This window comes from Silene latifolia, chromosome 4 (assembly GCF_048544455.1).
Source record: "Silene latifolia isolate original U9 population chromosome 4, ASM4854445v1, whole genome shotgun sequence".
Classification (NCBI taxonomy): Eukaryota; Viridiplantae; Streptophyta; class Magnoliopsida; order Caryophyllales; family Caryophyllaceae; genus Silene; species Silene latifolia.
Genome location: NC_133529.1, coordinates 90,235,953 through 90,308,041, shown reverse-complemented (window position 1 = coordinate 90,308,041; position 72,089 = coordinate 90,235,953). Strand labels below are relative to the sequence as shown.

The 72,089-nt window shown below is 38.9% G+C and overlaps 4 protein-coding genes across 4 annotated transcripts; 2 read left to right on the top strand and 2 right to left on the bottom strand.

The window, feature by feature from the left end:
• The first annotated feature begins 27,984 nt into the window (after nucleotides 1–27,984).
• On the top strand, nucleotides 27,985–28,557 carry LOC141651752 (uncharacterized). Its single transcript, XM_074459451.1, has one exon. It carries the CDS (start codon nucleotides 27,985–27,987, stop codon nucleotides 28,555–28,557), a length of 573 nt encoding a protein of 190 aa, XP_074315552.1.
• Nucleotides 28,558–29,310: 753 nt separating this feature from the next.
• On the top strand, nucleotides 29,311–29,793 carry LOC141651751 (secreted RxLR effector protein 161-like). Its single transcript, XM_074459450.1, has one exon. It carries the CDS (start codon nucleotides 29,311–29,313, stop codon nucleotides 29,791–29,793), a length of 483 nt encoding a protein of 160 aa, XP_074315551.1.
• A 1,818-nt stretch (nucleotides 29,794–31,611) lies between these two features.
• Nucleotides 31,612–32,548, bottom strand: LOC141653602 (non-specific lipid-transfer protein 1-like). Its single transcript, XM_074461428.1, has 2 exons — nucleotides 32,100–32,548; nucleotides 31,612–31,839 (listed from the first exon to the last, which is right to left on the bottom strand). The coding sequence occupies exons 1-2, from the start codon at nucleotides 32,444–32,446 to the stop codon at nucleotides 31,830–31,832; spliced, it is 357 nt and encodes a 118-aa protein (XP_074317529.1). The 5' UTR covers nucleotides 32,447–32,548; the 3' UTR covers nucleotides 31,612–31,829.
• A 2,167-nt stretch (nucleotides 32,549–34,715) lies between these two features.
• Nucleotides 34,716–37,971, bottom strand: LOC141651750 (uncharacterized). The gene is made up of 3 exons (XM_074459449.1): nucleotides 37,463–37,971; nucleotides 37,297–37,352; nucleotides 34,716–36,943 (listed from the first exon to the last, which is right to left on the bottom strand). The coding sequence occupies exons 1-3, from the start codon at nucleotides 37,969–37,971 to the stop codon at nucleotides 34,716–34,718; spliced, it is 2,793 nt and encodes a 930-aa protein (XP_074315550.1).
• Nucleotides 37,972–72,089: the final 34,118 nt, after the last annotated feature.

Genomic DNA, 72,089 nt, shown 5'->3' with positions numbered 1-72,089 from the left:
AATGGAGCATGGTAGAGATCCATCATGATTGGTGCTTGGAGAGATTATCCAAGCTTTGGACAAGGAAGGCTCTTGTGGAGAAGCTCCCTCTTTCGGATCCCCAAGGATCCTTCAAGTGTGGCTATTGGAGAGGCTAAGGTATGTAGAGCCTCCGGTTAATCCTTCTTCTTACTCCTTCCGTCACCTTACTATGAGGAAGAAGTTGTACCCGGATAGTTTCGCTTCCACCGAGGCCTATTGGGCCGCAAGATTGGCGGAGGAGGGTGGTCCTCATATCCGTTGGGTGGTGTCGTGGTGGCACTTGAAGTCCTTCACAGGGTTGCCCGCTTCGGGTGCTAGTCCTCGTTCTTTGATGGTGGTGGGTTTGAAGGTTGCTTCCTTCATTTATCCCGAAAGGCTCATGAGGCAAATAGGGCGTCAACAAAAGGTGCCCGCTCAAGATACTCTTGTCCAAGAGAATGTTTTCCGGAATTCCGAGCTCGTGGAGTTCTTCGAAAGATGGTGGGCCACTCGGCCGCTTTGGGAGGTGCCAAACCTCGTTGCTACGACATGGGTGACTCCCGCTTATGTCAAGTGGTCGCGTGCTCCGTCCTTGGAAGAGAGATCCAAATTTCGTAAGGACGAGGTTGTCGACTTGAAGTATCGAGAGGTTGGCAAGGCCAACCGTGCTTTCTTTGAGGAGTATGTTGATGGAGCTACTCCCGATGTGATGAGACCACCGAAGAGGAGGAGTTCCGGCCCCAAGAATATGGTGGGCCGTGAATTGGCTCGCCTTTGGTCGAATATGGGGTCTTGTGCTAGACCGGAGGCCGTCGCCGTCTTAGATCCGTTTAGGATCCGTTCCGAGGAAGAAGTCCATGCTAGGCGGGCCGACAAGCAGAACAAGGGGAAGATGTACCCCGAGGGAAAAGGCAAGCGTAGAATAGAAGAGTGAAGACCTCCACTACCCACTTTATTATTATGTTGTATTATTGTTGTAGGTTTTTATTATGTTGTACTAGCTAGTTGTTGTGTGTTTTGTGCTACTTTAATTATGTGAGGTGTTTTAGTTGACACCTTACCTTTGACAAGTTGTAGACTCGTCGAGCTTTATTTGTTGTTGAAATGTAATCCCTCCCATTATTAATTAAATAAGAGGATTGCTCGTGTCGAAAATTGTGAACACTAGTTTCTTCCATCCATTTGGTGAAGGCAATTCAATTTGAATCGTCCTAAACATTTGCACTTGGAAAAGTGGTATTTTGTGGAAAGGGAGAAAGGCTTATTTTGTATTTTGTGGAAAAAGGGAATGGTTTTCCCTTTTCCCTTTTTTTTGGGATGTTTTTATACGTGGGATTTTTGTATGGGGATAGTTGTTTTTGATTGCGGGAATGGTTGTATCCTTCTTGTGTAAGAAAGGACTGCCTACGTATTCACCGGGAGAGGTGAAATCAAACCATGATCGTAGTTCGAAATGTCTTGTGAATTTGAATTGGGTTTTGTGGTTGTATCCCTCAGGCATAAGAGGGACTGCCTACGTATTCACCTGAAGAGGTGAAATCAAATCATGCTCGTAGTTCAGGGGGTTGTTTTGTTTTAGTGAAAATGGACGTTGCCTTTGACAGATCAAAGGACATTCGAAACGGGCAAGGTGCCGCAGCTTAGACTCGATAAAACATGCAATTTCAAATCAGAACACGTTGAGGAACTTGACTTGAAAAGGGTTGAGGTCGTTGCTAGTTGTAAAACTAGGCTAGGTCGTTGGTTGTTATGGTTCAAGGGTAGTATTTCTTGAGTTGGTCTAGGTTGGTCGGGTTTGTAAAGTCCTCCCCATCTAGGTCACTCAGTCTCACTGCGCCCCCGGAAAGTATTTTCTTGACCAGGTATGGCCCGGCCAAGTTGGGTTTGAATTTCCCCCTCGGATCGACGGGTAATGGTGCTCGAACTGACTTGAGGACCAAGTCGCCTTCCTGGATGTTTCTGGGTTTAACCTTCTTGTTGAATACCCGTTGTATACGTCATTGGTATAGCTGGACGTTGTGCAAGGCGTTGAGTCGCCGTTCGTCTAGAAGAGTGAGTTGTTCGTACCTTCGACGGGTCTATTCCGCCTCAGGGACCTAACTCTCCAGTAGGATGCGTAGAGAAGGGACCTCTAACTCTACCGGTTGAACCGCCTCCATACCGTATGCTAGGTAGAAGGGTGTGGTGCATGTCGGTGTTCGAATGGAGGTTCGGTATCCCCAGAGTGCGAACGGGAGTTTGCTCGGCCAATCGCGGTAGTTGTCTTGCATTTTCTTGATAATGGTGACAAGAGTTTTGTTCGCTGCCTCCACCGCTCCGTTGGTTTGGGGACGGTAGGAGGATGATCGATGTCGCTTGATCTTGTACTTGTCCAGCAAAGCTTGAGTTTCCGCCCGGAAGTGAGAGCCTTGATCGCTGATGATTCCATGGGGTACCCCATATCGGCAGATGATGTTATTTTGAATGAACTTGGCCACTTGTTTGGCGGTCAAGACTGCATATGACTGTGCTTCTACCCATTTGGTGAAGTAGTCGATGGCGACGAGGACGAAGCAATGCCCCTTGGTGCCTATCGGGTTGACTTTCCCGATGATGTCGATGCCCCAGGTTGAGAAAGGCCAGGGCGACGTCATGGTGTATAAAAGGGATGGCGGTATGTGTTGTATGTTGGCAAAGATTTGGTAATTGTGGCAATGTTTGACGTAGATACGGCAATCGGCTTTCATGGTGGTCCAGTAGTAACCTAGCCGCATGATTTTCCGTGTAAGCATCATTGCACTCATGTGAGGGCCACATTCTCCGTCGTGAACCTCTCCCATGACTTTTTTGGCTTTGTGATGGTCAATGCAAAGGAGGAAAATTCCTTGGGGTGTTCTTTTGTAGAGTTGATTTTGGTTTATCACGAATTGTGATGCAAGTAAACGGATGGCTCTTTGTCCTCTTTGATCAGAGTTGGGAGGGAATTCGTTTTTGGTTTTGTAATTGAGGATGGCTTGGTACCAAGGTTCATCATGGCTTTCCTCGTCGTCGATAATAGCACAAATGTGAGCTGGCTCGCTCCTTCTCTCGACACATAGGGGCATTGATGTCATGCCGTCAGGTATGTTGACGAGCGCGGCAAGTTTTGCCAGGGCATCAGCAAATTGATTTTCCTCTCGTGGCAGATGGAAGTAGTCGACTTGGTCGAAGAATTCGGCCTCTTGACTGATCTTTGCTCGGTAGGGAGCTAAGCTGTCAGATCGGATTTTCCATGATCCGGACACCTGATTGATGATGAGCGAGGAATCGCCGTGGACCCTCAATCTCTTGATGCCAAGTGTGATGGCCGCTTGTAGGCCGATGAGGCATGCTTCATATTCAGCGGCATTGTTGGTGACGGCGAAGTCTAGCTTGACCGAGATCGGAACGTGTTCTCCCTCTGGTGAGATTAGAACGATTCCTACCCCGAAGCCCCTCAGATTAGATGCACCATCGAAGTATAGGTCCCATGCGTCGGAGTCGGCGCAAAGGATGTCTTCGTCAGGAACTGACCATGTGTCGGTCGTTGGATCCTCATTGACGGGGTTTTCTGCTAGGAAATCGACGACTGCTCTTCCCTTGATGACCTTGAGGGGTACAAACTTGAGATCGAATTCGGACAGCATGAGTGTCAACCTAGACAGCCTTCCGTTTAGCACGGGTTTTTCGAAGATGTATTTAACCGGGTCCATCTTGGAGTAGATGTGGACCGTATAGCTGAGCATGTAATGCCGCAGCTTCTTTGTTGACCATACTAGGGCAAGGCATGTCTTTTCCAGTTGGGTATACCTCGTCTCGTACTCAATGAACTTTTTGCTGATGTAATAGATGGCTCGTTCTTCGTTGCCAACTGTTTGTGCTAACATTGCTCCCATGGCTGTGTTGGTAACAGTCAGGTATTGGGATAGAGGAATCCCTGGTTGAGGTGGCATGAGGACAGGAGGTTTGGATAGGATTTCATTTATCCTGTCGAAGGCCTTCTGACAGTCGTCGTCCCAATCGGCGTGATCGGAGGCGCGAAGCTTTTTGAATATCGGTTCACAAATCATAGTGAGCTTGGCAATGAAGCGGCTGATGTATTGGACCTGACCGAGAAATCCCCGAATCTCCTTCTCGTTCCTAGGCCGAGGCATTTGTTGAAGGGCTTTGATTTTGGTTGGATCAATCTCAATGCCTCTTTTGCTAACGACATGTCCCAAGAGTTTTCTGGAGGTGACCCCGAATGCACACTTCTGAGGATTTAGTCTCATGTTATATTTCCGCAGACGAGCGAAGAATTTCCGAAGGGCACTGATGTGGCCGTCCCGTTCTTTTGATTTGACAATCATGTCATCGACAAATACCTCTACCTCCTTGTGCATCATATCATGTAAGAGAGTGGTAGCGGTTATTTGATAGGTTGCTCCGGCGTTGATGAGGCCGAAAGGCATGACCGTGTAGCAATATGTACCCCACTGTTTAGTGAACGCAGTCTTGTGCATGTCTTCCTCAGCCATTTTAATTTGGTTGTACCCAGCATACCCGTCCATGAATGATAGGAGAGCATGCTCGGCAGTGTTGTCCACCAGAATGTCAACATGTGGCAATGGGAAGTCGTCCTTTGGACTCGCCTTGTTCAGATCCCTGAAGTCGACGCAAACCCGAATTCTTCCGTCTTTCTTTGGTACAGGAACAATGTTGGCCACCCAGTCAGAGTATTCAGACACTTTGATGAACCCAGCCTTAAACTGTTTGTCTACTTCTTCTTTGATTTTCAAGGCCCATTCAGGACGCATTCGACGTAGCTTCTGCTTCACGGGTTTAGCTCCGGGTTTAATGGGTATCCGGTGCTCTGCAATTTCCCTGTCAATCCCAGGCATATCTCTGTAGGACCAGGCGAACACGTCCTTGTATTCGTGTAGGAGGTCAATGAACTGTTGTCTTTCTGAGGGGTCCAGGTGTTGGGAAATGTGTCCTCAACAATAGTGCGATCACATGATTTAAATATCATTATTAAATCTCATTTCAAGAATACGAAAGGGATGATACATTACATATATAGTCAACTGGTCCACACATATCGGTAATGATTGGCTGGCTAGAGTTTGACATTACTGTCGTGCGACGGTGGTGATCAGTTGATCCCTTGAGGTCACACCTAAAGGACGATTCCCTTAATTGAAAAGGTTAATTAGTTGTATACCGATACAGATTAATTAATTCCTTAAAATTGAACAATTCGATTTGTGAGAGAGAATATTGATATCTTATTGTAATGGGATTAAATAAGATTTATTTTAGTAATAAAATGCTTTGTTGCTAAAATTATTTATTGTTTGAGAAACAATAAAGATAAGGATGAATGGTTAATTATAATTACAAGAAGTTGTGAATTATAACTATATGACCCATTTTATTTATGTGATCAAGTATCACTAGTCAATTTGTTGTATGAAATTTAATTAATTCATGAAATGATATTTATGTGATAAATATGCATCAAATTAATTAATAACATGTAACATACTACATGTGACATATTGTGTGACAAATGACAAAATGACAAAAATAAAATGGTAGTCCATTTTAAGTATATGGACCGAAAATGGAGGGTGTGTTAGTGGGTTTTGGTTGTTTTATTTTATTTGATAAAATAAACATAATGATGCCTACCTACTACTAGTCTTACACATCTTACACACCTACTATTTTTGAGAAGAGTAAAAGAAAAAGAAATGATGCCATTTTAGGCTCCTAAAACCGTGACACTCCTCTACAAGGAGGTGAGTTGGTTCATTTTTCTTTTTCTCACACTACCATTCAATTAACATGCAAAAATGTTCATGAATATTCTCTCTTCTCTCTCCTTAATATTCATTAAAAAGATGAGTATTTGATTCAAATTGTTCATATAAATTACTAAGATTACTAGAAGTAGTATATGAGTATTAGTAATAGATTTTAAGGTAAACTACAATACAAACATCTAGTACATGTTTATTTGTGGGATTAAGGGATTGTCTTGGGTGCTACTAATTGGAGAATCTCTACTTTGGGATTTTTGTATGTTCATCCATTATTGGAAAGCTCAAGAACTAACAAGAAGGAGATCTTGTTGGTGCCCAATATGACCGAATTTCATATGGTGAGAAAATGTTTTCTTATCTTCTTTTATTTTAGTTTGCATGCATAAAATCCAACTTTAATTTTATGACAAATTAAATTAAAACATATATGAATATGTTAGTATATAGATCTACATTTCTTTCAATTGGTATCAGAGCCACGGTTGTTTGCATGCAAATCGGTTAAAAGTTTTTCCGAGTTATAAGAATAACATATAAAACTTGTAAAATTTGTGTTATTATGAGATATCACGAAATTAATCCATGCATGTTAATATTTCTGGTTCTAAAATGTATTAGGATATTTTGGTTAATTTTTCGGATTTTTATTGTTCATATTATACAATAATGGCATTTAAATATGATTTTATGAGTAAAAATGTCATTTTTGGTCTAAAATTAGCTATACTTCGAATTTTCCATTGATTTTTGGATATGTTGTCACATATATTATTTTGAGATAACCCGTAAATTTTCATAATTTTTGGACTTGTTATGCTCGAAAAATGAATTTTTCATTATTAAATTCGGATTTAGGTGAAAAAATAGGTTAATATGAGTTAAATTTCGAATCTGGTCATAGAAAATTAATATGTTGTCACATGAAATTTTACAAGATGTGTGTAAAATAATTGGCTATAAAGAAGTCTTTTTGCATGATTTATGGATTTTTGAAGAAAAATAGCATAAATAGTGACATTATTAGTGGAAAATTAATAAAACATAATCTATGACTTAGGAAAAACGTCTAATGTTGCATTTTATTATCTTTTTTCAGATATAAAATTGAAAAGTTAGTGAAAATAATTTTTCCATGTTTTTATGATTATTTTATTAAAAATCGATAAACCGCAACATTGTTTTTCCGGAAAAATTTCGAAATTTTTTAACCTAAGATTTTGAACATTATGAGTGTCATGGTATTTTTCCAGAATGTTCATGAATTTAAATTTCAAATTTTGAATTTATTTGAAATTTTGTGATTTATTTGAAGTTTATGGCTTATTTTTGTAATTTTTGGTCCATTTATGAACAATTTTATAAAATATGGGTTAATTATGGTCAAATTATTAGTGAAGACTAAATTTTGAGTCCTAAGAGGTTAGGGTAATTAACTTATGCATAAATATGAGTTTATGTATTTTTGTGATTATAAAATGTTGAAAACACGCAAATCCGTAAAAACCGAGTAATATACGATATTGGCTAATTAAAGGCGATTTAGCATAAATTGGGCATGTTCTTACATATTATAATGCTGCATTTTTCCTTTATGATTGTCATAATTTTATTTATGTAATTTTGAATTATGTAATTTTACTTAGTATGGCCTTAGATTTTAATTGGTATTTCCCGAAATGTATGGGAATATCGATTCGGTTGTAATTTATTGCGATCTCGTATCGCCGTTTTGTAATTTAATAGATTTATTTTATTTTAGTTACAAATGCATAATAGGAAATTATGTAATTTATTATGTAATTTTATTCATTCCGGAGTTCCCAAAGACGGATTTCTTCAAGAATGGCGATAGATAAAGACGGTGTTACCTCGAGATGCGTGCCACAACCGAAGTTCAAGGGACCAATGGAGTTGGTTTCCGAATATGTAATAGTTAAATAGTTTTTCTATTTTAGGAAAGGCCATACTAGGATTTATTTATCTTTATGCTTGCATTTTATTTTATGTCACATGCATCGCTAAATCGCCATAACTAAAACATGCATCTTTATTTTATCGAGTTTATCGACCGTGTCAATTAAAATTATCGTAGTTCACCGCTTTAGTTCACTTAAAACGTGATAGATAATAAATTGACATGACCTCTCGCTAAAACAATCAATTGAGACATAGCCTTACCAAATAGTAGAAACCATGAAAACCTATTTCGCGAGGGAGTGCGCTCGGCCCCACCGGGGTACAAACCTTGTTACGTAGGGGAAGTGGGTGATGAATGTTAATCCACCGAATTCATGTTGATAAGGGATGTATCGGCCACACCGTGCCCAAGTTAATGTGGGTTTGGATCATGGACACATTTATTCGAAATTTGGATTGAACTCAACAAAAGTTTTTGATAAGGGATGTATCGGCCCCACCGTGCCCTTGTCGGATGTGTTTTGGGCTAAAGATAATTGTTAATGTAATATTATCGACCAAGAGTTCTAAAAGTAGAATCGATTAAACGTTAATCCACCGAGTTATATTGATAAAGGATGTATCGGCCCCACCGTGCCTAAGTCGATATGAATTTGGGTCTTGGAATCATTTATCATAGTTGGGTAGAGGTCACTATGTAAATGCTATACTTGTTTACAAGTATTAATAAAACGATAAATGTTAAGTTTTCCACTATTCCGTTGTTATTATTGTTCTATTTCTTTACCACAATTCATATACGATATCATTTCGTTTTTGATTCAAATCTCCATTAAAATATCGTGACTAAAGACAAATTTGAATTTGATTCTAAAACCTCATATGAACCATTGCTAAGGATCTCTTGTAAAGAGTATAGATTAAAGTTATTCATTATCAAACAGGTTTTTGATTCTTGACTAACACATCTACTTACAATGGATTATTTTTCCATGTACTTAAATGAATTAAGTACCTTGAAGCGATAAATTGTTTTGGTAATTAGTTTTGTCAAGAATTCGTAATTGACCAAAATAACGCAACCACTTCAATGAAAGTTTTAAGACTAAAACGAACAAATGAAGAGTGATCTTCGTGAATTCAATTTTGCTTCTCAAAGCAAAGACTCATTGAAATAAGTGGGAGCATTCTCTTAAACTGTTAAGATGAGGACGAGGTTCAAGAAGTAAATGGAATTGATACAAGGTAATGTTAAAGGTAAAGTTGTTGAGAATGACGATACTAAACCTATCAATCCCGACCGATAAAGTTTCCATTGTCTTAAATGTTGGACACGAAAAAGGAAACTACCCCAAATTATTGAAGAATCAACAAGTTAGTTGTGGGACATCTAATGGGACCTTCTTCTTTAAATGTTTATTTGATTAAACACAAATTTTGCTAGTATTACTTCGTCAATATTAGAAACCGGTGGTGGTTTTCATCATTATGTTTGATACATAGGATGATTAGAATATGACGACTAGCAACAATGAAGTCAAGAGATAGAGTCATTGTATACTAAATCTAGTTTTTGGGTTTGGAGTTGTACTTAATTGTGACTATTAAGTACATAAACTCTAAATAAGAATACAATTTGTTATAGATACAAAAGAGGTTTCACTTTTGTGACCCTATACACCATGATTTGATGTATGGCTAGCCCATCATCAAGGTGATTATATTCTAAACCAAACTAGAATAATATATCATGAAGATGATGCTAGACTCAAGTTGGTAACCCAAGATTAAACCTTAAAATTTTGGAATAATGAATGCAAAGAGTTAACGAGTACTCTTGAAACCATTAGATTGTTAATGGTATATGCGTATCTTGTATTCAAAGCAAGATGTCTCGTGCCTTTTGGTTGAAAAGGAGATCGAGGTTATAAATCATTGATCCATAATAGGTTGATCATTCTCTTTTACCAACGATTTAAGTTGACGCTAGTGTGTTCACTTAATAAGGTAAATAGAGAAATCTTTGAAGAAGTTCAAGAGTTCAAGGAATCACGATTTAGTCGTGATGGGATTATCAAAGTGAAGACTTTGATATAAGCCAAGGAAATGTGATATAGTATCACAAGTTAATCTCTCTTAGCACGCATTATGAAATAATGTGTGGATGGATAAGAAATCAAACGCTATTCGATATGGTTTGGACTTCAATCAAGTTACTTTGAGTTACTTGATCCTTTTGGGGATTTTATCATTTTTGTCTAAATTATTTTTCCACTAAATCGAATCATATGAGATATGAAATGGTAAGGGTACCATGGTTGTAAGTTTTTCACAAGAAACAAATGCTCATTTTTCCCTTGCAATTATCACGAGCACGACGGGTTTGCGGCTCATGAAGTCATCTTTCTAAAATACAAGTTTATTTTTAGAAGACAGAGTGGGAGAAATTATTCAAGAGCCACAAAGAATGCCACAGAGAATGTTATGTCGCAAGAAACTGGTCTTTCTTGGCTATATGAGACGTTTTGTGTAAGACATTATACATTGTTTCTTCAAAACCTAGGAGGTTAAAATTCGTCACTTGTTAAAGATGATGAGTTCATGCTACTTTTAAGAAAGTAAAGAGCTTATAACTTACAAAAGAAATTGTTTGATTCAAGTTGATTACTTCTAGAAAGTAATGAACATATGACTTACATAAGAGTGTTTAAAGTCACAACTCAATACAAGGCTTAGAGCCATGAAAATCCGAAACGAAAGGGCTTGATTAGTGACAAAGGGTCTTGCACTAATAAAGAGATATTTCAATGCAAGATTAGTTGCAAAGGGTTTTGCACTAATTGAAATGATTAAGTCTATTTGGATCTTCTTAAGGATTGTGTTTCATTATGAGGATATGCATACAGCAAGTGAATCTAAAACCCACTTCTTCAATAGAAGGAATGTATTCAATACATGTCATAAGTTTTATAGATTCTTACAATCCTAAGATAATGTGAAACTTAAGAGAGAATCTTAAGTAGGACATCAATGAGTTGGAATCAACATTTTGATCATGTGATAAAACATTTCTCGATAAGTCGAGAAGTTGTGTTTATACATGGAGTTTAGTGGGAGTTACGGAATTTTTTAATTAGTCCGATATGTGGATGACATATTGATCATTGAGAATGATTTAAGACTTTTGGAGTATTATAATACATCTTGAATATCCGGATTTATGAAGATAAATCCACATGATATTAGCGTCAATAAGAAGTCTTATGTTGATAAGATTCATGACTAGTTCAATTAAATTGAACATATTTGATTGATTTCATTTGCTTCCGCTGCCGAATCAATTAAAAAGAAATGATGTATAACACTTCATATGCTTTGAGTATGATGAATTGTTTTCAAAATCGAATTTAAGTAATCTTTACCAAGTAAGCTATAAAGATTACCCTTAAGTGCTTGCAGAAGCATTAAGGAAGTAAAGCAAAGTGTTTATGATGCAATATTGTGTAAGGGTGTTACACAAGTGACAATTGACAATTGAGATTGCGCATGGTTTCCGACAAAACCATAATCAAAACACACTAGGATGGTTAAGATACCATTGTGGCAATGTTAATTAAGAAGTAGATTTTCTAGAATCGTTCTAGGCAATAAAGAACAATGAGAGATATTTATAACGGAAATTGAGTACACTTGCGATCATGAGATGTGCAAGAAAGATGAGTCCCGCACACTGTGAAAACAGTGGGAGCTATTCTTAGGCTAGAGGGCCTATGTCTTGATTGGATCTCGACACGTACTCAGAAAGTTTTGTAATGCAAATATATACATTACAAAGGAAAACGAGTATGTAGTGAGGTTGAGTAAGGTACAAGAAATTGATAAAACCTACTAACCAAAGCCTTCTCAAAGGCTAAACATGATGAGTCATGTCATTTCAATTGAATTGAAATGAACAACTATGTACAAGATCAAATTAGATTATAGAACATGAAATAGTAATCAGGCATTGACTATTCATATGTGATAATCGTATTTGTCGTTCGAGTTTTACTTTAAAACTTTTTTTATTATACTTTGTTACATCCAAACGGGTTGTAGAGACAATTGAACCCCGTTAAAGTGAACACGGATTAGCATTGTATTCGTCCATAGTCACTTATATGAGGTGACGTCTCGAAGTGACTAGAGTGTGACGCGATTGATGGCAAGTTCAAGTGCCATAGAGTCATGTGAGATGACTAGTCGATCACATAGGCAGACTGTTAGGAACACTTTGTCGGGCAGTGACCGCTTATAGAGTTCTGGCAAATTTATAAAGCCTGGTCGTGGCGAGAGCTACTATAGTATTCTAATGAGTCAATTCTTTTGACTAAAGACTGTTCGCTCAAGATGGCACAGTTTTAGATTAACTTTGATTTGTGTTACTACGACCTTCGTAAATGGGGTCAAATGGGCATATTTTGGGTTATGATGGCTGTGGCTAGTCGAAGGGAATAAGTGCGATAGGAATTGTCCACCCCCTTGTCAGGGTTAAAACAATATCTCGGGGCCACTCGAGGAGTAATTAATCGAAATGCGTGGCCACGCTCGGAAGGTATCCACGGTGGATAAATTCCGGTCAATCAGTTATTCTCCAGATCGAGGAAACCACTCTCGATATGATCACTTGCAAGTACGACCCGAAAGACACCTTGCATTGAGTGGGAGATAGTAATAGGACAAGAGAATTGGTGACGCACACTTGTCGAGGACAAGTGGGAGATTGTTGGGAAATGTGTCCTCAACAATAGTGCGATCACATGATTTAAATATCATTATTAAATCTCATTTCAAGAATACGAAAGGGATGATACATTACATATATAGTCAACTGGTCCACACATATCGGTAATGATTGGCTGGCTAGAGTTTGACATTACTGTCGTGCGACGGTGGTGATCAGTTGATCCCTTGAGGTCACACCTAAAGGACGATTCCCTTAATTGAAAAGGTTAATTAGTTGTATACCGATACAGATTAATTAATTCCTTAAAATTGAACAATTCGATTTGTGAGAGAGAATATTGAGATCTTATTGTAATGGGATTAAATAAGATTTATTTTAGTAATAAAATGCTTTGTTGCTAAAATTATTTATTGTTTGAGAAACAATAAAGATAAGGATGAATGGTTAATTATAATTACAAGAAGTTGTGAATTATAACTATATGACCCATTTTATTTATGTGATCAAGTATCACTAGTCAATTTGTTGTATGAAATTTAATTAATTCATGAAATAATATTTATGTGATAAATATGCATCAAATTAATTAATAACATGTAACATACTACATGTGACATATTGTGTGACAAATGACAAATTGACAAAAATAAAATGGTAGTCCATTTTAAGTATATGGACCGAAAATGGAGGGTGTGTTAGTGGGTTTTGGTTGTTTTATTTTATTTGATAAAATAAACATAATGATGCCTACCTACTACTAGTCTTACACATCTTACACACCTACTATTTTTGAGAAGAGTAAAAGAAAAAGAAATGATGCCATTTTAGGCTCCTAAAACCGTGACACTCCTCTACAAGGAGGTGAGTTGGTTCATTTTTCTTTTTCTCACACTACCATTCAATTAACATGCAAAAATGTTCATGAATATTCTCTCTTCTCTCTCCTTAATATTCATTAAAAAGATGAGTATTTGATTCAAATTGTTCATATAAATTACTAAGATTACTAGAAGTAGTATATGAGTATTAGTAATAGATTTTAAGGTAAACTACAATACAAACATCTAGTACATGTTTATTTGTGGGATTAAGGGATTGTCTTGGGTGCTACTAATTGGAGAATCTCTACTTTGGGATTTTTGTATGTTCATCCATTATTGGAAAGCTCAAGAACTAACAAGAAGGAGATCTTGTTGGTGCCCAATATGACCGAATTTCATATGGTGAGAAAATGTTTTCTTATCTTCTTTTATTTTAGTTTCCATGCATAAAATCCAACTTTAATTTTATGACAAATTAAATTAAAACATATATGAATATGTTAGTATATAGATCTACATTTCTTTCACCAGGGTTCTCCCTATCCTAACTTCTTGAGGTGTATTGTCGGTTCCTACGTTAATAGGTTCGGTCTCCTCAATGATGGGGGTTCTGGTTTCCCGTTTGTCAAGTTCTTTGGCTAGGTGAGGTGGGTAGTCACTTAAGTCAAATTCCTCATAGTCATTCAGAATTGCATTGCAGTTAAATTGAGACGAGTCATAAGCAAACTTAGCGTTCATTAAGTTGACACGAGCGAAAAGCTCGGAAAGGACATACATCTCGTGGTGAGTCAGAGGCGACACAACATAGGAAGTGGCCCCTGGAACAGGCTCCAGGTTGTCACCTTTCATGGGAGTGGGGGTGACCCTAGTAGCCTCTGAATCAGCCACGACTTTGTGATAAAACAGTGGGAAGGGGACCTTGACTGGGACATCAGGAGCGTTAGGAGCTACGACGGACTCGACTCCGACTCGGACTCGGACTCGAGATCCTTCTTCACTTCCCTCCTTGAACATAGGGCCTTCTCCAGTTGTTATCTTGAGAATGCGGCCTTGGCGATCGGTCCACTTGACGGTCTTCCTCCAGCCTTGGGTAGCCTTCTTCGGGTCAGTATCGGAGATCAAGGCGGTTGGATCAAATTGATTGTCCTTCAGGGCGATGTTGATGATGTCCTCATAGTCGAGGTGTTTGACGTTATCTTCCCCAAAGAGGAGTGTGACAGCTTGTCCGTCAAGGCATGGTGACGGCTTGGACTCGGTTGATGCGGCTTCGGTGTTGTCGGGGATAAAGTAGCAGTCCTGGAATACTTCCACTCCCGGGTACCTAGCCCTGGCCACAGAGTCATAGATTGGCTCCGGAAAGCCATGGTAGAGCTCGGACTCTCCCTCGGGGACAAAGTATCCGTTGAGAGTCAGATGATAGGGACGGAGGATAACCCCGTGCTTCTTGCGTTTTCGAACTAGGAGGTTCATCTCCTGGATATCTTCGTCGGTGGGTTCGTATCCCAGCCCAAAGGGAATGTTGGGGACCTTAGCCTGTTCCAAGGGAGGCAATGGGTCCTTCAGTGGATTGAGCGGCAAACCCGGGAAATAACCTTGACGCATCATAATACGGTTGATCGTGAGGTTGGTGAACGGGTCACAATCAGAGGGCGTTAATTCATCAGTTACGGCGTTTACGGTTTGGAAACCCCACATTTCGTTGTCATCCTCTTCAATGACTTGGGAGGCTATCCCCTTTCTCATAACTGCTTTGATTGGGGAAGCGGGAATTGTGATCGTTGTCCCGTTGAAGGGGACCCTGATCTTCTGGTGGAGAGTTGAGGTGACCACCTTGACGGCATGAATTCAGGGACGTCCCAGGAGCATGTTGAAGGACGCGTCGATGTCGACCACTTGAAAACTGGTTTGTCTTTCCAGTGCTCCGGTTGCGACGGTCAAAGTGATAAGCCCAGCGACCTTGCGACGAGTGTCGTCGTAGGCGCGTACTCCTTGATTCGTTGGGACCAAGTCAGCTTCCTTGATACCCAGCCTGTGGGCAATCTTAAGAGGAATGACATTTACCGCGGAACCGTCATCCACGAGGACCTTGGGTATATTTTTCAAGAGGCATTGTACGGTGATATATAGGGCCAGGTTATGATTGGCTCCGAACGGAGGGATATCCTCGTCGGAGAGGACGACCGGGTTATTCAGATCAGGGGCGTCCCTCGTCATGTGCGCCAATATTTCTTCTGGGGAAGAGGTGGAGGGCACGGTTAATTTTCCCAAGGCCTGCAGCAAGGCCTGTCGATGCTCAAAAGACGTTGCGATCAGTTGCCAAATTGAGATTTCAGCTTTTGCTTTCGGAGTCAATTTCAGATTGAGTTCTCAGGAGCCTTTGGTTGAGTGTCCACCTCTGGGACGATTTGGTCATTCGTTGTTGGAACGATCGTTGGACTGTTCGGATTCTGATAGGGACGTCCGGACCGGGTGAGATGCCCGATTTCTTTCGCCCGCTTCTCCTTCCCTGGGATGATATAGACATCCTCAACATCATCTCTCCATATGCCGTTAATTTCGGAGTCTCGAGGATACCTTGGAGGGGTATTCCTCGGTGGGTAGTTCTTGTGAGGGATACTTTTGTGAGGGTGGTTTTTGTGTGGGTGATTTTTGTGGGGGTAGTTATTGTGGGGGTAGTTATTTTGAGGGTGATTTTCGTGAGGTCTATGCCAGAATGGTCGCGGGAGCAATCCATCCTGGGGTGGGTAGTTTTGAATGTTTGGGGAATTCTCCCTTGGGCGCGGTGGCGGTTGATTGAAAATGAGTCGACGGTAGGCGTCGTCGAGTCGGGTGATTCTCTCAGAAAGGCTGGCTATGGCCTCCTCAATTTGTTGAAACATAGTGAGCATAGTGGCAACACTAAACACAAACACTCCGTCTGAAGGGTCTTTTTCCAAAGCATTCACCTCGTCGTCAATTGGCAGGATGAGGTGGGAGGAGTCTAGGGTCGGCTCATCGTTAGAGATGGCGTGGATTCCCAGGGGATTCGTTTTGTTGTTCGGTTTAGTTGGTGGGGGTAAAGGCAAATCTCCTTTCTCAATCATGTCTTAAATGAGGTGCTTGAGTTTGAAGCAAGTTTCGGTATCATGCCCTTTCCCTCGATGATACTGACAGTAGGCGTTGGGGTTCCAGAACCGGGACTTCTTGGCATCGGTCGGATCCGGGGTGGGTTCGATCGGTTGTAACATCCCCTGGTCCATGAGCCTTTTCAGGGCACTTGTGTAGGTCGACCCTATGTTGGTAAACACTCTCTGGGGGCGTTCAGTTTTCTTAGCAGCTGGTTCGACGAGGTTAACCTCGTCAATCTTGTTTGTCTGGCCGTAAGGGCGAGATCCGGTTGAGGTGGATCCCTGGTAACCTCTGCCAGTAGTCTTGGCTAAGACACCCTTTCGGAGGTCGTCTTCAATGCGCATCCCAAGGATCTGCAGATCTTGGAAGGTCTTGATATTCTGATACCTCAGTAGGTTGGCATAAACTGGGCGGAGATTGTTGACAAATTTTTCCACCAAAGTTGATTCACTCGGCTTACTGACCAATTGAGTACTCACCCTCCTCCAACGGGTTAAGAACCCAGTGAACCCCTCCTTGTCGTTCTGATTAGCACTTCGAGAGTACGGGTATTGGCCTGGATCTCGACATTGTCGGCATACTGTTTGGCAAACTCAACTGCGATCTCATCCCAAGTAGTAAGGTTTTTCGGATCAAGGGAGTAGTACCATTGGCGAGGAATCGGCTCCAAAGAGGATGGGAAGATCCGGGTAAAAAGTTCCTGTTTGACCCCTTTCATGGCCATGTAGTCCTTGAAAGCACGGATATGGTTGAGTGGGTCCTCCACTCCCTTGAACTTAGGCACATCGGTCGGGGGTGAAGTTGTCGGTAATGCGGTCCCCAACAGTTCGAACCTTCGGTTGTTCTAAAGATGGATATTGTTACCCCGGCTAGGAGTCTGTTCTTCCAAGAGCTTCACCTCTTCTCGATTTCATCGAGGTGGGGTATTATGTTCCCCAGTTTCCTTGTTCTCCAGGGCGTCGATACGGGTCTCGACGCCATCCAGGGTGACCTTAAGAGCGGTAAGCAGGCTGGCTAGCTGATCGGTTGTGACATCTCTGTTGTTGTCATTGTTGTTGGACGAAGCTGAAGACGGGGCCATGGCTCTGAGGCAGAAAAACGGCTCACATTACAACTCAATCCGACACGGTTCCAAGACTGAACGCAGACAACGCAAAGGAGGAGACAAAGATCATACTCAACAAGACGGGGGAGACCGTGTGTGGTCCCTCGGTGCTGACTCGATTTATGACGTGACGGTGTTTGACCGAACCTTTAACACGAGTCCAACGTAACGGCGTGATGCCATTGGACGGGTCTCGTGGTGAGACGACTCATAAGTAAAGACCCATAAGTACGTTTTCTTTGATTCGATAGACACGAGGCAGAATTGGAATGGTGGACTGAAGTTTTCGAAATTAGAAATTTTCAAAAAGATTCATTTGTCGCTTAAATGGACGGCTTCCGATGATAGAAATCTCCGCAAGTCGATCAGTTGAAAGGGGTCGTCTTAAGTTTATTTGCAAAAGACGGTTTGAGTTTGAGTCGGCTCGGAAAACATGCATTGTTTCCCCAAGACGGTTTTTGAAATTCAAAATTGTATGTTTTCAAAATCGAGTTTGAAATGTTTGAAGAGGTCTCGGGGACGGTGTATGGTCCTCGGGAACTCGAAAGTGTCTCGAGAAAAGGGTGTGTGCATTTCTCGGGTTTTGAAAGAGCCATTGTCGGCGCGAAACGGGTTAAAATCCGTGTCTAGACGCGGCGATTATAACGGCGCAAAAAAGGTGATTTGAAATAGTTGTACAAAACCGGGGTTGAAAATCGTCATGACGACGGCCAAGAAAGGCGTGTTGAAATGGTTATACAAAACCGGGTTTGAAAATCGTCATTACGACGGCCTAGAAAGGCGTGTTAAAATGGTTATACAAAACCGGGTTTGAAAATCGTCATTACGATGGCCTAGAAAGGCGTGTTAAAATGGTTATACAAAACCGGGTTTGAAAATCGTCATTACGACGGCACAGAAAGGCGTGTTGAAATGGTTATACAAAACCGGGTTTGAAAATCGTCATTACGACGGCCTAGAAAGGCATGCAACGGTCGGCGAAAGACAGAGGTTTGAAATGGCCATTATAACGGCGCAAAAAGGGTGATTTTGAAAGTTTGAAAATGACAGGGAAGGACTTATGATCAAGTAGCACATAAGCACTCGCAGTTCATTATATTATGCATTATGCTGACACGGGTTTTGGCTTAAAAGGGTGGGTTACACACCAAGCAATCAAACCCCGATTTGCGAGAGGGATACCAACCCAAATAAAATGTGTAAGGAGGGTGCCCTAGCCTCGTGCTCGAAAGTGATGAAAGCTCTTTGACGAAACAGAAATGTGTAACGTCAATGGTATGCTTGACTCAATCGGGATTCGAAACGCGGGGATGAGGAGACTCATGCCGACGAGACGAACCAATTGGTCGAAAAGGGTTAGGTTGTGGGCCCGGACAAGGAACCCGACCGTGACCGTAATATCAATTAATGCATTCCAACCAAGACCTCGTTCGAGTCTCACCATCTAGGGATCACAAAGACGTAAGTGTCCTAGTTATCCCCAGAGTCGCCAATCGTGGACATGGCCCAACCGCAAGCCCACCGATCCAGGACATACAAATGTCTTTTGAAAGCCACGCTCGGCGGCGTAAAAATGCTTTCGACCGGATCGTTTTAGATCGGTCGGTTTCGTCTCGGTAAGGGTCTCGAAACGATTAGAGATGTTCGGAGTCGCCACCAAGCATTTGTGGGATGCCTGGAACCCGTTCGAAATAAACTTTATACCTCGGTCAAATCGAAGCACAAAGCAGCGTTTGACATAGGTACTAAAGATAAGGAAATCGTCCCTCTTTAGCATCCTATCTCTAGAATGACTCTCGTACGCCCTGGATAAGGTCGTCCACTATCCAAAGTTTCTGAGTAAGAGGTGAAGGTACGTATTGGGAAGCCCTTTAATCAGACACCCAATCCCGCCCGCGTTAGCGGCCTCTACTGATCGATCTTGGTTGGTTGAATGCGAAAATTGATAAAACGGTTTAAATGCATGAATGCGCATCCAATAATTTAAACCTAACACGTGAGAGCTTTCTAAGTCGGTTGATTTCATCCAAGTATCAAGTATAAGATGTCGAGTTGGATTAATGATTGATTTGCATGCAAGACGGAAATTAAACATCCATTTACCGTATTAGGTTTAGGGTGCATAACATGATCCATTTGTCTTAGTAAGGCATTTTGCAAATATGATTTTGAATAATCGAAATAGTCATCTGATCCGTCCTATATCCGGGTTAACCGGAGTCGGGATCGTCCTAGACTAATGCGAGAAGGAACAGCCCTGCACTGCATTTCGGCTATATGAGGCGCGAGCCAGCCGGCGATACAAGGGGCCTCCCTCTGGTTTTGAAAGTGAGAAATGGAGAGCCTGTTTAGGCGCGGGTTAGCCCACGGTTTATGTGCCGTGTTCCGACCTTTTTGAAAACGTTATAAAACGTGTTGAAAATGGGTATTTGAACCCGGTTTGATTTGAAGGGGTCGTTTAGACCGCATTTGTTGATTTGAAGAACTAGACTCGAATAATCGTCATTATTTTGACAATATTCGGTGTCGGGTTCGATTTGACAAACTTGACATGAATAGTTTTGAAAATAATTATGGACTAATTGTTTTAAGTCCATTTGAATGTTATTAGTCGATACTCATCATCGTACCCGGGTTAAAATCCGGCATGGTATGTAGAACCAAGGATGACTTTGTGTTGGTGACTAATATGTTTGTTTGAAAATGTAAAGAAATGAAATAAAAGGTTTTAAAATACCTTTTAAATGTCATTAACCAAATATTATCACCGAAACACGGATTTAACCGTCATGGTATGAGGAACCAACGGTGAAAAATGTTTTATGGTTAAAACAAATGAAATAAAGTAAAAAGGGTTCGAAAATACTTGAAATGGTGAAAACCGATTACAAATATGAAGATGGATTAAAAGGAAATGACGAGAACAAACACGGTTGATCTCTGGTCTGAACACCCCATTTAGGCGCGGGCAAGTTGGCGACCTAAGGGGCTTCTGCCTCAGACCAAAAATCAGTTTTGGCTCATTTATTCCATGTTTTGGTTCATGTTATGCATGTTTTAGAATGTTATAGTCATGAAACAAATGAAAACATAATAAAAGAGTATTTTTACACCCTCATACTTACATGTTTGGTTATGGCGAGTGACCGACGTAAGTGTAACAACTCGTTTGATCGGAAAAAACTCGGTTTAAAACCGTTTTGGTAAGTAAAAAGAGTGTTTTTAGTATTAGTGATGGTGTAGTGGTCGAAGTGGTCGGTCAAGTGATTTAATGCACGATGACGGTACCAAACAATGTGTAAGGCTCGTTTTTACGATCGGTAGGTCGTAAATACGCGTCGGGTTGTGACTTAAGAAGTCGAGTCGAGAATTTTAAGGGAGAAAAGAGGGGGCGGACACTCGCGTAAGTCCCAAATGGGTGGCATTTGAGGGGTATTTATAGGAGAATGAGTGGTTGTGTGAGTTTTGAGCGACGTGGCCACTTGGGCTGCTCAAAGAGGCGCGAGCCACGTCGCGGTTCTTCGAGTTGTGTTGTCACTTTCACAACAAACGCAATCATGATTTGTTCTATCCTAGGTTTTGTAGTCACATGTTTGGTACTTGACCTACATGAATCCGGGAAAACTTAAGGTAGAAGGTTTGAAATGTTTTGTTTTTGGTGGTTGACTCGGTTTGACTCGTTGTTGGAGTCGGGATTTGAATTTTTGAGTCGGTTTTTGGTCCGGTGTCGGTTTTGACTCTAGTTAGTGTCATTGCGACCCCGTCGTCGTGCATTAAACACTCCAGGTATTTTTGAAATGTTTTTAAATGTTTTATTTTCGAAATCGTTTTAAGTTTTCCGACGTAAAGTCGTACACAAACTGTCGATCAAACGCCGCGATTCCAAAACATGTTGTAGTCCGATAATCATCGGGTGTTTGTTGGAGTCTCAGCAGATACCGGGTATCTACAGCTTGTAACGTCACCGGTACCCTTGCTGGAATCGGCATCTCCTGGCATCTTCACTCCCAAGATTAACTTGTTAAGAAACAAATTAATAACCTGGCTCTGGTAACCAATTTGATGTAAAATCTACTCGTTTTAAGGATTAGGACAGTACGTTAGACTGTTCGTTTTATGTTGTAAAATACGCAGCGGAAATTGAACTGTTTATTTTTAGTTTTTTGTATAATATTGAAGAAAAATATAAAAGATATGGATTAGTTGTGAAAATCTCGCAAGACCTCTCAACTAAAACTAGGATATGACGTGAATAAACTCTCCTCCCTCGCAAGGAACTCAAACTCACACACGACTGGTTTTGTGACTCTCACCTCGCAAGGATTGACTCACACTCTAATCTCTCCCTCGCAAGAAAGAAATAAGACACTTAAAACTCGCAAGCAATAAGCAACAAGAAAACTTGTATTGATTCTCAAACTCTGATGTATTTTAAAAACTGAATACATAAGACCCCTATTTATACTAAATAGAAACCGACCTCAAACTCCCTAGATTTCCCTAAATCACACGCCTAAACTGATAAGGAAACCGACCCTTAATATGGCAAATTGCCTTATTACAATGTCGATAAGATTAGGAAAGAACTAGAATTAGGAAAGTTTTCCTAAAGATTTTAGGAAAGTGTTACTACAACTCGAATTAAATAAACTATTGTACCTTTATAGTACATATTCCTAAATTCTAAATATACTAGGATACGACTCCTTAAGCAAGAAGTCTCGACATCACTACCTTGGAAGCCAAGTAAACACGTGAACTTGTCTGAATAATACTGGAGCATTTTGAACAGTCCTTACGAGTGTTCAATAATCTTCATTTCGACAGATTCCATTCCAATACTTCGTTACTACCCATTGCTCCTGCATCATGTATCTCTTCATGGAATGGGATTTTTCTATCACCAGCTGGAAGGCTTACTCTAATTTCTTCCGTCATATCGAACATTTCTAATCACTTTCTATCGGTTTTTGAAATACCGGTAAGTGTGACAAATATGGTGAATTCACTTTTGTCACATTTTTTGTGGGCCGGATGTAAATTGGGGCATACTATTCATTGGTGTAGTCACAAATTTCTTAGTCTACCGAAACGTGAAGGGGGGCTTGGTATTCGAAAAATTGAGTGCCTAAATCAGGCAATGTTGGCTAAGTATGCGTGGAGGATTCTATGTGGATATGACTATTTCTTCACTCGGGTTTTTCGGACAAAACTGATAGGTGATGGGGTTTGCTCGAAAAATATGACCCTCAATTGTGGGTCTAATTTATCATGGGGGGCCAGAAGTGTCTTGCATAGGTTGGAGTTTGTTCGTCAATATGTGGGGTGGAAACCGGGTTTGAAATCTTATTTAAAGGTTTAGATGAATAGATGGGTTAGTGGTGAGTGTCCAGAGCCTAATGGGGGCATCTTAGCTTTAGATCATGTGGAGCTTCGGAATTTAAAGATAAGAGATCTAAGGAGACAAGGTAGTAATGGGTCTACTGCTTCTTTGGATGAATCTCTCATTCAAAATCTTTTTTCCGATGAGAATGCCAAATGTATCCTTGCTACACCCATCTGTAGTTCACGGATGCGGGATGATCTCTACTGGTTACATAATTGTGTCGGGGAGTATAGTGTTATGGGATTCTCTTTGGTGAGTTTATGGAACGAAGGGGCTCGAACAAGGATAAATTAAGGCTTAATGATGATGGATGACACTTTTGTAAACGAAAACTATGGCAACTACCGGGGCCGCAAACGTGGAAAATTCTGATTTGGCGGATCATTACTAATTCTCTCTCTGTGGGAAGCAATTTTGCACGGCGTAATGTTGGGGTTGATCCGGGGTGTAAATTTTACGCGAATGAAGGTATGGCTATGAAAACGATGGAACATTTATTTCGTGATTATCCTGTGTCACGGAGGTTGTGGGCTTGTTCAGAGATTGGCATTCGTAATGACTATGGGTCTAACTTGAGTGTTGGAAAATGGCTCATTGATTGGATTTCCTATTTGGGAAAACTGGAGGAAGTGGATGTTCGATTAGTCCGGTTCCTGGCAACGATTTGGTGTTTATGGAGTGTCCGAAATCATATCCTCTTTCAGGGGATGGGCTTTCACCGGACAATGTTCTTTAGGCTCTGGTCGCAAGTGATGGGGACGGCTGATAAGGCTTTGAATATGGTTAAAAAAGGTAAAGAAGACATTGTGCAGGCTGGTTCTGTGCTGAAAGACGAACGAATTCTCTAGGTTCGCGAAAGTAAACCGGTATGTGTCATGGGGACCATCAATTCTTGTGAGTTTTTTAGAATTATGGTTGATGCAGGTTGGAAATCCATTTATAATGCTGGTATAGGGTGGGTCGTTTTCTCAGAGACTGGGGATAATATCTTTTCGGCAAGGAAAAGTGTTAGGGCTGAGTCAGCTTTACAGGCCGAAATTTGGGGATAAGAAAGGTTCCTTGGACTGCCTTTCTCTTGTTTGTCATCTTGTAGGAATTGAGAGACCACATCATCATGTTGCTACTATCCTCAACGACATTCACTCTCTTTTCTCATCCTTTCATTGTTTATCTTTTAGTTTTATTCCTAGGTCTTTTAATAATGTGGCTCATGGCCTCGCGTGTGAGGCTATGACTAGTTAGGTGTACCTTTCTTTACGGTTGGCAAAAAAAAAAAAAAAAAAAAAATTGTACCTTGAGCGCACTCTATACCCCTGCAGTCCTACACAAGGTCTTAGCTCTTCCAGTTTGGGCAAATGAACAAGGGTGTCAGCTCTGGCAGTTTGGCAAATGGGAATATGTCCACACAAATGCTTCTTTTGTCTACTATCCCGAAGACGAGAATACGACTTAATCAATCATTTTTGAACTCGTCAATGAGTGCAAGGGAAGAGAGATTCTTGAAGATTACGGGTGTGACCCGAGTACCGAGTCACCCGACGCAACCCATTTGTGCTGCCTAGCTTCAGCTTTCTCAACATGGGAGCTGTGATTACCATGACAGGTCCTCCTTCCTTACTTATGCTTGCCAATTCATGATCCCGTAACTTCTTTATTCACACGTCTAGCATAGTCGCATGCAACTCTTTCGGACAGGGAAAATCAACAATATTGACGACGACAACCAATAACACTAGACCAATGACTTCTCAGTTCTCACATTTATCGATATGCCTATCCTCGGCTATACTCAGTGTTAGGGTGCAAACCCATGTCCCACATCGGTAGAATAAAGATGGAAGATCATCTTTATAAGTGTCAAGAAAATATAATAGTACGAGGCCTTTTGGGAAGGAGCCCAAGAGTAAAACCGTGAGGGCTTGGCCCAAAGCGGACAATATCGTACTATTATGGACAGTGGACACAGATGCAGTAGAGGCCCAACACGGGATATTCACGCTTCCGCACAACAAGTTGTATAAGAGCCCAAGGTTCGACTTGGGCTAGACACGAGGATGCATCAGCAGGCCCAAGACTTGAAGTTGTACACTGTAAGGCATGGAACTCCTAGCTCGGGGTGAGTCCTTGAGCAGACCCGGTCTAGGGTTAAATGGATGAAAGGCGTCATAGGTCTTGCGGGACAAAGACCATTTGTGTGCTAGAACTGTTGATCAGGTGGACCCTTATCAGATTGGGTGCCACAGGTCTGGTGGGTCCTTTCCAGGTTGGATGCCAGATACCGTTTGTGTTCTAGGAACTTCTAAAGTGACGGACCCGGTCCAGGGTATATTGGATGCAGAGGATTGTTCGATATGCATGTGTAGCAAATTCCCAAGAAGGGCACATGGATATACAGGCTCAGGAGCATGTGAGGGCACTCACTTGACCAGGCGGTGACATGTGGTGCAAGACATGGCTCGTGGTAGCATGGTGTGTCGGCTAAGGGGAGGTTATCAAGACTTGTGACGTTTCGGGTGTCTAGAAGTTGGGGCTGTAAAGTGTGGGAGTTCTCCATGGAGGTCAAGGTCCGAATCAAGATGATGGTCCTTGGTTTGAGGGGAGGATTGTTAGGGAACAAACCCTTGTCCCACATCGGTAGAATAAAGATGAAAGCTCATCTTTATAAGTGTCTACAAAATAAATAGTACGAGGCCTTTTGGGATGGAGCCCAAGAGTAAATCCGTGAGGGCTTGGCCCAAAGCGGACAATATCGTACTATTATGGACATTGGACACAGATGCAGCAGAGGCCCAACACGGGATATTCACGCTTCCGCACAACAAGATTTGTTGGGTTTGTGCCTTGATTCTGTTAACCGCCGCTTCGAACGACTATGCGGGGGTCTCGAACGGTATCCGTATCTGTTATTGGGCTAGGTCTGTCTTGGGCCTTTATTAGGTCATTCTGTATTAGGTCTTAGAGAGTATTATATAAACTCTCTAAGCCTCTACCTAGTAATCATACCGTCTGAATCTGTAATCTGAAAACTCCTCACATATCAATAAAACTCTCTCCCTTCTGCCCTGTGGACGTAGCTAACACACCGTTAGTGAACCACGTAAATCAGTGCGTTTGTCTCTTTATTGTTTTTATCGTTCTTTCTTGCTTCGTTATAACAAACTGGTATCGAGCCTTCGGGTTCTGACCAGGCGAGAAAAATGTCGGCGATGAACATAAAGATCGATCGCTTTACCGGGAGGAATAGTTTTAGTCTGTGGCAGATCAAGATGCGGGCTCTGTTAAAGCAGCAAGGGTTGTGGGCGCCGCTTTCAGATAAGAAGACGGAAAGCGCAATCGCGTCTATCGCCTTGCCGCTACCGCCGAGATGGCCATCTGGAGGAGAAGGCACATTCAACGATTATGTTGTGTCTTGCTGATGATATCATCACCGAAGTCGCGGAGGAAACTACCGCAACCGGCCGTGGAAAAAGCTTGAGAGTCTTTATATAACCAAGTCTTTGACCAATAAGTTGCTTCAAGCAACGTCCTGTTTAGTCCGAGAATGCAGGAAGGTATGCCTCTTCGGGATCATTTAGATCGCTTAAACACAATTTTACTAGAATTACGTAATATTGATGTTAAGGTAGAAGATGAGGATGCCGCATTAATTCTGTTAGTTTCTTTACCATTGTCGTATGAGAATTTTGTACGTCTTTTATTGTGGGTAAAGATATCACACTCTAGAAGATGTTAGGTCGTCTCTTCATACTAGAGAATCTGCGCCATAAGGCGGCTGTGCAGTATGATAATCAGTGCGGGTTAGCGACCACTTTGGGGTTATGGACGGGAAATTCGGGAAGAAAAAGTATAAGAAGCCTTCTTATTCGGGTTCTTCTAGTTCTCACTGGTACTTCGGTACTTCCTGTAATTCTGGTTCTTATGTTTCTAAGGGTCCTAAACCTACTGATGTCTGTAATTATTGTAAAGGAAAGGGACATTGGAAATTCGATTGTCCCAAGAAAGACAAACAGAACAAGTCTGGTACTGCTACTGATGGTGTAGCAAATGCAGGTTCCGAGGAAGATGATTATGCTCTAGTTAGGTATAGGGTCACGCATCACACTGATGTGTGGATTCTAGATTCTGGAGCATCTTACCATATATGTCCGCGCAGAGAGTGGTTTACAACTTATGAACAGGTAGATGGAGGCACTATTTCTATGGCCAACAGTGCTGTTTGCAGGATAGTTGGAATCGGCTCAGTCAGGGTAAGGACACATGATGGTAAATTCTGTACATTAAACGAAGTTAGACATGTTCCACTGATGACAAAGAATCTGATCTCTTTAAGTACGTTAGACAGTAAGGGTTTCAGCTTTCAAGGTGTAGGTGGAGTTCAACGTCCAAAGGTTCGAATGTAGTTACGAGGGGTATCAAGCATGGTACTCTATATTATCTTCAGGGATCTACTCTGTCAGGTTCTGTTGTTGTTGCATCCTCAGATGTTGATAAAGAAGATTTGACTAAGTTGTGGCATATGAGACTTGGTCATATGAGTGAAATGGGGATGCAGACTCTGTCAAAAGAAGATCTTTTGTGTGGTCACAAGGTCAAGAATCTGAATTTCTGTGAGCGTTGTGTTTTTGGGAAGCTACATCGCAGCAAGTTTCCTAAAGCAATGCATAGGACCAAGGGCACAGTTGATTACATCCATTCTGATTGTTGGGGGCCTTCTAAGGTGGATTCTTTGGGAGGTCACAGGTATTTTGTGTCTATTATTGATGATTATTCCAGGAAGACTTGGATTTATTTGATGAGGCACAAAAACGAAGCCTTCACTCACTTTAAGCAGTGGAAGGCATTAATGGAGAATCAAACTGGGAAGAAGGTCAAGAGGCTGCGAACTGATAACGGCCTAGAGTTTTGTTGTTCTGAGTTCGACGAGTTCTGCAAGAATGAAGGGATTGCTAGACATCGTACAAATGTCAGATACACCTCAACAAAATGGTGTAGCAGAGCGAATGAACCAGACACTTCTGGAGAGGGCAAGGTGCATGCTCTCTAATGCTGGACTAACAAGAAGATTATGGGCAGAAGTAGTTAGTACAACATGCTATCTGATAAATCGGGGACCTCACATGAGTCTGAATCTCAAAACTCCATTTGAGATGTGGTCTGGTAAGTCTGCTGACTATTCTATTTTAAGAGCTTTTGGTAGTACTGCTTATTATCATGTTAGTGAGGGTAAGCTTGAGCCACGAGCTAAAAAGGGAGTATTCATGGGCTATGGGGATGGTGTCAAGGGATACCGTATCTGGTCTCCATCTGAGGGTAGGGTTATTTTGAGTAGAAATGTTGTCTTTGATGAAAATTCTATGGTTAATCCTACTGTGAAGTCTTATATTTTGTCAGATAGTAGTAGTAGTGTTGATAAACAGGTGGAGCAGCAAGACAATCTTGATGAGAGTGTACCACAGGAAGAAGATCAACCACTACAGTCCGAATCCGAACCTGTACCATCAGGTTCTTCATTACTAGTTCCGAATCAGCAGAGTTTGGCCCGTGAGCGGTCAATCAGGCCTAATTTTGGGAAGCCTCCGAATAGACTTGGTTTTGAAGATATGGTGGGTTATGCACTTCAGGTTGCTGAGGAGGTAGATCTTGACTTACATGAGCCATCCACTTTCAAAGAAGCAAAATACATGTTCTGAATACCGCCAATGGCTTGTTGCCATGGGAGATGAGATGGAGTCCCTTCAAAAGAATCAGACCTGGGAATTATTCAAGAAGCCTCAAGGGAGAAAGATTGTTACTTGTAAATGGGTCTTCAAGAAGAAAGAGGGAGAGACTGCTGCTGAGGGTATAAGGTATAAAGCTCGATTGGTAGCTCGTGGGTTCAGTCAGAAAGAGGGGGTAGACTACAATGAAATATTTTCGCCAAAGTGGTCGACATACTTCCATCAGTGTTACTAGCAATAGTTGCACATCGTGGATTTAGAACTCGAACACTAGATGTTAAGACTTTCCTACATGGAGAGTTGGAAGAAGAGATATACATGACTCGACCAGACGGTTTCCAGTTCCGGTAAAGAAGATTACGTTTGTAAGTCAAGAAGTCCTTATATGGGCTAAAACAGTCTCCGAGGCAAAAAGTATAAAAGGTTCGATGACTACATGTTGGAGATTGGCTACAATAGGTCTCCGTATGATTGTTGTGTTTATTACAACAAGTCAAGAATGGGTCTTTCATTTATCGATCTTATATGTAGACGATATGTTGATAGGCTGCAGAGAGAGCAAGTCGATGTTCGAGAAATTGAAGGGTCTCCTCGGTCTTTGAATTTGAGATGAAAGATTTGGGTGCAAAGAAGAAAAATTAAGAATGGAGATCTACAGGATAAGAGCAAGAAGAAGCTTTTCTTATCTCGGAAAGGCTATATTCGAAGGTGCTAGCAAGGTTTGGCATGTCTCTTGCTAAATCTATAGATACTCCTAGTGCATCAAATGCACATCTGTCTATTGCTTTCTCACCCAAGTCAGCTGAAGAAAGGGAGTACATGTCCCGAGTTCCGTACTCTAGTGCATTGGGTAGTTTGATGTATGTTATGGTCTGCACTAGACCTGATTTAGCACAGTCAGTCAGTGTGGTGAGCCGGTTTATGGGTGATCCAGGTAAAGAGCACTGGCAAGCTGTGAAGAGAATTTTTCGGTACCTTAAGGGTACATCTGATGTTGGTCTCATTTATGGAGGTGATAGAGAGTGCCTTGTGTCGGGTACTCAGTTATTCGATTATGCGGGAGATGTTGACAAGCAGACGATCAATGATGGTTATGTTTTTACTCTTGATGGTTCGGTCGTCGGTTGGAAGGCTACATTGCGACCTACGATTACTTTGTCTACTACTTTGAAGAAAGCAGAGTATATGGCGTTGACCGCAGCAGACTAAAGAGGGTATCTGGTTAAAAGGATTGGTCGATGATTTGGGTCTACATCAGAGCAAGCTATTGTATTCAGGATGTCTTAGTGCAATATGCTTGGCTAAAGATCAAGTCCATCATGAGAGGACTGAGCATATAGATGTGAGATATCACTTTCTGAGAAATGAGAAGAGGATTAAGGTGAACAAAGTGGGTACTACTGATAACCCAGCTGACATGTTCACTAAGCCAGTTCCGCATAGCAAGTTCAAACATTGTTTGGACTTGCTAAATATCCGCAGTCTGTAATTGCCCTCTTGGGGGCAATATCTGAGGGGGAAGGGAGAAGAGCTTTCTGGTACATCTGGCATTTATGGGAATGCATCTGGTACATCTGTCTGTTTGTGAGAGAATTCAAGTCAAGGTGGAGATTTGTTGGGTTTGTGCCTTGATTCTGTTAACCGCCGCTTCGAACGACTATGCGGGGGTCTCGAACGGTATCCGTATCTGTTATTGGGCTAGGTCTGTCTTGGGCCTTTATTAGGTCATTCTGTATTAGGTCTTAGAGAGTATTATATAAACTCTCTAAGCCTCTACCTAGTAGTCATACCGTCTGAATCTGTAATCTGAAAACTCCTCACATATCAATAAAACTCTCTCCCTTCTGTTATAACACTCAGACTCTCACATTTTTTAATGTCCTTCACATTCTAGAAACAAAAATTACAAATTTCTTTTCTCCAAACTCCAATGTTAGGCTCCGTTTGACACGACACTTCAGGTAGCTTATTTGACCAAAGTAGCTTATTTGACCAAAATTTCAGCTACCTGGTTTTTTTGCAAGTGTTTGGCAAGTAGCTTATTTGGTCAAATAAGATACCTGAAATGAAATGCCACCTCATGTAGCATTTCAGAAATCAGGTACCTGAAATGACTTATTTTCCATTTTTTACCCTTTTATTCTATAATATTAAATAATTTCCATATTCTTTTACGGCATTTTACCAAAATCAACTACCTTTTCAGCTAGTTTGCCAAACACATTTTTATATAATCAGTTAGCTTATCAGCTCATTATTTTCAGCTACCTAATCAGTTACCTTTTCAAGTTTCAGTTACCTTTTCAGTTTTCAGCTACATTTTTAGGTAGTTTTGCCAAAAGAGCCTTAGTTTAAAAACATTGACACGTTGTTACAGCCAGACAATTTAAACAGCTCCAGATGGAAACACAACCTGGAATCATATTATTATATGGAGTACTTATAATATGAACTAGGAGGTTTATTGTTCGATAAAGGGAGTACTTGATGCCGTTCAAGACATGTTTGGATCCACAACAGTTACAGTATCATTTAAATTTTAAATGCATGTGTGCAGTTCATTAAAATCCAACCTGGAATGTGATTATTGTGTGAACTGTACAATTTCAAGTTAAATGTGGACTGCATCGGATTCGCTCATACAAGTAGTCTTGTTTTTCGCGGAAATAAACTAACATGAATCTGCTGATCACTGGTTCTAACTTGATATACTTCTCCTATATTTTGTCCTTGAATCAAAAAGTTCTACCCATCACTTAAATTATCTCATCGCTATGCTAGTCTGTTCATGGAATTTGAGTAACAAAAAAGTGGGAACTCAACTCATAATGCTATACTTGGTCAATTTTCCATTGTGAGACGTTTCATATTGGATGAACTAGTGCTAATGTAGCACAGCCGTTGTACTATAATGTAGTACACGCACGCGATATACCTAAGAATTGTTATTGCCATATTTTGATTGGTAAAGAATAGTGATCATAAGACGCGAGTTGCTTACTAATTAATTAATTTCACACTCTGATAGATAGTAAATACTCTATGTGACTTAGTATAATTGTAAGTAGCTTACAGATACTGGAACACTATAAATATCATTGTCTAGATGTCATAATAAGCTTGATAATAATGATAATTATGCAACTAACAATGACAATAAACTTTCATATCCAATATAGAGCAAGTCTTATTTATTCTTTGATGATGTTGCTTGATCTTTGCTGCTCGAATCAACTCAATTCAATTCACTGTATCCTGCAGCACAAAACAGAAAATCCAAACTGCAAGTCTTAAGTAGTGCTCTTTACACACGACATTAGAGGCATTCAACCAAAGTGAATTTGTCAAAGCACCGTAAGTCTGTTAACGAGTGTTTCGTGATACACTACAGTTAGACAAAGTGTTAAGTGACATAAGTTGAAACAAAGTGTTAAAGGAGTAGACAGCATTAAGACATTCCTGAATTCAGCGAAAATGAAATGTCCAAATAACATAATTGGAAAAGGATGGCTTACTTGGAGCAGTCAGTCTTGGCACCAGCAGCAAGAGGAATGGAGACCCCACACTTGCCAGGAAGAGCAGCAGAGTAGACAGAGCTGATACTAGGAAAAGCAGCAGCAGCTGTTTTCATGCACCTACAAGCATTTCTTCGGTCTTCTGTGGTCACAGCCATGCTGTTCAGATCCCTCACCCCTTTGCAGCAACCTGGTACAGGTCCTCTACCGCTCTCAAGAAACCCAAGACATGGTGCCAGCTTCTCAGTCACCTGACCACAGGCAATGCTGGCATCGACTCGTGGTGTAGCCATTGCTATGCACACAAGTATGGCGAAACCCAGTTTCAGGATGGTAGAGCCAGCCATTGTTGGAATCTATTATTTAAATGATATTGTCTCTCACGATTTTTCAAAATGGGATAGTTTTGTGAAAGTTTTAAGGATAGATGAGTTGTTTTATATAGACGACTAGAGGTGTTAAGGAGCGGTAGATAAATAAGAAGCAAGTAGTTAGTAAGTTCACCTAGATAAAGTGACCTTGCATTAATTAGCCGACCTCAATAACCCAACCCAACAACGGAACAGAATATTTGAAATGACCGGGACTATAAATCCTGGTTCGGCCTGTTGTTTGCCCGAACCATACTTGGTCTAACCCAAAATGACTAATTAATTTTTTAATAAGACGACCCAAAATGGTTGGACTTGGACTGACCCTACCTGTAATACCGTGATAATAACCATCCACGACACTAATCCAACGCGTACACAACTCAAATGACCTGTTTGGCAATAGAGAGGGGTTAGTGTGGTTAGCTAATTGCATTAAAATCTTGGTTGCAGTTGGTAATTGAATGCTGGTCCTAGGTGTTTTATTTTGCTTCTTGATCTATCATTTTACTACATTAGGGAAACACTTGCCTGTAATTGGTTTTTTGTCATCAATCAATTTGATACAGATAGCCGAAAGATTAGGTGCCGTACTTAATCAATTGTATGGCTGTTACATTCAGCATTCAATAGAAGATTGTGAGATATAGAGATATACTCCTATCTCATTACTATTATGCTACTCTGTTCATGCAATTTTTGTAGGGCAATGTTAATTGAAGGACCATGTTTATAACTGAGTATTTTTATTGTGAATATTAAGGAAACATTCTAGGTTGTACAAATATACCCAATGGTGGAGCTAAGGCACTAGCAGGAGCAGTCGGGCCTCCGAACAGTAAAAAAGATGAAATAGTTAGTTAAAATTTCGACTTTGATTTAGTTACTGTAATTCATTAGTAACTTGATTGTTCATAAGGAAGAGAGAGCCTAGTTAACTACCTAACCACATGTATGATCCTAAGCTTGTCCATGCGGATGGGAGAGCGTTCACTTCATAAACCCGATAAAGTTCCATCCTAAAATCCATTGACAATAGGTGGTGTCCATCTATCCTTGGTTTTAAAAAAGTTCAATTCTCTCCTCTTTCGTCAATGGGACATTTTTACCTGGGGAAGAGTCATCATCACAAAAGGTCATAATCACTCCTTGAAATAATTTGTTGCCTAATTTCCTAAACAGTCCATTACTCCAAAGTGATCAGCTCAGGACGATACTACATTGAGAATTCGTTAATAATTTCATCTTTAATTTGGCATTGTTTAAATAAAGAATTCCTGTATTTGGATGATAGGGCGCCACCGGGTGACGCCCAAATTGGGTGCCACCCTCTCACAATCATTTTTAATTGAAGGGGTCCCCACTCACCCCATGTGAGAGAGTGGCGCCCAAATTGGGTGTCACCCGGTGGCACCCTTTCATTTTCCAACCTTTGGCGTCTTTTCCCTACGCTACTAAGCCGATATTCTTTTCCATGTAAACAGACGTACAGATGAGTGGGATTAACATCAATACTAAAATGGATTTGAACCCTAATTATAAGCTATGTTACTCCGACTCTTCTAATTTCCTCGCGTACCCGTGTCCGACACTCGACACTCGGACATGGGTATGACACTTGGACACTTCATTTTAGACCAAAATATGCATATTTTTCAGAATAATAGCCGAGTCCGACACTTGGACACGCACCCGTGTCGGATACTTCTAAAAGAGTCTGAGTAACATAGATTATAAGTACCATTGCACTACTCATTGACGACCAATTTGTAGAGGTTGTGAGTTTTGTGAGACAGAGCAAATCACAAGGATATATAAGTTGTTGCACGCAGTAATAATAATGTATATGTAGCATTTAGAGATTACAATTTTACAAATAGCAATAATGAATACGTTGAAACATGAAAATACAGAATATGGTTCAAATAGAAATGTACTGTAATGAAATAGGGTAAGTAGAATCCCATGAGTAACTTTTATTCTGCACGCACTTGGCTGCGAGATACTGAGATAGCAATAATTGTGTACCTTAGTTCACCCTGCAACAATAAGTAGTGAATGCAATTATTAGAGGATTAGATTTGTAATTATTGTTCTTGATTTGCCTTTAATTATGGACGTAGGTAGTCGGCGTACTACAAATTAGACATTCTCGTCTTTTTTTTTTTTTTTTTTTTTTTTTTTTTTTTGGAACAAAAAAAGATAAACTTACAAAAGAAACTTCGAAAGAAGATTATGAGCTATCCTATTCACCCCCCTGTGACAAAGAATTAAGAGAGCAACAATGAAAATGAGACGCAATAGACTTCAAATCATGGATAATGCACTTAACGATGCATTCGCCTTCTCCGCTCCAAAGAACTCGCATAACCAAGATAAGACAATCTGTAACTAGTCTAACATGAAGGTACCCTTCGTCCAAGGCCCATTTGAGAGCCATAATAGCTGCATTTCCTTCGGCATGCAGGGCAGACGAGGCAAACGAGCGGGCGTGAGCAGTATTCCTTAAGGTCCCATTACCATCAAACAAGCACCACCCCATACCAGAACTTCTATCGGCCCTCCAGGCAGCATCACACTTGATAGTGCAAACATTTTCGCACCCAGGACCACCAACAATCCAATAGGGGAAGGAGTTTCTAATTCTCTTAGCTAAACCAAAAGCAGGAGAACAATCCAACAAAGGTGCTCTAAGGAGGCTAACATCCTTACTGCTCACCGCCTCTTTCATACACTGAATGTCACCAAGAATAGAATTGAGAGCACTCAAAGGCCAAGGGCGACGCTTTTTGAATACCATCTCATTCCTACAACACCAAATTCTCCAAAGGGTAGCAATAAGGGGAAAAAGGAGGGAGTTGGGATCTGGGCCAATTAAGAAATAAGTAACCCAGTTAATGACCCAAACCCTAGCATCAATGTCCACCCCTCCCGTGATTCTAAGTCCTAAAGGACAGCCAAACCATAAAGCCTTTGCAAAGCTACAATCTCTGAAGAGGTGAGAAATAGATTCCACACAAGGAGATGATTCATCACAAAGAGAACAGGAGGATTGCCAATCCATTTTTCGTTTGAGGAATTCAGAGCCCACTGGAAGGGCATTAGCCATAAATTTCCATAGAAACACCTTTAGTTTGTTAGAAATAGGCAACTTCCAGAGCTTTGATTTGCAGAAGGTCACAATTGGTGCAGACATTCTAGATCGATCGACATTCGAAATAGGTCCATTAGATAAGGCCATAGCGGCAGCATAGTATCCCGACTTGACTGTGAAACCACCATGTTTAGAAAATTTCCAGTAGAAGGAGTCATCCGAGGGTTGAAACGGGATATAAGTTGCGAGGATTTTCTTTGTAACTCCTTCACCCGGATCGAAACCAAGAGAGGAGAGATCCCATCTCCTATGATTATCATGAAGATCACCAACCAGTAACGTGGAATCAGAAGTAGCCTCAATAACATCCCCACAAAGATCATGAAGACTATAGCCCTCAATCCATTTACTTTTCCAAGCATTAAGCCGAGAAGAAGATCCAATAGTCCAAGCAATATTGTTGTAGATAAGATCAGAGCCCCATACAAGGCTTTTTAGAGCCCAAGACGAAGCTTGGGAAGCCTTCCAACGGTCCTTGAATAAAAAATCATCTTGAACACCAAGCTTGGGACCAATAACTTTGCTAATAAGGCTACCCGGGACACATAAGATTCTCCAAGCAGACTTGGCCAGAAGAGCTTGGTTAAAACATCCAATATTGCGAAGTCCAAGACCGCCTTCTCCCACAGGCCTACTAAGGAATTCTTTACTACACCAATGAATGGACTTATTTGTTCTAGTACCACTCCACCAAAAATGCACCATCAAGGACTGAAGCTTTGATGTTACACTTACCGGTATGCGAAATACCGATAGAGAGAAAAGAGATAGTGAAGAGAGAACAGAACGAATAAGAGTCAATTTACCAGCCGAGGATAGAAGAATGTTATTCCAGGAGGATAGTCTTCGCTTAGTCTTGTCAACAAGATATTTAAATAAATCCCTCTTAGAAGACCCAATACTTGTTGGTAAGCCAAGATAGTTTCCCAGATCATGCTTGGGAGCAAATTTAAACTCAGTCAAGCACTTCTTGACCGTCATAAGTGAGCAATTTGGACTGAAAAGTAAAGAGGACTTATCTTTATTAAGGCATTGTCCAGAGGCAACACAGTATTCATCGATAATGTTCATAAGAAAGTCCAACTCCCCAAAGTCACCTCGAATAAAGAAGAGAGAATCATCCGCAAACAATAAATGGGAGATTTCCGGCCCATTCTTGCAAATTTTGATACCCTTAATGAGATTGCCATCCTGAGCGTAGAGAATCATTTGGGATAGAACTTCTGTACAAAGCGCAAATATATAAGGGGATAAAGGATCACCCTGCCTAATTCCACAGCAAGGGTCAACTTTTCCCATAGGAGCACCATTTGAGAAATCTTGATAAAACAGATAAATGAAGCTCAAGGTAACGGCATACTACTTTCATGTGAGAAATCTTCGGGCAAACCACCTTTTGATAGGATACATACGCGAGAAATAATATATTATTGTGGAGTAAGTCTCTGAGGATTTTAGCTAAAAACGCAGTTCTAAACCTCATATTCATCGATCACGCGTCGTCTTATTGTATAAACCACTCATCAAAGAGATGTTGGAGGACGGTTGATGTGACATTCACTCTTTTTTTTTTTTTTGAAATCCTAAGGGTGGGTTTAATGCATTACCAATAAATCACACTCGGCCAAGGCCGTAATGTAGCTGTGAATATCCCCCGTCCACACACGCTTACCTAGGTGCCATGGGCTATAGTGCGTGAGAGCATGAGCTACGCTATTAAGTTTACGACTACCAAACACAAACAAACAAGAATCAAAAGAATTACAAATAGAAAAAATGTCGTTGTAAACCAAATGGATATCGCTTCGCCCTTGCCTCCGCATCTTCAAGTCTTCAACCACACGTTCAAACAATCACTTTCGATGATGACATCCTTCACACCGATCCGTCTTGCCTCGCAAATTCCATGGTAGACAGTTATCGCCTCCGCAACCTTCGGTTCAATCTCGCCTTGTTCTTGTATCGTGATTGCCCAATCGATCATCCCCGAGATCCCTCGACACACAAGACCCCATCCCACTCCCTTCCCCTTGATAAATCCCGCGTCCACGTTCACTTTGCAGATCCCTTCCCTCGGCCTCGCCCACTTCTCCTCCAGCCCAGCTGCACTTCCACCACCATCCGTCCCCATCTGCCCCCCTCCCCTTAGCATCCCTCCGGGTGTCCCCTGCGTCTCACCCTTCATACTCGCACTCCTCATCTCCATGAACAAGTCCTTTGCACGTCGAACTACCCAGTCAGCCCTCCATTCTCCGTCATCAAAAACTGCCTTGTTGCGCCTCTCCCAAATTGCCCAGCAACCCATCATAAAGTTCATCCTCTCAGTGACCCCAATCTCCTTGAACATCGCCTACACCTACTCCCTCACCCCTTCACCGCCCTCCTCCTTCCTTCCCTCAATCTCCAGCCCATCCCACACCCCGCAACCCAACCATAGTCCCAAATTGTCTTCACACAATCACGACACCGCGGGCAAAAGAAATCCGTCAATTCCGATCGGGCTGCAATATTCTTTTTGGTAGCTACGGCATCATTACAAAGCTGCCAGAAGAATATTTTAATTCGAGGTAAAACCGGCACATTCCACACCGCATTCCATAAAGCCTTATCGCGTTCGAAGGACGATTGCCCCACTTCATTTGCCCCCTCTCCCTCCATAATATGATAAGTAAATTTGACCGAGTACTCACCCTCTTTGTCGGGATCCCAACACCACTCATCCCTTGGTTTCGAGTCACAAATCCGAATATTCAAAATTCTATCCGCTTCAAAAGGGAGGAAGAGCTCGCGTACCTTAGTACTGTTCCAGCCGCACCCATTCTCTACAATCAAATCAGCCACGCACATATTCTCATCCGACTGACCTCTAGGCGACACCGCCCTTCTACTCTGCGTATTTGGAATCCATTGGTCCTGTCATACCTTCGTTGTCAAGCCATCCCCAATCCATCGCCTAATCCCCTTATCTAGGACTCTCCTAGCCTCCCATATACCCCTCCACGTATAGCTCAGGCAATTCCCAAGGTCAGCTTCGATAAAAGACTTCCCCGGAAAGTATCTCCCCCGCAACACACGGACCATAAGGCATTCAGTATTTGTGACCATCCTCCGTGCTTGTTTGCCAAGAAGGGCATTATTAATGTAATCCCCTATAAAATCTAGTGCAAAACAGTGGCGGAAACACTGTCGAATGGGATTAAATACACAATGAAAAGCTATGTGAAAAAATAAAAACACGGATTAATATAATTAATCCTCGGGAGAAAAGTTTTCCAAAACGGTAAGTCTCGAAATAGCAATACTAAAAGTAGTAACTACAACTCGACACTTATATAAAACAAGGTCTAAATAAAAACCAACATAAAAAAAGGGTTCTAACATAGCTATCTAAACAAAGAGTAGGTCCCGAATGACCACTCGCTAGCTCACACTCGAATCCCAGCAAACCAATACCTGACATGTTATAAACATAACAGCCACAATCAGTGGGGAGTAACCCAGGCGTTCTCCCGGCCATATTTCATCAAGATGAACAAGTATTGCTAATATATCAAAGTAATTGAAAACTTAAAACATTAATATATCAACATACATAAAAACGTGATAAATTATAAACGTAACTCATTAATCAAGTGATACAGTAAACAGACTAAACCAACATCCGAATTCTTCCTGTGGAAATTAGCTTCGAAAATTAAGAGTTGCAAATAAATCCAAGTGTCCTAAAACGTAGGCTACCTTTAAAGCATGTCCAAAACACGACAAACAAGTATCCTACTCGGAGGCTACCTTTAAAGCATGTCCAAGACACGACACACAAGTATCTGGCTCAGAGGCTACCTTTAAAGCATGTCCAAGACACAACAAATAAGTATCCGGCTCAGAGGCTACCTTTAAAGCATGTCCAAGACACAACACATAAGTATCCGGCTCAGAGGCTACCTTTAAAGCATGTCCAAGACACAACACATAAGTATCCGGCTCAGAGGCTACCTTTAAAGCATGTCCAAAATACCTAAGCTTATTATTCTAGACTTACAACTTACTTATTCTATAAGTTATTCAAATTCTTTAAAAGAGAACTTTCCTAAAAAGGCATCTTTCTAAACATGGAAACTTTCCAAAAAGAGTAACTTCCAAATATAGTAACTTTGAAAAAATGAAAACTTTCTTAAAATAGAAAATTCATAAAAATAGTAATTATTCGATATAGTAAAACGTTAAACTAGGTATTATATTAAAATAGCTATTAATAGGCCTTGAGACATATATTATAATTTATTATTTGAAAGTCCTAATCATCTATAAGGCGAGGCTTAAAATGGGAATCCAAATTAATTGGAGAAAGGCATAGGACCGAAATAGTCATAAACTTAACAAACCCAGTTTACATTTTCTAAAATAGAACAGTCCTGGTATAAAAATCATAACTAATTATATAAAAATCAAAATGATGCAAGGCCAATTGGGTTAGATTCCTAAGATACTTAGCTAAGACCTTTGTGAAATAAACATTTTCCAAATGAGGACTTTAACAGGGGTTTATAAACTGATCTTTAAAGTCTGACAGAAATCGTCGCACAAAATGTATCGGTTTATAAAACAGGTTTAACAAATCATTTTTGAGCAAAGTAAAATTCTAACATCATCTATACTCTTCAAAGTTTATGAAACAAAAAGATCCATAATATTTTCAAAGGATAAAATACGTTTTCGAAACAATCTTTGAGTTACTATCCGTTTCGCGAGTATTTCAGCGCCCTGTTCATAAACATTTTATTGTGAACAAATGGCACGTTCAAAAATTATGAAATTTTACAGGTACACTCTAGACTTCAAATAAATAGGAGTCTCTTTTCAACATTTTCGAAGACGGACAATTTATCAAGGAGAAATAAATCCAACAAGATGACGGACAAATTATAAAAGTTGTTGAAACTTTATTGAAGACACTAATAAAGAACAATAAGGAAATTTCGACACAAAAACTACAATATAGTCTCGGCCAATACTATTTTGCACAAAATCTTATAACATCGGAATATAAACTTTTAAACATTTTCATAATTTATTGATAAAACTAAAACCAATCGATCGGAAAAATAAATGTAATAACAAAAATATAACAATTTTATTTTTAACAAACTTGAACATGTTAAATATCATAAAATCACATATTATGAATCCCCACTAAACTAAAAGAATAAGAAAACTCAATGTTTTTCCCGCCTAAATGCATTCTTCTATAAATGGGCCTATTTTTTTGTCATCTTAACTCACTACAATTCAATACATTAGTAGGCCAACGAAAAAAATCAATGTGTAAGTATAATTTTTTCTGTAAAACAAGAAACTCGGTGGGCTTCAAACATTGATATTTTATATTAATATTACCTTATTTAATAATAATAAAATAGAAATTCTCCTATAAAACCGTCCTATAGCATAAGACTAGCTCAAATGGAGAGTAGCCCAATTATAAAATTTAATTTCATTTATATTTTAATTTTGTTTTAACAACTCGGCATTTTACGATGAAAACTAACACATTTAAATATACAAGTTATCAATCTAAAATTTTAGGTTATCAAAATAAAATATTTTTTTACAAATTTATTGAGTAATGTATTTGAGCTTTTGATTAATGGATTAGTCTTATGAGTAAAATGGTCTCATACAACAATTTGTGATAATATAATTTCCACAATATGCGAAATCTTTGACACAAATAAAATATTCAGTATCATATATTTCTATACACAAAAAAGTTATAGCTCCAAACATTATAGTGTTTGTATAAAGTATAATATGAATTATAGCGTATAATTAAAGAGTATAATTAATACAAGTAAAATCTCCAAAATCTTATGATGTATAAATAAATTTTGATGTATAAATAAATTTTGCCTTTTTAAATAACGTACAAAATTAGCTATGATGTATAAATAAATTTTGACATTAAAACTGAGTTTGATTAAAGCTAAGTACAAAAAATCAACTGATTATATAAATAAAACGTGTCAACTTCGCTCTTTTCAATCTTTCCATCTTATACAACTATACAAGCTAACATATTTTAATGTCCAATATAAAAATGTGATATTATTATTGTTATTTTGTGCTTTTTTATATATTCTCTTCATAAAAAATCTAGGATACTATCATTATTTTTAATAATAAAAATAGATTCACACAAAAATAACTTAATCTAACAGTCCTTTGAATAGTAAACTTTTTTTTAATAATATTACTAACATTATAATCAGTAGATTACAACATACTATTATAACTACAACTCATTTATGTAAAAATTAAAGCTCAATTAATTTAACCCTCACAAATGTTGTGCGTTAGCACGGGATCTCAACTAGTTATAAGTAAAAGCCATAATATAACATATCATTTATCCATAATTTCGAACTAAACAAAGTCATTAGAATCATATAAAAACATTAAAACAAGTATAATACATGCAACTACTCAGTTCACTTAATGAAATATCGAGTCAGCCATCACGCGTTACCTTATTCGATATCCAAAACAATAAGGTATTCGTCCTCGTATGGATATCCTTTGTAACCTACAAAAACGTTATAAATATATGGTGAAAAACCATATAAAACGTTAATTAAAGAGAGGGATTAAAGAGTAATCGTCTTACCCTTGAATTAAAGATGAAAGGATGATGAATTAGAGGATGAAAAATTATGAACAATAATGGTCTTAGAAACTATGATAGCCACGACACAAGAGAGGAACAAGATTGGTTTTGTATTTCTTATTTTTTTGGCAAAGGAAAGAATGAGAAATGACAAGAGAATATGTGTAGTATGCAAAAGAATCAAAGAGCCATATACTCCTCCATATACACGTACAAATGAAGAGAATAAGGGGATAAATTTCTCTCAAAAAGATCACAAACTTGGCAAAAGAGGAAATAATTAAAGTTGCCTAAAAGAAAATGTGAACCGAATAAAATAAAAAGAAGATGTGACAACATCCTAAATATCTCACGATTAAACCTTGGAGCCAAACCAGATTTTTTTGAAGTTTTGACTATTAAATGATTATGTAATAGAAGTCGGTCCATTTAAAGAAATCGAACTAAAACTTAAATAAAAACGGGATTAAATAGAATATTAGACCAAACGTATAAGTAAATAATTAAAATTAAATCCCATTAACAAAAACTAAATAAATGAGACTTATGAAAAATGGCGGGTGTTACAATCTCCCCCACTAAAAAAAAAGTTTCGTCCTCGAAATTGGAAGTAGAAAAACATTACTTAAAAGAATAAAGACTTTCTTTTAAATCACCTCAAATCCATTTTCTTTAAATCAGATTTCATAATCGATGTATTAAAAATTACTTGGCTCATCCCATGGAACGGAAGAATACCTGTCGCGAACAAGAATTCTATTGTCCAAGATAAAAGCAAGTCAACATTTGAAAAATCATTTCAATACTATACATTAGCCAGTACTGAACCGGTCATTACACGTCTTTAATGACAAGTCCTAGCATCCAACCAATGTCAAAATCCAAAAGTAGGAGTACAAATTTTACTTAGAACCTTTGAACAAATCAAGTTCTCAGAATGCAGGTTCACGAGTAAGGTGAAGGATAGAATTGCAGAATGGATAGGTAAGCCAATGCCTGATCATAATGCATTAATTCTATCTGCAAACAAGAACAGAATGCAATGGAAGGCCTTTGCGTGTGTCCAAGTAGCCTTTTGGTATGTCATTTGGTTTCAAAGAAACAATGCAAGACATCGGTTGTGTGTTCGAGACCTGACATGGTAGCACAAAGATTGAAGCGACTTATTCAAGAGAGTACGTAGCAAAATGGGTAACATAGGGAGCAATAGTGCCATTGATTGGCAGGCAAGCGTTGGATTTGTATGCTAGAATTGTCTTAGTTGAGATTCGAACTTTGGTCGTGTATGTATGATTGATTTTTGATATATTAATATACTCACATTTCACCTAAAAAAAAAACAAGTTTGTAAATATAACACAACTTTTGAAAATTTTTCAAGGCATCAAAATATGTGAAACAACTCCAAAATATTTTCAAACGGGTTTTAAGCATACTCGAAACCGCAAGAAAAATTTAAATACTACCAAGAGTAAATCAAAAGTGATGTTTAAAGCTTTGAAATCACCATTCAAAATGTTAAAATTTCTGAGATAGCCAAAATTTCATTGAAATCAAAACCTTTTGAGTAAAGCAGAAATAATCAAGGCAAAAGGTTAAAGGCAAAAGTTTCAAATCTTAAGCAAAGGTTAAGGGAGTAACAGCTAGACAAATGCTTAAGAGAAAAAGAAGGGAAGTAGATTCAAGAATTATACAAAACTCCCTCAAGAATTAGAATATGAAGATTAACAAGAAATAAAGGAGCTCAAAACAAAAGAGCGAAGGAAGAACAAAACGAGGAACTAGGTACATACCAGTAACCACATCGGGATTAGCCTCAGCCTCAGCATGACTCAGATGGTAAACACGACCCTTACGTCGAGGAGCAGCTTTAGTCTTCGTAGCAGTTGCGGATGCAACAATCTTCTTCTTTGGGCATTTGTTGGATTTGTGGCCTGGTTCATTGCAATGATAGCAGACAATAGCAACTCCTCCACAAGTAAATCCTGGGTGGATAGGCTTGCTGCAACCGAAGCAGAAAACTTCTTTCTTTCCATCGTCCTTCTTCTCATCGTCTTTCTTCCAATCATCACGGGGAGCAAAAACGGTCTTCTTATATCCATAATCTCCATGAGAATGAAACTTCTTGGCCGGAGCTGAAGAGGTAGAGGAAGAGGGGTAAGGCCTCTTGTAAGAGGTAGTGGGTGCAGGGGCGGCTTCCTCCTTGACGCGCTTCAGAGATCTTTTGGTTCGCAAAGCTTCATTGTAGACTTTCTCCATAGAATGAGCATCAGGATGAATATAAAGGGCGACGTCGGCGTTCATCCACTCACGGTAGAAGAAGACTCTCTGTCTCTCAGATGGTACTAACTCGGCAGCAAAATGAGCTAGGTTGTTGAATTCATCAGTGTACTCTTGGACTGATCTCTTCCCCTGTCTGCAGGCCATGAATTCTTTTTGCTTCTGAAGTCTCAGCTCCACTGGGTAGAATATATTCTCGAGCATAGCCACGAACTCGATCCATCCAAAGCCAGGTGTAAGGATCGCAACAGGACCCACTAACTTCCACCATCGGTCTGCCTCAGTCTCAAGGTAGTGAGCAGCAAGGGCCACTTTGTGTTGCTCGGGTACCACATAAATCTCGAACTGACGCTCCATCTGACGAATCCACGATGCCATGACTTCGGGATCCACCATGCCATTGTAAGATGTCAGCTTGCTTTTCGCCATTTGTCCAGCAGTAAAGGCAAAACTGAACTCGTGATGTCCTCAATTCCCACGCCCGTGGGGCACCATATTCTCCATGCGAGTAGCTATCTGGTTGAGCGAAGCGAGAAGGGCTTGGTTGATAGCATCCTGATCCGGGACACCACCTCGTCCACGTCCACGTACATACATCTTAGTAAAAGAGATAACACATAGTCAATGCTAATCACTGATTTCAAAAACATATAGACTAGCATTTAAGTCCTTATTGGTTTCTACCCATCTCTCTCTATCTCATTTTAACTCGTCAAGTCATATATTAGTCTTTTTGCCTAAAGATCAAAGTGTGAGCGTCGGGAGCAGTGATGCTCTGATACCAACTGTAATCTCCTATAAAATCTAGTGCAAAACAGTGGCGGAAACACTGTCGAATGGGATTAAATACACAATGAAAAGCTATGTGAAAAAATAAAAACACGGATTAATATAATTAATCCTCGGGAGAAAAGTTTCCCAAAACGGTAAGTCTCGAAATAGCAGTACTAAAAGTAGTAACTACAACTCGACACTTGTATAAAACAAGGTCTAAATAAAAACCAACATAAAAAAAAGGGTTCTAACATAGCTATCTAAACAAAGAGTAGGTCCCGAATGGCCACTCGCTAGCTCACACTCGAATCCCAGCAAACCAATACCTGTCATGTTATAAACATAACAGCCACAATCAGTGGGGAGTAACTCAGGCGTTCTCTCAGCCATATTTCATCAAGATCAACAAGTATTGCTAATATCAAAGTAATTGAAAACTTAAAACATTAATATATCAACATACATAAAAACGTGATAAATTATAAACGTAACTCATTAATCAAGTGATAGAGTAAACAGACTAAACCAACATCCGAATTCTTCCTGTGGAAATTAGCTTCGAAAATTAAGAGTTGCAAATAAATCCAAGTGTGCGGCTCAGAAGCTACCTTTAAAGCATGTCCAAAACACGACAAACAAGTATCCGGCTCAGAGGCTACCTTTAAAGCATGTCCAAGACACGACACAGAAGTATATGGCTCAGAGGCTACCTTTAAAGCATGTCCAAGACACAACAAATAAGTATCCGACTCAGAGGCTACCTTGGAAGCATGTCCAAGACACAACACATAAGTATCCGGCTCAGAGGCGACCTTTAAAGCATGTCCAAAATACCTAAGCTTATTATTCTTGACTTACAACTTACTTATTCTATAAGTTATTCAAATTCATTAAAAGAGAACTTTCCTAAAAAGGCATCTTTCTAAACATGGAAACTTTCCAAAAAGAGTAACTTCCAAATATAGTAACTTTGAAAAAAATGGAAACTTTCTTAAAATAGAAAATTCATAAAAATAGTAATTATTCGATATAGTAAAACGTTAAACTAGGTATTATATTAAAATAGCTATTAATAGGCCTTGAGACATACTCCCTCCTATTCACTATATTCTTCCCCTTTCCTTTTTGCACAAGGAATAAGAAACCGATTTTGGACCACACAAAACACATTACCCCACATGTAATTTAATTTGGACCACACAAATCAACCCAAAACAGGAAATAGGGAAGAAAACCCGAGTAATCCAAATAAGGAAATAGGGAAGAAAATGGTTAATAGGAGGGAGTATATGATAATTTATTATTTGAAAGTCCTAATCATCTATAAGGAGATGCTTAAAATGGGAATCCAAATTAATTGGAGAAAGGCATAGGACCGAAATAGTCAAAAACTTTAACAAACCAAGTTTACAGATTTTCTAAAATAGAACAGTCCTGGTATAAAAATCATAACTAATTATATAAAAATCGAAATGATGCAAGGCCAATTGGGTTAGATTCCTAAGATACTTAGCTACGACCTTTGTGAAATAAACATTTTCCAAATGAGGACTTTAACAGGGGTTTATAAACTGATCTTTAAAGTCTGACAGAAATCGTTGCACAAAATGTATCGGTTTATAAAACAGGTTTAACAAATCATTTTTGAGCAAAGTAAAATTCTAACATCATCTATACTCTTCAAAGTTTATGCACCAAAAGACCCATAATATTTTCAAAGGATAAAATAGGTTTTCGAAATAATCTTTGAGCTACTATCCGTTTCGCGAATATTTCAGCGCCCTGTTCATAAACATTTTATTGTGAACAAATGGCACGTTCAAAAATTATGAAATTTTACAGGTACACTCTAGACTTCAAATAAATAGGAGTCTCTTTTCAACATTTTCGAAGACGGACAATTTATCAAGGAGAAATAAATCCAACAAGATGACGGACAGATTCTAAAAGTTACTGAAACTTTATTGAAGACACTAATAAAGAACAATAAGGAAATTTCGACACAAAAACTACAGTATAGTCTCGGCCAATACTATTTTGCACAAAATCGTATAACATCGGAATATAAACTTTTAAACATTTTCATAATTTATTGATAAAACTAAAACCAAACGATCGGAACAATAATTGTAATAACAAAAATATAACAATTTTATTTTTAACAAACTTGAACATGTTAAATATCATAAAATCACATATTATGAATTATAAGTAAAACCCATAATATAACATATCATTATCCATAATTTCGAACTAAACAAAGTCACTAGAATCATATAAAAACATTAAAACAAGTATAATACATGCAACTACTCAGTTCACTTAATGAAATATCGAGTCAGCCATCACACGTTACCTTATTCGATATTCGAAACAATAAGGTATTCGTCCTCGTATGGATCTCCTTTGTAACCTACAAAAACCTTATGAATATATGGTGAAAAACCATATAAAACGTTAATTAAACAGAGGGATTAAAGTGTAATCGTCTTACCCTTGAATTAAGGATAAAAGGATGATGAATTAGAGGATGAAAAATTATGAACAATAATGGTCTTAGAAACTATGATAGCCACGACACAAGAGAGGAACAAGATTGGTTTTGTATTTCTTATTTTTTTTGGCAAAGGAAAGAATGAGAAATGACAAGAGAATATGTGTAGTATGCAAAAGAATCAAAGAGCCATATACTCCTCCATATACACGTACAAATGAAGAGAATAAGGGGATAAATTTCTCTCAAAAAGATCACAAACTTGGCAAAAGAGGAAATAATTAAAGTTGCCTAAAAGAAAATGTGAACCAAATAAAATAAAAAGAAGATGTGACAACATCCTAAATATCTCACGATTAAACCTTGGAGCCAAACCAGATTTTTTTGAAGTTTTGACTATTAAATGATTATGTAATAGAAGTCGGTCCATTTAAAGAAATCGAACTAAAACTTAAATAAAAACGGGATTAAATAGAATATTAGACCAAATGTATAAGTAAATAATTAAAATTAAATCCCATTAACAAAAATTAAATAAATGAGATTTATGAAAAATGGCGGGTGTTACAATTAAACTTATTGAAGTCTCTGAAGCCCAATCCCCCACGGCATTTAGGTCGGCACATTTTAGACCAGGCTACCCAAGGAATTTTCCGCCTCCCATTTGTTGGAGTAAGTGTCCTCAACAATAGTGCGATCACATTAATAAATCTCATATAAGAATACGTAAGGGATGATTCAATATATATAGTCAACTGATCAACAGTAATCGGTAACGATTGGCTGACTAGAGTTTGACGTTACTGTCGTTTGACGGTGGTGATCAGTTGATCCCTTACTGTCACACCTAAAGGAACGAACCCCAAAACGAAAGCTAATTAATTGTGTGAGATATAGTTTAATTAGTCCCTTGATAAACTGACTGAAAGTTAGTGGAGTAATATAATTTTGAGAGATCGAGTTAAGAACTCGTGTCGGTTGAAGATATTATTTAAATATGTGATAATTGAATAATAATTTATTAGAGACGGGTTTTAGTAATTAATATTTAATTCACTAAAATTGTACTACTTGACTAATGAGATTAGTGCTAGTGCATATTATATGTATATGTACATAAAAGGAGTGTTATAAGACGAAAATAATCGTGTAAATGGAAGGAAAAAGAGTGCATTGGACACAATCATTATGTTCATGCATGTCTCTTACACTTTTTTCTTTTCCCAATTGCTTTTTCTCTTTTCTATGTATGCTATCATTACAAGCATGCAAAGACAATTATTAAAAAATTAACACACTCCCTCACCTCCTCTCTTGGACGGTTCACACACCAATATAGAGCAATTTTTGTTGCTCATTTTTGACTAGATTTTGGTATGTGAAAACACCTACAACCTCTCTCTAAAATTCTCTAAAATATATTACTAGTAATATAAAACTAATTAGATTAGTATTATCACTAGTACTTACATATTAATTCAAGGGTACTCTAATAAGATATCTAGTTAATATTTATTAGAGATTTGGGTAAGTTCTTGGGTGCTACTAAGAGGAGGTCTTCTACTTTGAGGACTTGTTGGTTTTTGGAGGATCATCCAATATTATGAGCTCAAGATCAAGTGTAGGAAGGAGTCCTACACTTGTGCCCATTTTCGTCCCTTATATAATGTAAGAAACATGTTTTTCTTCTTATTTTGTATAAAATCATCTTGCATGCAACTAGATCCACTAGTATATAAATTATGGGTAATTTATAAAATGATTAGATGAGTCTAATAGGGGTATATGAACCCAATAATTGGCATCAAGAGCTTTGGTATTGCATGCATATGATTTTATTGTTTTTTATGAGTTATTTGATAACAAAATAAAAACTAAAATTTGTGATTTAAAAGAATAAAGCCACGAAATTTTTTGCATCTAATATATTCTGGTTCTAAAATTTTTTTAGGTCATATTGATGATTTATGCATGATTATTGCTTATTTAATGATTTTTAGTGAAATAATTATATTTTAATGAGTAAAATGAACTTTTATTTAAATAGTTAAACTTTGAAACTGGCCATGAATTTTTAGTATGACCTCACATGCATATTTTACTTATTGTATGTAAAATTTCGTATTAATGTGATTAATATTGCATGATCTATGATTTTTATGTGATAAAAATGCTATAAATGGAGGTTAAATGACTAAAAATAGTTAAACTTCAAAACTGGTCATGAAATTTTAATATGATGTCACATGCATATTTTATGGATTGTATGTAAAATTTGAGATAAATATGATTTATTATGCATGATTTATAATTTTAATGGTTAAAATGATATAAATAGTGACTATTTTTAGCAAAAATAGCTAAAATGAATTTTATGGCATAAACTTTTTCTCTAATGTAGTATATATGATATGGACATCAGATCTAAAGTTGCATTATTAATTTTGATTGATTTGGTATGTTTATTGATTTTTATGTGATAAAATCGATAAAAGGGCAACTTTATTAGTCATAAAAATTAATTCGAAATTTTTGGTTGAAAATTTGCCATTTCCAGGTTCTGGAAATTATTTAAGAATGTTCAAAATTTTGATTTTGATTTTTTCATAATTTTTATGTTTAATTTGGAATTAAATGGTAAAAGTTATGAATTATACGATTTATTAATGAAGTAAATTATAAATATTTTGTGGGCAAATTTTATTGAGTTTTTGGAATCTAGGTAATATTCCAGTATATGCAAAAAATGTGATTTCGAAATTTTTCAAATTTTTATGATTTATTGGAAATTATTTGATAATTATTATGATTAAAAGAAGTTTAAATAAGAAATAATACAAAACCAAGTTGAATTATTGTCAAATATTTAGTAAAGACTAATTTTTGAGTCCTAAGAAGGTTAGGATAATTAACTTGGGCTTTAATTTAATTTAAGTATTGATTTGTGATTTTAATAAGTTATTATCCCGCATTTCCATAAAACCGGATTATATAAGATATAAGGTATAAGTAGGGCGATTTGGCACATTAATTTGGCATGTTGGACACATGTATTTATGCTGCATATTTTATTTATGAATGTCATATTTTATTTATGTAATTTTGAATTATGTAATTTCTTAGTATGGCCTTAATTTTAATCGGTATTACCCGTAATGTAAGGGAATACCGATTCGGTTGTAATTTTAATGTGATCTCGTATCACTTTTATTTTTACTAGATTCATTTTTACAAATGTATAATAGAAATGCTATGTAATTTTATTATTATTTGTAATTCCGGAGTTCCCTCAAGACGGTGCCATTCCGAAAGGTGTTCCGATCAAGACGGTGTTACCTTAGGAAGCGTGCCACTTGAAGTTCAAGGGACCAATGGAGTTGGTTTCCGAATTTTTAATAGATTATTAGATTTTCTATTTTAGGAAGACCATACTAGGAAATTTATTTATTGCTTTGCATTTATTCTTTATATGTTACATGCATTGCCAAATCGCCATAAACAACACATGCATATCATATCGAGTATTCGACCGTGTCAATTATAATTATCGTTAGTTCAACAATTTAGTTCACTTAAATTTGATAGATAATAAATTGACTCGACCTCACACATTTTAAAGATTGAGAACATAGCCTTACCAAATAGTAGGAACCCATGAGTCTCAATTTCATAAGGGTACAATACGATTTTTCGGGGTACTTTCAATTGACGTTGGGTAAGTGGGGTAATAAATTTGATCTCAACGAAGGTATTTGCGACCGTAGCCGCAATAGGTTCAGGATAAAGATGAACTTAACGTAAATTCATCGACCGAGAGTTCTAATTGTAGAAACGGTTAAGAGGGTTAACCCACCAAGTTATATTAGTAAAGGTGTAGAGGGCCCGTTGGCTCACATCCAAGTTAATATGAATGTGGATCTCGGAATCATTTATATAACTGGGTGGAGGTCATTATATAAATGCTAAAACATGTTAAAATGTTTTAAATTATAACGATGAATGTTTCTTTTCCCACTATTTCGTTGTTTTATGTTGTTCTTTATCATTTCTCCTATTAATATACGATATCAATTCGATTGTAACACGAGTCTCCGCTAAACCACTATTACTAACGACAAATAGAATCTCTTTCTAAATCCTCAAATGAACCGTTTAAATAGGGCATGGACTAGTTCCGTAGGAATCGTTCTATTCCATAGAACTCCATAGGAGTTGTCCTATGTCATATAAGATTAGCATCTTAAAATCCCTAACATGCCTATGTATGATTTCTTGTGAAGATGTGTAAATAGAAGTAATGATTATTCAAAATATGTTTTGATAATATCTTTTATGCATCGACAGTTCAAAAGTCTTATTGCTCAAACTAAACACTTGTCATCAAGCGCTTAAGTTATTAAGAACATGACAATGTTAAATTGGTAAATTGATTTGTTAAAAAAATACCACAATAGAGTTAACCCTTGTGAAGGATTAACTAGGAATTTATATGAAGATAAGTCTTCATCAAGTAGAAATTCTTGAAGTCAGTGGGAGCAATAAGAAGTAAGTACCTATCTTAATTGTTAAGGATAGAACTAGGCTCGAAACAGAAGGTGTTAGACACTAAAATAGATACAAACCCCAATAAGTAAAGATCAAGGAAGTTGGTCGTGTGACTCCAACATATTCCTTCTTGAATATCTATGACATTGACATTGCATTCTTGCCAATTACCACATCATGAGTATTTGATACAAATTTGTGGATTTCGTCATGATATTTGGCATTATCGTGAGACGACTAGCAAGAATTCTAGATACCTCATTTATGCACCTCCCGCAAGCCACCCGGTGATGATTGGGCCGCATGTTTGGTACGTGGAACGATTTACGACAGTTCGTAAGTTTATCGTCAAGTGATAGCTCAAATACTTGTGTCTACCCCTTGTTTGTCATCTACGCGCCATTACGGTCGTTTTGACAGTAATTAGAGTTCATTTGGAGTCCGGGTCAAAAACCACTTCGTTTTCTAATAAACCGTTTAAAATGCGGAGTCGGAATGTCCTAGAATATTCCGGATATTTTTATTCTATAAATTAATTTTATATCTTTTGGCAAAATATATCCCGAAAATCTTATTTTAAGGAATAAGGAAGTTGAGATCCACCGCAATTCCATAAAGGAAACGCGGAAATCTTTCTTCCGCAGGAGGAAACCTCTGGGGAAAGGACGCAGCATCAGTTGCGCCTCTTCCAAGGATCGCAGCAGCTGCTGCGCCTCTTCCCCAGCTCCTTTCTGCGTGTTTTCAGATTTTTCCGTGATTTCTTTCCAAAGTTTGAGTCATTCCATAACTCTCCATATTTTCTAGTATAAATAGGGACCTTCGTTCCACATATTTCTCACGCGAGTGTCCGCCCTTCTCTTATCCCTTTGCATTCTAAGTCCGTGCTCTAAGCTTTTGACGTCTACGTGCTTGATCAATCGACCACGTAAGCTCAGATCATTCTGAGTACCAGTCACGTTGCATAACCGACCAACTACACATCAATTAATCAATCAATTTAATCTAAATCCTCTTACGAGGGCACTATCGTCATACATTCGAGTCGAGCAATCACTAAAACGTTAACTTAGTTAATCTCGTTTCGTCAAACATGTAAGTCTGAGGGTGTAAATCCCATCTTTTATTATTGTATTTTATTTTTGTACTAATTAATGTAAGATTTACGTCAAAAGTATGCTTAAAACCGATTTCTAAAACCCTTTTATCAAACCGTTTTTACGGATTAACAGTAGGCAGACGTCGAGAAGAAACGCAACAACTGCTGCGCCTCTTCCAAAGGTTGCCGCAGTTCCTGCTTTTCTTCTTCTTCCTCGCTTCTCTGTAAATTCGTTCCTTTTCCTTCGTTTTCTTGTTTTCTTCTCTTTTCTTCGTACATAATAACTTTAATACATATTCTTAATAAATATCACTCTTTAATTCCGACTTAAATCCCTTATAATTGATATTTGCTGGTTTTCGTCATTAAATCAAACCTGGATTTTTAGAGACTCGATTCGTTCATATCAAGTTTCTGAAGTTCTCCTTTGTACATATTTTTACCGTTTATTTCCAGTTTGTCTAACTCGTTTCCGTTTTCGTAAGTAACCTAATTAATTTGTAATTAGTTTTAATCCGTTTTTAATTAGTTTTAATTCGTTTTTAATTCGTTTTTATGACGATTTCATATGTTAATAAAACGCTGAATCACTTTCATCCGAGTCAAATATCAATAATCAACCGTTAAATGCAGCAATGAACATTAACAACACGCAGTTCTGATTTCACAGCCAGAACTCACCTCAGGAATAGACGCAGTGACCACTGCGCCTCTTCCAAGGGACGCAGCATTGCTGCGCCTGTTCCGGGTTAAATTCTGTCTCTGAACTTCCGTTCTTGCTTTGACCTAATTCATTAATTCATATATTAATCGACTATTAATCGTAATATCACTTCTAATTTGTCCATATTTTCTAACCTATTTTGTGTTCCCTTATTTTTCTCAAATTATCCGTCTTAAGTATATTTTTGACGTAAATAAATTAAATCGTTGTAATTTATTGTAATTTTAATTATCGCAACTTTATTTATTGTATTTTATTATGTATGGTTTATTTACTTGTTCTTCACATGTAATTAATTCTAAACCCTACTTCGACATTAATGAGTGCTAAATTACATGTCCACCGACATAGTTAATTTTCACATGTTAGGATCAAAACGTTGGATGTTGCATTGCATGCATATAATCGACAACATATCGAGTACAAACGATTTCCTAATCATTAGTATAGGCCGCTATCGAGGCGGGCGGTATTAGGCGTTCATTAAAAGGACTTCCTAATACGTACCCTCACCCCTTACTCCAGATCTCTGTGAACATCCGTATTCATTGGCATCCACGAGAGTCATTCTAGACATAGAATGCTAAGGGTATCGAGTTCTTAGTGTTCATGTCACTACTTTGTGTCTTGACATGACACGAGGTATTCGAACGGTTTCCAATTTTCCACAATAAATTGGTGGCGACTCCATAAATGCAAACGCTTGTTTCCCAAGCGCCCCGTGGGCCCCCCGTGTCCACAGTTTGGTGACTCCACTGGGGATGTCTACACTTACGTGTTGCGAAGGGTGAAACTTGAATAAGGTTAGGGAATAGTTTATATGAGACAGTTGTCGGTTTTCATTACTCGACCTTCTTAGGTCATTTTATTCGGCCTTCCTAGGCCCAACCCAACCCATTCGACCAATCGTTTCTGTTGGAGCTTGTGTCCTCCACAAATTAGTGTGATAACATTTGTAAATCTCTTACAGGTTCACAAGGGTATACTTCGTATATTTAATCAGTTGATTAACGTTTACCTAATAACGGTTGGCTTGCTAGATAGTTTGACGTTATTATCATACAGATGGCGGTGATCAACTGGTCCCTAAAGGTCACACCTATAGGATGTGTTTGAGAGATGTGGTTATAGAAATATGATCACATTGATGCCTAATATGACTAAGCAGTTAGTCAATGTGTTGATGAGAGAATTATTTAATGAAGATTAAATAATATTAGTTGAGACGAATTAACTGTAAATTCGTAAATTGAATATAATAAGTTATATTTAATTAAATGTATGTAATGTTACCTTGGACGAATTAATCTGTTAATTCGTAATTAAATGTAATCAGTTATATTTAATATCAACAAGATGAATGTGTCATAGTGGTAATAGTGAGGGTACACAAACCAAGAGGTCATGGGTTCGATCCTCACTAGATGACAATTTAACATATTTTATACATTTTTGGAATAACCAAAAATAAGGAGATTACACTCCTTATTTCGGTTATATGGGCTGAAATTAGGGAAGATTATATCTCCCTAATTCACTCCCATATTTCGGTGACCATAAGAAGGAAAGGGAGATCATTATTTTACCCTAATTCTCTTTTAACCTAATCTCTCCCTCTCATCAGAAAAAACACAAAACAACCTAAATTTTACAGAAAATTTGGATCGATTCTAGCATAATCAAAAGGGCATATCTCATATCGTCTTGGGTGCAACTGATAGGCGAATATCTACTTTGATATTGTTCTTAGGCCGTATTTGCTAGGACCGAAGGTTATTTCTGAATCTTTTACTTTTGTTTATGTATTTTATTTTATGACTAGTGATCGTCATTATTAAATTCGTTATAATCCTTTAATAATAAGGGAAGTATACAGATAAATCCCACAAGTGGTATCAGAGCCAAGACCACGAATTTTAATTTTGATGATTTTCATAAAATTGTTTGTAAACTTTTAGGGTTTCGAAAAAATAAATTTAGGGCACGGCTGTTTTTTGTTAATGCTGATTAAAAAAAAAATTTGCAGCCGGTGTTTGTTTTTTTTTTTTTATGCGAGATTTCCATTTTAATTTTTCATAATGTTGTTTTAATCAGTTAAAATTATCATATGAAGAATTGGTATATGTTTGATTTGATGAAGATTAAGTTAAAACATAAATGGAATCCTCATGTTTGATTTAATGCAGATTAAGTTAAAATTAAAAAGGCATTAGGGTCCTAATTTAAAAACCGTGAATTTTTTTTTTTTTGTTTGATCTTGTTCACGGATGAATGCATATTAAAAAAAAAAAAATTGCTGTTTTTTTTCCCTCTCGGTTTTTCTAGGAAAAACCGATTAAAGTTTTTGCGGTTGTTTTGTTTATGCCGTTTTGAAAAGCATCCGAAAAAAATAAAATTTTTTGTTGTTACTGTTCACAGGGGACAGAATTTTAAAAAAAAAAAAATTTTTTGTTTCGGTTTTTAAAGATAAAACCGTGTATAAAATAAGAAACAGGCTTGTTTTGTTTTTCAATGTTTATGCCGAGAACTTTTATAAATTTTTTTTTTTGTTTTTGGCCAATTAATTATTGTGAAGCGGTTCATAATTAAAAGATACCTAATTATTTTAAAGCAGTTTAAAATTTTGACGGATTGAATTCATATTACAAGTTTAATATGAATTAAGATTGAAATTAATGTGATTAATTGAGGAATTGTCACTTAATTTGATTTAAATAGGTGGTTTGGATAAATTAATCAACATAATTAAGGAATTGTGTCATGTATGTTTAATTTATTTTAGTTGATGCATTTTAATTTTGTTGAATGAATCAATGAATGAATTTTATTTACGTATTTATTTTTTTGCAATCGGTTGTAAATTGTAATACATAGTGTGGCCTTAGTCAAATTATGTTTTCGTAATGAAGGAAACATGATTTTTATGTAATTATGAGATCTCGAATCTCCTTTATTTTTAGTTTTGGGTTTTGAAATTAGAATGTAATAAATAAGTTTATTATGTAATTTTAATTATTGTAATTTCAAAGAAGACTAAAGATGGAGATTGGAGCTCACTCCCGCTACATGGATCAAGATGGAACATCAAGACAAGCTTCTCGGGTCCAAGGATGGATTCCAAACTTGTATTTACTGTTCATTTTGATAGGTTAGGCCACACTAGGACTTTTATTGTTTTTACGTTTTTCATTTCTATTGCTTTTCATTCACATGATAGTTTATGCATCATATTCCGCCTAAAACCAAACCACCTACTACTAAAATGCATGAAAATTGACTCATATAGGTTGTATGTTAGTTTTCATGGACATACAGATGTCACAGACTTATTAAGCCATCACCTTAGTTTATTCATTCTCGCATGCTAGATATTAGTTCACTCAAAATGAATTAAAATAAAGATGATGGGATCTTCCTCTAAAACGGAAATTGAGATTTGTCTTTATAAGGGCAAACAACTATGAATCCCTTCTTCGTCGGTAGGCATAATATGACCCCTTCTACGTTGGGTAAGTAGTTGTGTTGACTTAGTTTACCTCAACATCATAGTCCGAAGAGTTTCTCGTGATTATGATGGACTAAAGATAGAATTTACAGAAATTTATCGACCAAGAGTTCTAACGGTAGAATTAGCTAAAAGGTTAGCTTATCAATTTACAGAAAATTGAGTCTTGGGATCATTTATATAATTCTTGAGGGAGGTCAATTGTATAAATGCTTGAGTCTTCGCGTTATGACATTAGTTCATTAGACTTAAAATCAAAACGATGCACATGCTTATTATTTTTATTCTTCTTTTCGCAGTGTAGAACACGATTATTTTGATAATACTGTTACAACAAATGGCTGGAAATAACGAAATCCCAATGCCTAGTGCCACACTTGATCGCGCGTCCTGGCTTAAAGCTTTCATGGACCACATGAATCAGTCCACGCGACTGAAGAATGACGGGTCCAACTTTGCGGACTGGGAGGCGGCACTACGGAATGCTGCCATTGCTGACGGTAAGCTCAAGTACTTAACTGAGCCAATACCGGTAAACCCAGGCCCCAATGCAGGAGTCAGCGAGTCACACGCTTATAATGACTTCGTTATGGAAGCGGGTGCGATAAAGAACGTACTCATCTTTGCAATGGAAACCAATTTGCAGAGACGCTTCATTGCCCAAGGTGCAAACAAGATTTTCACCACGCTCACTAACGAGTTCTCAAAAGCACCGAGAATCGTTACATATGAGCATACCTGTCGCTTCTTTGATGCGAAACTCTAGAAGGGCCAACCAGTTAGCCCACACATTCTTCACATGATTGAGAATGTCGAGAAGCTGGAGACACTAAATTGTAAAATCAGTGAGAGCATTGTCATTGACCGAATGCTTCATTCTCTTCACGATGGTTTTGCCCTTTTCAGGGCGAACTACTACATGAATGACTTGAAAAAGAGTCCTCATGAGCTACACTCCCTTCTCGTACAGACCGAGAAGGATATGAAATTGAGTGGGAGCATGAAGCAGGATGTTCTCACGATTTACAACAAAGGTAAAGGTAAGGGCAAGGCTCATGGCGACCTAGCTGTAGGGAAGCCAAAGTTTAAGAAGCCAGGAAACGGTAAGAGTGCGCCTGGTGAGACTAGTGGCTCACAGGGCAAGGCAAAGAGCAAGGGCGGTGACATAGAGTGCCACCATTGTCACAAGACTGGACATTGGAGGACGAACTGTCCCGTGTACCGTGAGGACATAAAAGCAGGCCGCGTCGTTCCTGTTGGTATGTCATCTTATATTCATATGATTGAAATTAACCATGCAAGTTTCGGAACTTGGGTACTTGATACTGGTTGTGGTTCTCATCTGTGTAATAATTTTCAGGGCCCAAAGAACATCACACCTCTCGCAAAGGGTGATGTGGACCTGCGAGTCGGGAATGGAGCACGAGTTGCTGCAGTCTCGAAGGGAACATACGTAATCCAACTCCCTAGTGGTTTTGAGTTATTTTACATAACTGTTACTATGTACCCAGTTTATCTAAGAACATTATTTCTATTTCCGTACTCGATATAGACGGTTTTGCATTTTTAATAAAGGATAATAGCTGTATTTTCTTTTTAATGAAATGATTTATGGCAAAGCAGTTTCCATGAATGGAATTTACATCTTAGATCAAACCACGGAAGTATTGCACGTGAATAATAAGAAATTAAAGGTTGGTGACAAAGATCAAACCTATCTATGGCATTGTCGAATGGGACACATAAATGAGAAACGCGTAAAGAAACTTGTCGATAATGGGACTATTCCCGCATTCGAATTTTCTACATATGGCACGTGTGAATCATGTCTCATTGGCAAAATGACTCGAATATCCTTCAAAGGTGTTGGAATGCGCGCTAGTGACCTATTAGGACTCATACATACTGATGTTTGTGGACCTATGTCAATTACCGCTAGAGATGGCTATAGATATTTTATCACTTTCACGGACGATTTGAGTAGATATGGATATGTCTACTTAATGAAGCATAAAAGTGAGTCCTTTGAGAAATTCAAGGAATACCAGAACAGGGTTGAGAACCAACTGGGTAGAAAGGTTAAAGCACTCCGTTCAGATCGGGGTGGCGAATATCTTTCAAATGAGTTTGATCAACACCTTAAAGACTGTGGAATCGTTCTACAGTTAACTCCACCTGGAACACCTCAATTAAATGGTGTGTCCGAACGGAGAAATCGAACCTTACTTGATATGGTTCGATCCATCATGAGTCACACAGTAGTGCCTGATTCATTATGGGGTTATGCTCTTTTGTCAGCTGCTCTTATACTTAACCGAAGTCCGACTAAAGCTGTCGACAAGACTCCATATGAAATGTGGAAGGGAACGGTCCCTAACTTATCCTTTATTCGGGTTTGGGGCTGCGAGGCTTATGTCAAGTGGAGACACGAGGATAAGCTCGGCCCACGATCGGTCAAGACATACTTTATAGGTTATCCAAAAGGAACATTTGGTCGTTACTTCTATTCGCCTACTGACCATCGAGTTTTTGTTGCGGCTAGTGCGACGTTCTTAGAGAAAGAATTTCTCAAGAACAAAACGAGTAATAGAACCTTCGAGCTGTCGGAGATTCCAGAACCAACAACCGAGGAACAGATGGAGGAAGTTGTTCCTCCAACTGATGATACGGTTAGTATTCCTGAGGAACCTAGGAGGTCGGGTAGAGTCTCTCATCCTCCGGACAGATACATTGGTATGGTCGAGGAGAATCACGTTTTACTCCTAGAGAGTAATGAACCCGCTATCTATAAAGGTGCTATGGCCTGTTCCGACTCAAAGCTATGGCTCGAAGCCATGCAATCCGAGATGGACTCCATGTATGATAATGACGCATGGGATCTAGTTGATTTACCTAATAAGGTAAAACCTCTACAGTGCAAATGGCTTTACAAAATAAAGCGTTACTCAGACGCGCAACCGGATACCTATAAGGCACGACTAGTGGCAAAAGGTTTCACTCAAGTGCACGGATTGCATTATGATGAGATTTTTGCACCTGTAGTCATGCTACGTTCCATTCGGATAATCTTAGCGATTGCCGCTTTTCATGATTATGAAATTTGGCAAATGGATGTGAAAACCGCCTTCTTAAACGGTTATTTGGAGGAAGAGTTGTACATGGTGCAACCCGAAGGTTTCATAGATTCTGAACATCCTAAGAAAGTATGCAAGCTTAAGCGTTCCATTTATGGACTTAAGCAAGCTTCTCGGAGTTGGAATCATCGTTTCGACCATGTGATAAAAGAGTATGGTTTCACTCGATCGGTCGAGGAACCATGCTTATATATCAAGTCGAGTGGGAGCAAGATTGTATTCTTGATATTGTATATCGATGACATACTCTTGATTGGGAATGACATTCCTCTCCTATCTTCGGTTAAAGGATGGTTGAAGAACCATTTCCAGATGAAAGATCTGGGTGAGGCACAACGCATTTTGGGAATCCGTATCTACCGAGATAGATCACGACGGACGTTATCACTTAGTCAGGAGTCTTATTTGGATAAGATTCTTGATAGGTTAAGCATGACCAACTCCAAGAAGGGGAACCTTCCAATGACGTGTGGGATGCAGTTGAGCAAGTCTCAGTCACCCACGACGCCTGAAGGGGCTGAACGCATGAGTCGTGTTCCTTATGCATCGGCTATAGGATCAATCATGTATGCCATGATATGCACACGTCCAGGCGTGGCATATGCATTGAGTATGACGAGTCGGTACCAAAAGAATCCCGGTACCTACGGAGGACTAAGGATTGGGTATTGACTTATGGAGGAGATACTAAGCTATGCGCAACCGATTCTGTGATGCTAGCTTCCAAACGGATCTCAGTCCGGTTCGTCTTCACTCTTAGTGTGTTGTAGCAGATTCTACTACTGAATCGTTGAATTATGATAAGCATGTAGGGCACGTTATTTCCATGGGAATTAAACGTGTTCCTGAGTTGTAGTAGTTGATTATGGATTTGATATATTATCTTTTTCATATACTATAACTTCATCGTTTTATATATAATATTTTGTTTTTCATGTGGATTGTACTGACAACATTGAACGCCACAAAGTGAACTGAATTACATTATATTTGTTTTGGTCCGTAATCGCCATTGTGAGCTGATAACTTCGGCTATTATATTGTGCAGTCGATTGATGGTGGGTTCAACGAGCCATAAGTCAAACGGTTGACTGATCGTTCACAAATACGAGATTATAACGATACCTCGTAGGACAAATTTTTTCGTGACAACGTAATGGAGTCCTAAATGTTTAAAAACATTCGGTGCCAGGTCGTGGATAGGACATCCATTGTGTTCCTAGAGTCGATTCTTTTGACTATCGACTGTCTCTTGAGATTAAGGCAGTTTTTGAGTGACTTTGGTTTCTTTCTCACGGTCTGCCGTGAATCGGAGGCTAAGTAGATTTTTTCTGGGTCATTTCATATTGTGCTTACATCTGCAGGATTCGAGTTGAGGAAAATATCCAACCCTTATCGGTATAGTTATTTCTCGGGGCCACTCGAGGAGTTGTAATTGAAATGCATGGCCATGCTCGAATGATGATTCGTTTATCGGTTAAGTTACTCTCTAGTCGGGGAAACCACTCTTGATACTGATCGCTTGTAAAATACGACCTTTGTGAATCCGGATTTGCAAATTGTTTTACATTGAGTGGGAGAAATTTTAGGATATGAGAATCGGTTATCGCACATACACTTGTGAGGACAAGTGGGAGTTTGTTGGAGCTTGTGTCCTCCACAAATTAGTGTGATAACATTTGTAAATCTCTTACAGTTCACAAGGGTATACTTCGTATATTTAATCGGTTGATTAACGTTTACCTAATAACGGTTGGCTTGCTAGATAGTTTGACGTTATTATCATACAGATGGCGGTGATCAACTGGTCCCTAAAGGTCACACCTATAGGATGTGTTTGAGAGATGTGGTTATAGAAATATGATCACATTGATGCCTAATATGACTAAACAGTTAGTCAATGTGTTGATGAGACAATTATTTAATGAAGATTAAATAATATTAGTTGAGACAATTAATCAGAAATTCGTAAATTGAATATAATAAGTTATATTTAATTAAATGTATGTAATGTTAGCTTGGACGAATTAATCTGTTAATTCGTAATTAAATGTAATCAGTTATATTTAATATCAACAAGATGAATGTGTCATAGTGGTAATAGTGAGGGTACACAAACCAAGAGGTCATGGGTTCGATCCTCACTAGATGACAATTTAACACATTTTATACATTTTTGGAATAACCAAAAATAAGGAGATTACACTCCTTATTTCGGTTATATGGGCCGAAATTAGGGAAGATTATATCTCCCTAATTCACTCCCATATTTCGGTGACCATAAGAAGGAAAGGGAGATCATTATTTTACCCTAATTCTCTTTTAACCTAATCTCTCCCTCTCATCAGAAAAAACACAAAACAACCTAAATTTTACAAAAAATTTGGATCGATTCTAGCATAATCAAAAGGGCATATCTCATATCGTCTTGGGTGCAACTGATAGGCGAATATCTACTTTGATATTGTTCTTAGGCCGTATTTGCTAGGACCGAAGGTTATTTATGAATCTTTTACTTTTGTTTATGTATTTTATTTTATGACTAGTGATCGTCATTATTAAATTCGTTATAATCCTTTAATAATAAGGGAAGTATACAGATAAATCCCACAGTTTCCCGTCTGGACGGTCCAAATTATTATCTGGGCTTAAGGATAGATAGCGATTGACGTCAACAATACCGTGATGCTTACTCATGTTTATATCAAGAGCTTTCACTACTCGAGGAAATGGACTAGGTACCGACCTTACTCATGTTTCGCACGGACCTCTCCACAAACCAGGGTTTGATTGCTTGGTATGGCAACCCACCTTTTAAGCCAAAACCCTTTAAATGCACTCAGCATACTTTTATAATGCTTGCTTGCATCATATGTGATCACCATTTTGTAAACAAAAGCATGACGAAATTTCTGTAAAATCAAAAAACCATTTTAAAATGTAAACACTTTCAAATGGCCTAAATAGCGCAAAAAGAGTCAAAACTCTGTCCAAATGTCCAGTCAAAATTCGGGCCTCAAAACCTCACTTCGAGTCAGCACTCCTACAATTACACTACAGTTGCCTAGGATAAACATTTTAAGACCTTTGTCATTTTCAAATTTCACTTAACACAGTGGCACACTCCCACTTCACAAGTTGAGTCTTTTCTTTGAGTGAGTGTGCTAGAATGGTTGATCGTGTTTTGATTCGTCGTCAATCTCTTATCCAGTCTCCAAAGATGCCTGGAACTAGTACCACAAGTCAGAGTGGTCAACCCCAAAATGGTAATGATCAAATCCTAGCTGCGCTCGTCCGTCTCCAAACAAGCCAAGAGCAAGCTTATGAGCGCCTCAACGCCATTGAAGGCCGAATCGTTGCTGTGGAAACTAGACTCCCTCCTGTAGAAAGCGATGTTCCTAGCGAGGTCGTGCATGATAACCTTCCACCCTTTGTTGGGCAACCAGAAACCAACCCTCCAATAGGTCCTACTGAAGCTGAAAAGCGACTCCAATACTTGGAGGAGCAGCTAATGTACCTTAAGGGAGATGACATCTACAGGGAGAATAATCGAAATTATGAGGTCGTGAATACTCAATTGCCAACCAACTTCAACATGACTGACATCCCGAAATTCAAGGGGCATGAAAACCCTTTGAACCACATTCGTGCTTTCAAAGACTACATGTCTATCAAAGGCATCAAACCTGAGATGTTCTTAAGGATCTTTCCTTCATCTCTCGACACCATTCCTAAGCAATGGTTCTACTCTTTGGAGCACAAGAAGATTGCCACTTGGGATGATGCTGCAATTGAGTTCACTAAACAATACGCGGATAATGCTGAAATCCAAGTTAACATGCGTACTTTAGAGGTTCTTACCCAAAATGAGAAGGAAGGCTTCACCGACTTCCTAAGTAGGTGGAGAAAGACTAGCACACAACTTGTTGAACGTCCAGATAAAGCTACTCTTGTGGAAAAGTTCGTGGATAATTTGAGACCCATTTTTGCAAACCACTTGAGGTACCAAAACATTAAGACCTTCAAAGATCTGACTGTGCTAGGGATGAGAATTGAAGATGACATCCGTAAAGGACTCTTGTCCAAAACGGTAGGTCATGGATATCAAGGCTCAACGAGTCGTTCTTATGGCTCTACTAGCAAGACTGATGAGGTTAACCTCGTCGAATCATCAAAGAAGAATAACCCACAAAGGAAGTTCATAAACATTGGCGATACATACTCCAATGCTCTGAAAAGTTTGATGAAACAGGGTAAGCTCCAACCAATAGGACCTACACCTGACCCAGAAAAGAAGTCTAAGTTTTTGGACGAAAATGCATACTGCGAATTTCATAGATGTAAGGGACACGATACAGAGAAATGCTTCAAACTAAAGCATGTCCTTCTGTGGACAGCGGGCCGCCCACGGGGGCGCTTGGTGAAGGGGCTCGAAAACAAGCGTTTGCATTTTGTATGGAGTCGCCACCAATTTTTATGGGGAATTGGAACCGTTCGAATACCTCATGTCATGTCAAGACATAAAGTAGTGACATGAACACTAAGCAATCGTTTCCCTTAGCATTCTATGTCTAGAATGACTCTCGTGGATGCCAATGAACACGGGTGCTCACGGAGATCTGGAGTAAGGGGTGAGGGTACGTATTAGGAAGCTCTTTTGATCGAACACCTAATCCCGCCCGCCTCGATAGCGGCCTCTACTAATGATTAGGGAGTTTATTCGTACTTGATATATCGTCGGCTATATGCATGCAATGCAACATCCAATAGATTAATCCTAACATGTGAATTAAGACTAAGTCGGTTAACAATTAGTTTATCATGCAATTGGGTCGAAGTTGGAATTTAAGGTTTATTTACATGTGAAACATACAAACAATAAAAGAATTACAATAACGATAAAATTCAATAATGGAAATTACAATAATTACATAGGAATAGGCGGTTTATGTCGAAAATACCTTTAAAACGGATAATTTGAGAAAAAGAAATAAAAGAATTAAAGAATTAAATTAAAAGAAATACGAACAAATCAGAAAGTGATAATACGAATATTAGTTGATTAATACGTAATCTAAACAAACTAAGTCAAGGCAGAAAAGGAGTTCGAGAGACAAATCACCGAACAGCGCAGTGAGACATCGCGCCCTTTGGAAGAGGCGCGCGATTCTTTGCGTCTGTTCAAGGGTGAGTTCTGGCCGTAGTTTAATCGCAAAACCGTTAATGTTAATTGGTAAATTAATGGATTGATTGATTTTAGACTCGGATGAAAGTGATTAATGAATTATTTACATATGATTGAGGTCATAAAACAAGAAAACATGGACGAGACGGAAATAAACGGATTAATTATGTGAAGGGTCGATGTTAATGAATGATTAATGAATTAAACTAATCGAATTATTAACTAAACATGATGAATTGATGACGAATTAGTGATGAACAATAAATAAACAGATGCAAATTTATCAACAACGAATTCCGGAAACTCAATATGAACGAATTGAACCTCTAAAACCCGAAACTTGAATTTAATGACGAAAACCCGCAAATATGAATTATAAGGGATTTAAGTCGGACTTGATGACTAATTAAGCATGAATGATGAATTATATACAACATACATATGATTTATAAATTACCGTGATGAAGAATTAAAGAACAAAACAAAAGGAACAAATTTGATACGAATTACGAGAGGACGGAGGAAGAAGAAAAGAAGCGAGAATCTGCGGCGGCCCTCACGAAGAGGCGCGGCAGTGCTGCGCTCCTTCGAAGAGGCGCAGCGATTCTTTGCGTCTTTTCTCGACGTCCTGCCTCTCCGGAAATCCGCAAAAAGGTTTTAAAGACGGTTTTTAGAAATCGATTTTAATGGTATTTTCGACGTAAACCTTAGAATTGATGATACGAAAAGTAAAATACAATAAATAAAAGGAATATACACCCTCAGACTTACATGTTGACGAAACGAGATGAACTAAGAATCGACTAGTGAATGCTCGACGCGAATGCAAAGAGAGTGCCCTCGTAAGAGGAAAACGATTAATTAATTAAGTTGATTGAGTGTAGTTGGTCAAATTGGTCGGTCATGCAACGGAGAGGTCCGGGTACCGGAAGATCCGAGCTTACGTGGTCGGAAGTCCAAGCACGTAGGCGCCAATTAGTAAGAACGAAGTCTAGAATGCAAAGGGAGAAGAGAAGGGCGGACACTCGCGTGAGAAATATGAGGAACCAAGGCTCCTATTTATACTAATCACGCGACGGAATTATGGTAAGACTAGGACACTGAAGGAAAGATCCGGAAATAACCGACTTAGGTTAAAACACGGAAACTTGGACAAAAAGAAAGCCCTGGGAAAAGGCGCAAAGAGGTGTCGTCCCTTGGAAGAGGCGCGACTTGTCGCGTCCTTTCCCGGTAGGTTCCTCTCATAGCGTAGAAAACGCGTTTGACAGCCTGTCGTATTTTAGGCATAACTTTCTCTACAAGACTCGGATTAAGGTGATTTCGGTGGCGTTGGAAAGCTAAGAAAGAGATCTAGAACTTTCTGTGAAATAGGCATGACCCAAAAAAGTCGTTATCACCTCGTAAAATGGGCCTAAAGGTCGGGTTATCATTTTAGCTAAATGAAATGCACATTTTGTAATGTAAACTTTAAGTTTAGACCAAAGAAGTGACATGTGACCCAAAATGAGATATACTCTCAACATTTTATGACATCCTAACCTTAGGTAGACAAGCACATTGCTTTGACTCGGGATTTGACGGTTTTAGGAAATGAAGACGGTTTTTGACCCGGACTCCAAATGTACTCTAATTACTGTCAAAACGACCGTATCGGCACGTAGATGACAACTAAGAGGTAGACATTAATATTTGAGCAATCACTTGACGATAATCTTACGAACTGTCACAAATCGTTCCGCGAATCAAACATGCGGCCCAATCATCACCGGGTGGTTTGCGGGAGGTGCAGAAACGAGGTGTCTACAGAGCCCCCACTTTGACTGAGGCTTGGACAAGGCGAAAGTCAAAGTATAGCCATCAGGTCAATCGAAGATTACAACCTGACGACTATGGCGACGCGAGGCGGTTCAAGGGGTCTGAACCAAGGACCTGTCGTCGGGAACATTTTAGAGTCTGTCGACTATCGGGGAGGGTCGTTTAAAGTCCATTAGACTACGTAAGGAAGCTCGCCAGCCATAAGAAGAAACCATACCTGAGACTTCTTTCTCGAGATGCTTCCGGAGGTGCATAGGAGCTAAGGTTAAGCGTAGGAGCTAAGGGTAAGACCTAAAAGATATATAAAGATTGTGCTAGGGTGTGGGGCCCTAAAGGAAAGCATCGACGGGAAGGAGGTCAAATATAAGTTCAACTTAAGGGGTAATCAAGGTTTGGGTATAGGAACTCTAAGAAAAGGTGATCCTAAAGGAATATGATCCTAAAAGGAAAAGGTGATCCTACAGGAATATGATCCTAAGGGGAAAAGGTAATCCTAAAGGAATATGATCCTAAAGGGGAAAAGTGTATGAACTCTAGGGAGTTTGGGAACTTAAAAGAAGCTAGGTGTGCGAACCTGGGTATATGAACCTAAAAGACGGCTGGTATGGGAACTTAAAGGCTTATGAACCTAATAGGAATTGGGATCCTAAGGTTAAGTTTAGGAACTTCTGGGTTACTAATTGTTGTTTTAAACGCATGCGCTTAAGCTTTCTGAGGTATGAGAACTCCAAAAGGATTTATGGGTTTAGGAACCTAAGGATGTTCGTGGGGAGCTTAAAGGTTTTGAACCTATGGGAAGCCATTTTGGGATCTAAGAATCTAGGGGTAAGAATCCTAACTTTGGGTTTACGAACCTAAGGAAGGAGGCTTTGGTTTGGGAACTTCCGGAGAACAACACCTTTGTCGAACTCTATGAGGAAACAATAATATTGAGGATAGCAGGACGTCGGTAGAAACTGCTGGGGAATCTGCTTGCGTCGGTCTCAAGCGAACTCTGGCAAAAACTTGAGGTTGAATCTGCTTGCGTCGGTCTCAAGCGAACTCTTGTTGGGGAATATATTGACGATTAGGAACATCTTGATCGTCATGGAAGAAATCTTGAGTGAGCAATACTGCTGCGCTGGGGACAAATATTTTGACGACTAGGAACATCTTGATCGTCATGGAAGAAATCTTGAGTGAGCAATACGCAAAATATCGGGCTTCTACTGGGAGAATGAAGACTTGGGTGAAGCCCCCGGTCGGAGCGAGCACGCGCTTCGATACTTACTGCATGGATATTAGCCACACAAGAATGCAATCTAATATGCAAATAGAACATAAACACGTATGCACGTAAGCAATTATCACTTGGACCTCGAATGAGGAAACACATAGGTTTTGCAAAAGGCGCTTCTTTTTAAAAGTCATTTAAAACTTGTTTAAAGAAGTTTGTCGTTTGTAATGCGTTATGCATATTCAAAGGGCTTTAGACATAGGACTTGTCGCGACGTAGACCTTATATGGACGTGACGCGAAATGTAGACTTAGGTTGGACTGACGCGACACTAACCTAGATTTGACGCGACACAGGGATGACCTTGACAGACTTCTTTTAAGTATGCGCAACCCTTAGCCAAATATGGGTGACAATGCGTATCGGTTCCAAAGGTAGAATAATTGAGAGAATGATGACGTCATATAAAGGCAAGGCATGAGCCGTGGATCATCTGTCTACTAGGACGTCTTTCACCACCGTTTGCTATAAAAGAGATCCCTCTTGAGGCACGATAAATCGGAGAATCGATCTAAGACCTTTGTCATTGTCCGGATCGAGCACTAGCTAGACTCAAATGAGAGAGGAATAAAGGAAGGGTGGCATCTCGGAAGAGAAGCCCCCAGGATGGGAATATGGCTCTGGAATTTGGTAAAAAGGAGATTGGGCGACAAGAAGGAGCCCCCAGTAAAGAGGTGTTGGTTGTGGAAAGGATGTTAAATTGGGGTTGAAAGGTTGAAAATTTGGATGGTTGATAATTGAGGTGGTTGAAAGTTGTTAATTAAGGTGGTTGATAGTTGAGGTTGAAAGTTAGGATGGTTGTGTCCTTGAGGACTGCCTACGTATTCACGTGAAGTGAAATCAAACCAGATCGTAGTTCAAGTGTGTGCCTAAGCTATGTTGTTAGGACCTTAAAGTGCATGGGTCACAAGGGTAATATTCCTTTGGTGACTCGAAGAATAGATTTGAGATAACTCCCTCTGATCATAGACCAAAGAGGTATAATTAATTTTGTAAAAATTTCCTTGTCGCGTGAGCGCACTTAGTGGACCCTAAGGATGATATGGGTATGTCCCGTTCTGGGTAGCAAAGTATTTGAAGACTCCGTGTATGGGTCAAGGTGAAACTGGATTGGATATTTGGAATGTGGAGCTTGGACATAAGAGGCTTTGATGAAACAAATCTCTGGAGCTTGATTTTGTGGAGTTAAGGCTTTATGGGGTTATGGCTTGTAATGTGGCTTGGAAATGGAGTCTCTGGGCTTGATGTAGCCTGAGCACATAAAGGTAGGTTAAAATGATGTGGGTTCAAATTTCCATGTCTTGGCCCTAAAGGATGGGTATACTTGACGAGCTTGAAAGGATTCTCAAAATTCCTAACTATCTCCCCATAACGGTCTCGAGAAGGACTTAGGGTGTATGATGTGTGAAAGGCTGAGTGAGGGTGCTAGCTAACCATCTTGATTGATGTCTTGATTCTATATAGACTTCGGCAGTATTCTATATAGCATTTGATTTCAGGCTTGTTCTTGATTCAGACTCGGATTCTCGGTCTGGAATATATCTCGGCCTTTGCTCAGATTCTTGATTCGGTTTTTGAGGATAACGTTGTCTTTGGATATTGACTTGACTTGCTTGATTGAGCATTCTTCTTTTGTCTCTTTTGTCTTGGATTACGCACATAACCGCGGCCTAGGAATATTGACCTCAGTTTCTCTTGATTGAGCCTTTGTCTTTGATCACGACTTGTATCGTCTTGGATTTGTTTACCACGATGGATTTGGGTCAGACTAGCACCTTTGGTGTGAAACGGGTTGGTCTTTAGTAACACGGGTTGTTTATTGTGGGGAATGGGCTTGCCTTCCGTCATGGATTGTTAACAAGGGAGACGGTTTGGATTCGTCCTATAATCTCTTGAGATAAGCTCGTCCTAGACTAGGGTTATATTGTGGTTTCTATCGCCAGACATGGAATAGGTAAGAAAAATGAACACGGAGTTTCAGGTCCTCTACAACTTAGAATGGAACATCATATAAGTGCACTCACATCGACTGTCATGTGTTGTTGTTCGTTTTAAAATGTCTCAAACCAATTCTTGTTGTCACAGGAAATGGTAAAGGAAGAGATAGGATAGAATATGTAGAGTGAAAATTGTATTTTTATTGAAATGAAGAATAAATGTATTTAACATAGACTCGAGAAGACATGTGACTCGTGGGACAGCCCCCAGGTTGTCACTAGAAATGAAAACAGACACGAAGAAAGACACTAGAACAAATATGAGATAGAAAGCCTAAGACTCGGACTCGGACCCGGACTTTGACGCGATCTTAGACCCAGACTCGTAATCATCGGCCCCTGCTTGAACATTTTCTCTTCCAGCAGCTGGCTTTGACATCCGACTTTGAGCATTCACCCATTTGAGCACCATGTCCTCATCATTGGGAACATTGGAAGGATAACAGTCAAGAAGAGTTTCTTGATAAGTGGTATATCCATGAGGATTGCCTAAGCTACCTTGTGGGTTAAAAGTAGAGAAAGACAATTTCCCGCTTTCGATCATGTCTTGGATCACGTGTCTCAGTTTGAAACATTTCTCTGTATCATGTCCTTTGCCCCTGTGATATTGGCAATAGGCATTCTCATCCCAGAACTTGGATTTCCTTTCTGGTTCGAGAGTAGGTACTATAGGCTTCAACATTCGTTGTTCCATGAGTCTCTGAAGGGCATCGGCGTACCTAATACCAATGTTGGTAAATTTCCTAGGAGGTGTGCCCTTATTTTCGGAAGCCTTTGTAAATGACCTTGGAGGGTTGTTAGGTTTCTTTGACGAAGGATCCATGAGGATGCCTTTATTGATTTTGATTCTTGGATGAGAAGAACTAAGAATGGATTGCCCACTTGTTGCTTTCTCCTTAGGACTGTCAAGTTGAGGGTTTGTCTGGACACTTTTCATCTTAAGAGGTTGGACATCAAGCTTCTTACCCATTTCGGCGAA

Bases quoted from the DNA above. Each gene is read 5' to 3' on its own strand.
- LOC141651750 (XM_074459449.1), bottom strand. From the start codon at position 37,971: ATGTTCAAGGAGATTGGGGTCACTGAGAGGATGAACTTTATGATGGGT. The intron at 37,353-37,462 runs GTTGAAGACTTG...TGTGTTTGGTAG, and splicing joins AGTGATTGTTTGAACGTGTG to TCGTAAACTTAATAGCGTAG. The intron at 36,944-37,296 runs GTAAGCGTGTGT...TGTTTTATCAAG, and splicing joins CTATAGCCCATGGCACCTAG to ATTTCTCAAATGGTGCTCCT.
- LOC141653602 (XM_074461428.1), bottom strand. From the start codon at position 32,446: ATGGCTGGCTCTACCATCCTGAAACTGGGTTTCGCCATACTTGTGTGC.
- LOC141651751 (XM_074459450.1), top strand. From the start codon at position 29,311: ATGTCTCTTGCTAAATCTATAGATACTCCTAGTGCATCAAATGCACAT.
- LOC141651752 (XM_074459451.1), top strand. From the start codon at position 27,985: ATGAGTCTGAATCTCAAAACTCCATTTGAGATGTGGTCTGGTAAGTCT.